We start from the raw sequence: 72,089 nt of genomic DNA, 5'->3' as shown, positions 1-72,089 counted from the left end.
CATGGCCATCCAAACCTTGGTCCAGGATCCATGTAGATTTTGCAGGTCCCTTCCTAGGCAAGATGTTTTTAGTAGTGGTGGGCACTTATTCGAAGTGGACAGAATGCATAATCATGTCATCCAGCAGGTCCACGGCAACTATAGAGAATCTCAAAGTCATGTTTGCGACACATGGTCTGCCTGATATAGTGGTGAGTGATAATGGGTCACGCTTCACCAGTCAGGAATTTCAGGAGTTTGTGAAACTCAATGGTGTAAAACATGTAAGGTCAGCACCGTTCAAGCCTGCGTCCAACAGACAAGCTGAATATGCAGTACAAATTATCAAACAAAGCATGGGGAGAGTAACCCAAGGGTCACTGCAGACCCACTCATCCTGCATACTGCTGAGTTACAGGACAAGACCCCACACACTCACAGGGGTCTTGCCTGCTGAACTCATGATGAAAAGAGATCTTAAGACCAAGCTATCTCAGGTACACCCGGATTTAAATAATCATGTTGAATACAGAAGACAAAGTCAACAAGGGTACCATGATCGCGCAACTGTGTCACGCAAGATTTCTGTTAATGTTCCTGTATATGTGTTGAACTATGGTCAAGGTCCCAAATGGATCGCTAGTACAGTCAAGGCCAAGGAGGGCAACAGAGTATTCGTTATTAAGCTCAAGAATGGGCAAACTTGCAGGAAACACATGGATCAGATAAAGCTGAGGCACACAGATGAGCAAGAACAAACGGGTGAAGAAACCATTGATGACCAACCAACCTACCAGCAATCTTCAGAGGACTCAAAGGTCATCAGTGAGCTTGGAATTTCCATCATGGACTTGTTCAATAAAAAAGGACTTGCAATTCCTGACATGGCCACTGCCACCTCCAACAAGTCAGTCATCCAGCCACCAGCTACATCAGACCCCACACACTCACCCAAGGCTGGAATCGAACTGAGACGGTAAACCTGGGAGCACAAAGCACCGGACAGTCTCAACCTGTGAAAGATTGTAAGGTATTGTTATGTATATACATTCTGTTTGTAGCCACCAGATGGCGTCATTGTTGGAGGCCACTGAACAGCACGCACATGGTGCTGCTCAGGTATAAAAGGCCAGCCATTTTGAGAGTCAGGCTCTTTTGGGCCTAAATTAAGCAGAGCCAAGGTTGTACCTTGCTTAGTTAAACAGTATTCAGTTTGAACCTTTATTGCATATGTAACAATCATTATTATACTTATTATAATAACAATATTATTATACTTATTATAATAACAATGTTACATTATGTTGCTACTTATGCAAAGCGTTAGGAACAGTTTAAGGAAGAGGAAAGCCAAGGTGAGAGATAAAACAAATACACACAACATCTGCAGTTATAGTACTGGGTTGTGAACTGTAAATCAAAATTTGCCAGGACAAAACATGCTCACTCAGCCCATGCCCCACTCCCGGATACAGGGTCTAGACAGAATTACAAGTTTTCTATACTTGCCCCATTATGAACTGCAGGAGTTGAGCTATTTTAGGGCAGTTGACTTGGTGCGTGCAGCATTCCTGTGCTATATCAAGCATGTTTCTACTCTAACTGCATGACGCATCATTTTCTGCCCAGGTACTGCACTTCTGCAATTCTGATGAAAAAGCACCAGACGCGGTGAAAATGTTAGGTTCTGAGTGGATCTGCATGACAACAAATCACTTGCCCCAGCTATTGCTTATTTAACTGGCTTTATCAGCACTTATTTCCCCTGCCATTTTATACAAGCGACTGGGCAAACGAACACTAATTTTCAGAACGTAATAAAACAGGTAACCAACGCATGGTTTCAGAAGTTAAACCAGAAATATTTTCATGCAAATTTACCTTTTATTTCACACAGCAGGGTGTAATTGTATGGGCAATTTTATATTATTCTTTAGCCACTGATGGGCTATTCAAGAGTTGAAAAATCCAAGGGGCTTGCTTGCCTTAGGGGGCAGGCAGCACTTGCAGAGTTGTTGGTTTTCAATCACACTTCTGTGGGTGGCATTGTAATATAGTTCCACCTAGTGGACTACTGTGGTAATGCAGCCATTGCAGTTTACAACAAGATTAAAAGCAATGGAGTCATCTTGCAAGGTCTGAATGTGTTATAGAAACATAGAAACATAGAAAATAGGTGTAGGAGTAGGCCATTCGGCCCTTCGAGCCTGCACCGCCATTCAATGAGTTCATGGCTGAACATGCAACTTCAGTACCCCATTCCTGCTTTCTCGCCATACCCCTTGATCCCCCTAGTAGTAAGGACTACATCTAACTCCTTTTTGAATATATTTAGTGAATTGGCCTCAACAACTTTCTGTGGTAGAGAATTCCGCAGGTTCACCACTCTCTGAGTGAAGAAGTTTCTCCTCATCTCGGTCCTAAATGGCTCACCCCTTATCCTTATGGCTTATCCCTATGATGTCGTATAGAATATACCACAGGCACCACCTCAGTTTTTAATATAAAACACTACAGTGGAGTACAGTTGGCAAAAGCAATCAAAAAATATGGTCAATCATGGTAGACGAATCAACTGAAGTGCTCCCTCTCACCTCAGTGTAGGTAGCAAAGCAGCAGATTACATACCATTGCTTGTCTGATTCTTCACCAGCCAATGGTACTCATACTGAATGGAACAGTGGCATGCACATGCACAGTTGCAAGGTTATATGGCTGTTGTAGAAAGCTCCCTGTAATATAAATTAGGTCATGTCAACAGCAGAAGCCAGGAGCTGGCATTGAAGAATGGCTTTCACAATGAGTCAGTACCCTCTGTATATTTTTAACTTTTTAATTTCTAGCAGTGTTACATGCCTATCATTATCCATATTCTGTTCTTTTATTTTAAAAATAAGATTGACCAGCTTCTTCGGTGAGAACTTTCTTTCAGTGCCATAGTTCTGAGCCATGGGAAGAGCTCAGGTTTATAATGGGCTAGAATTTCCAAAAAATCCACCATCGCCGGATTGCCGCCCAGAACACCGCTAAGATTCTCAAATTATCACTGCCGAAATATTCCATTAAAAAAAAAGAAAAAAAATCTGCCCAGCGAAAAAAAAATGGACCTTACACCCCGATTCTCGGCGGAAAATGGAATCTTGGGCCGACTGGGCGGTTCTTTAAAAAAAGGGAGATAATTACTAAAATTGACACCGAGTCTGCGGGTTGGGCCTAGGAGGAGAAAAAAACACAAACATTTTTTTCAAAAAACGTCAAATAAAAAAATCAGAAAACCATTCTCAGGATCCTTTTCACTTAAATCGCTGCAAGAGAATTTTAAAATAATTAGTAAAAACCCATTTACTTACCTTTTTTTTGCAGGGCTACTTACCTACTGCCCAGCAACGCCCAGCTCTGTTGCTTCTTGTGGCCGTTGTTTTTATACTAACCTACGGGTCACCGCTGAGCCAAAATTCGGGCGATGGTGGTCTATGGATCGTGCATGCGGGCGGTCCGCTCCCCAGCGATACTTCGCAACCGCCGGCGAAACACAGCTGTGGAAATTTTTGCCGACCCAGTTCTCGCCCAAAACGACCAATACCGCTGAGAAACCGGGCGGCAATGCAATGGACATTCTAGCCTAATAGTTTCTTTTAAATTAATTGTCAGGATATGGGCATCGCTAGCAAGGCCGACATTTATTGCCCATCACTAGTTGCCCTTGAGAAGGCGGTGATGGGCATTCTTCTTGAACTGCTTCAGTCCATGTGTTGAAGGTACTCCCACAATGCTGTTAGGTAGGGATGGTGTGTGGCATGAACGTGAACTTACAGGTGATTACGTTCCTCTGCACCTGCTGCCTATGAGCGGACTACAGTCCAGTGAGTTCACAGTGGGGAAATATAAATGGCTCAGTGTCCTTGAGCAGGGGGCGGCGATTTGGGAAGAGAATATAGAAGAAAAATGTGTTAAAAAAATTCTTGCGCTTACCTGTAAAAATGTTTCCTTCCTTCTATTAGGGAGTCACATTAGATCCGTTGGTAGCCCTTCATACCCCAGGTCAAAGTATTGCGTGGGAATTAGCAGAGGCACAAATCCAGTAGCGCTGTGCCTCCACTGGTAGCGCCCTGGGCCGCCACACCACCAGCGATTACGTCATCGCCGTGCGCGGTTACCCACTTTTCACCCCGCGGCAGCCCGTTTACGCCCTGCGGTGGAAGTTGATCAGCAGTCTGTAAGGCTGCCGCAGGCAAAGTCAGCGCCGACCTCAGGGGTCGCGAGCCGGGTCGCACCCCGTTCGTGGGGTGAAACCCAAAGGGGAGGTGTGCTGCGCCACGTGCCGCCATTTATTTTATCCGACTCGCTGGTCAGCCTTTGTCCACTGATTTTGCGGGGTCCGCGATCATGCAGCCTGGCACTCCGTTTCGGTGCCAGGCTGTGGCCGCCGGCACCCGCACCCCTGGTGGCCGAGTGGAGGCCCATCAACATGCCTGCAGAGCTCACAGCATCCCTCCCCTTTAACGGAAGGGGAGGGTTCATGGAACACGTCAGTGCTCCACGGAGAGGTCGCGTTCCGCTTTGCTGTTCGCCCAGGTAGTGCCCCCGATCCCGCCCCGAGAGGAATTGGAGCGTGCGACATTGTGCTCCACTTCCCGTGAGGGGCGGTAACTCTAATTTCACTTCCAGGGCGGGACTTCTGCGCCAGGTGCAGAATGTCCAGCCTCGGAAAGGTTACCGCCTCCAGCTGGGATGATAGCGAATTTCGGCCCCACTTCTTTCCAATTGTTATCAAGAGGCTGGGAATTTTCCTCCGATGTCTGCTCTTAATTTTGAAGGGCACTTCTGAGAACAATGTAGCATCAGTTAAAGGCATTCTCTTTCTTCCCTGTCTGTGTACCCTTGTTTTGTTCCAAGATCTTAAGAAAAATCTTCACTTTCTTTTTTTACAGCAGAAGTAGTGGTGTTGTTCACACGTCTAGGTTTCAGGCTTTTTATAAATCAGTGCCAACACACCTCCAGATTTATTTTGTGAATGCAACTGTTATTTTCTATATATGTGTGTAAGAGAGAGAAAAACTGTAACAGTGAGAGGCGCTTGTGAAACTGGAAAAGAAAAACATCTTACTCTAGAAAATGACTTGTGTGTTAAACAAGCCTCCTTTCCTTCTGATCCTGTATTTCCTCAGTGGCATTTATTTTACTACTGATTGCCACTGAGGAAATTTATTCGAGTTCTCCCTTTGCCTCTTAAAAAAAACGTCACGATGAAGTGTACTGAATAAATGCTAAAGCCAAAACCAATGCAAATCGGTAGTACAATAAAAGTTATGCAATGAGGTCAAAGGTTACAGGGGAAAGTTGAAGATTACACTGCCAGAAGAGGAATGCGTACACCTCCCTAACAAATATTGTTTTAACCGTTGCTTTATTTCAGAGAATCTATCACTGTGCCACTTCTCCGCAGCAACTGAAAATCTGACAGCTATTACCTGTCATTGTTCCACTCACCAATGACTTGATGTCTATTGACTGCAGCCGTGTAAGTGCTGAGAAAATACATGTCTGCATTATCAGGAAAGGGTTCCAATCCTGATTGACACACACCATCTCAGTGTTGCGCAATCATCATAATTTATCCTGGTTAGTTCAGCACTTGACAGCAGGTTTGTGCAAGAAGAATTTACGAACGGATGGGTGCTAATTAACATATTAACCTGCAGTCATCAGCAGCTTTCACTCATGAATACTGATCGAAAACTATAAAGCACTTTTGCTGTAGACAGCTTTGCTCAGGCAGCACAATGATTGACAACTTCAAACTGAACATCCGCGATGGAAGAAACAAGCCAATGGCCAGCAGCTAACTTTGTTATCTTGCTGCCCTCAAACTCTCATGGATTGAAGCATGAATTTCTTAGATAAGAGGAATTTTTTCTAAATTTGTATGAGAAATCTGCGGCTGGGAGACATTGGATGTAGTGCTTTTCTAAGGTTGTGATGAAAACACTTTGTTGGGAGGGGGGGATTCATGTGAACATCACTCTGCATCTGATCTTATTTACGTGTCCTGGGAGGGCTCGATATTCACTCTGGGGCCACAGTCGAAAAGTGTCCCATTCCTCACCACCAAGGTCCCTCACCCCGAGGAGCACAAAAATCTACCCCTTCACCCAAAAAGAAGTTAAATAATAATCACTCTCTTCCTCCCTGCCCATCGGTCTCCCCAAATGGTCCATGATGGCCCCAAGGCCAATGGTCAAAGCATCCACTTTGGATTCCCTGACTGGTATGGAGGCCTCTCTGTCAGGGGTGTGGGTGGGGTGACAGATGTAACTATTCATGGTGCCCCTACCCTGCTGCCATGCATCAATTCTTTCTTGGATATTGGCATTGAAGATGGAATTAGACTCTGATGTGACACCTGCCATCTGACTCAGGTCCTCCAAGATGGTCCTCAACGCCTCCAAGTGAGTGGGGTGCTCATCCAGTGTCCTTTTCAAAGCAGAGCCCCAGAGATCTGAGTCACAGAATCATAGAAATTTACAACATGGAAGGAGACCATTTTTGCCCATCGTGTCCATGCCAGATGATCAAGAGCTATCTAGCCTAATCCCACTTTCCAGTTCTTGATCCATAGCCCTGCAGGTTATGGCAGTTTAAGTGCACATCCAAGTATTTTTAAATATGGTGAGGCTTTCTGCCTCTACCATCCTTTCAGGCAGTGATTCCCACACCCCCAACACCCTCTGGGTAAAGACATTCCCCTTCATATCTCTTCTAAACCTCCCCGCAATTACTTTAAATCTATGCCACCTGGTTGTTGACCCCTCTGCCGAGGGAAACAGGTCCTTCCTATCCACTCTATCCAGGACCCTCATAATTTTATACACCTTAATCAGATCCCCCATCAGCCTCCTCTGTTCTAAAGAAAACAGACCCATCATCTCCAATCTTTCCTCATAGCCAAAATTCTCCAGTCCAGGCAACATTCTTGTAAATCTCCTTTGCACGCTTTCCAATGCAATCACATCTTTCCTGTAATGTAATGATCAGAACTGCACACAGTACTCCAGCTGCGGCCTAACCAGTATTTTATACAATTGAAGCATCACCTCCTTGCCTTGTATTCCATATGCCTTCTTAACCACCTTATCTGCTACCTTCAGGGATCTGTGGGCCTGCGCCCCAAGGTTCCTTTGTTCCTCAACACTTTTTAGTGTCATACCATTTAATGTGTATTCACTTGCTTTGTTAGACCTCCCCAAATGCATTACCTCACATGATCCGGATTGAATTCCATTTGCCATTGCTCTGCCCACCTGACCAGTACATTGATATCTTCCTGCAGTCCGCAGCTTTCTTCTTCATTATCAACCACACAGCCTATTTTAGTGTCATCTGCAAACTTCTTAATCATAACCCAACATTCAAGTACAAGTTATTGATATATACCTCAAAAAGCAGCACTGAGCCCTGTGGAACCCCACTGGATGCAGCCTTCCAATCACAAAAACACCCATCAACCATTACCCTTTGCTTCCTGCCTCCAACTTGCCACTTTGCCCTGGATCACATGGGCTTTTACTTTTGTGACCAGTCTGCCATGTGTAACCTTTTCAAAAGCTTTGCTAAAATCCATATACACTACATCATACACACTGCCCTCATCGACCCTCCTGGTTACCTCCTCGAAAAATGCAATCAAGTCCTCAGGATCAGGAACCAGAGCCTGACTTCCACTGAGGCCCTGCTCCCCAATATCAGACTCCACTTTCATCTTTCACTCCTAATTAGTAATATGCTATTGCAAGCCCATGACAAATACCGGGATAATACTTATTCATACCCTGCTACCTGTAAAGACTCCTTTCCTTTCTACCGGTTTCTCCACCTCTGTCGCATCTCCTCTGATGGTGCCACCTTCCACACCAGAACTTCTATATGTCCTCCTTTTTCCTCAGTAAAGAATTTCTCACTATCGTAGTAGAAGTTCAGCACATAATCCAGGCCAATACTTCAATACAGTACATTGGGAGTGCTGCATTGTTGGAAATGCTGCTTGTTAGGTGAGATGTTAATCCAGGTCCTAGCTGCTTATTCAGGTGGACACAAAAGATCTCATTGCACTATTTGAAGATGAACAGAGGTTTCTCATGTCTTAACAAACATTCATCCCTCAGCCTAAACAAATTAACTGGTCATTTATCTCCTTTGGTATTTGTGGGACCTTGCTGTGCACAAAGTGACTGCTGTGTTTGTCTACATAACAACAGGGACTATGCTTCAAAAGTACTTAATTGGCTCTGAAGGACTTTGGGACATACTGAGAAGATAAAAGCCACTATAAAACTGCTTATACAAGTTCTTTCTTTCATTTCCCTACATAAGTTGTGATATATCAACTGCTAATATACAAATATAATACAGTGAGTAACACAGGAAGTGCACAAAAAGCAGACCACTTTAACTTATTTCCCCACTTTCAGAGGTATAAGTCTTCTGCTGATGTTCCCGTGGGCTCCAGGAGCCGGCAGCAGTTGGGTTCATGCTGCAGAGAAGTGCCTGTCGCTGTGCTGCCATCTGGTGGCAACATTCTCAGTTGGAATCCTTCAGGCGTTCGAACAAAATCCCGAGGTTTGAATCACAATATTACAATTCACTGTGCTGTATAATATTTCCGAGCCTTCAAGAATATTGTTGTATTCAGTTCGAAAACATTACACTGCATATAAGATTTTTCTATCATATATATTCCATTTATTTTTAACTGGAAGGTAGTGAAAGATTTTATCACAGAGTACACGATGGGGCAATTTTCATCTGCTTAATGTCCTCTTCACGCTGCAAAACAGGGCAGTAAAGAGAGATTTGAACTTATATAGCATCTTTCACGACCACCGGACGTCTCAAAGTGCTTTACAGCCAATGAAGTACTTTTTGGAGTGTAGTCACTCTTGTAATGTGGGAAACGCGGTAGCCAATTTGCACACAAACAAGCTCTCACAAACAGTAATGTGATAATGACCAGATAATCTGTTTTTTTGTTATGTTGATTGAGGGATAAATATTGGCCAGGACACCAGGGTAACTCCGCTGCTCTTCTTTGAAATAATGGCATGGGATCTTTTACGTCCACCTGAGAGGGCAGACGGGGCCTCGGTTTAACGTCTCATATGAAAGACAGCACCTCCAACAGTGCAGCACTCGCTCAGTACTGCACTGGAGTGTCAGCCTAGATTTATGTGCTCAAGTTCCTGGATGGGACATGAACCCACAATCTTCTGACTCAGAGATGAATGTGCTGCCCACTTTAAAAAATATATATTTATTGAACATTAAAAACACTTACAACATTGTGATCATTCCATTGTATCATACAAATCCATTCCACCTCTCTGCACAGCTATTTCTCCAACACTTATTAACATTATAACCTGAAATGTAATTTGTCTCCTGTAACATATATTAATCTATTGTAATTTACAAATTGATCATAATATACTTTAAATTATTTTCAGAATAAAACATCCACAGAGCTTTATAATGATCTTTCAGAGAAGGTTCACGAGGTTGATTACTGAGATGAAGGGGTTGTCTTATGAAGAAAGGTTGAGCAGGTTGGGCTTATACTCATTGAAGTTTAGAAGAATGAGAGATGATCTTATTGAAACATATTAGATTCTGAGGGGACTTGACCAAGTAGATGCAGAAAGGGTGTTTCCTCTCGTTGGGGAATCTGGAACAAGGGGGCATAGTTTCAGAATAAGGGGTTGCCCATTTAAAACAGAAATGAGGGGGAATTTATTCTCTCAGAGGGTCGTGAATCTTTAGAATGCTCTATCCCAGAGAGTGGTGGAGGCTGGATCATTGAATATATTAAAGGTAGAGATAGACACATTTTTGATTCATAAGGGAGTCAAGGGTTATGGGGAACGGGCAGGGAAGTGGAGTTGAGGCTAAGATCAGATCAGCCATGATCTTATTGAATGGCGGAGCAGGCTCGAGGGGCCAAATGGCCCACTCCTGCTCCTATTTCTTATGTTCTTATGTTCAGCTTATTCTCCTCCCCTTAAAAAACAGAGCATTCCTTCTTTGCACAATCACAAATCTAGCCAAACTGAACATTAAGGGGCCGAAATTGCCCCATCTGTTCAGGCCTCTGGCCAACCTGAAAGTGGCAGCAACGGGGCGGTGTGGATTGGCTGCCGGCTCTCCGCAGCGGGGGCGCCATTTTGGAAATTGCCCTCCTTTACATTTTGGAGCAGTGTCCGGGACCGCTCCACCCATTTTCCCACCATGGCATACATGTTCCCACTCTTGGGATCCAGGCTGCTGGCCCGGCCAAAACCCTCCCTTAGTGGCCCAATGTTTGCCACTAAAATGGCTGCAGAGTTTGCAGCGGCCCTCCACTTTAACTGACGGGGAGAGACATTGTGATGCGCCTGCGCGATGACGTCATCAACGCGACACTGATGACTGACAGCCTCGGATACTTCGCCCCGCCCCCCCCACTTCTGCCCCTATGATGAGATCACTTCCGCCCTGCTCGAAAAAAAACACCGAACTGCTGAATTTCGACGTTTAGGCCGCCCCAATTCATGGGCCGGACAGAACACATCGAAACCGGTAGGTGCGCCTCATTTTGTTCAGTGGGCAATTTCGACCCTAAAGTAATTGCCGCTCCATTAGTCTCAGGCAGACTCTCCTGTAATCCATCTCAAAATTGAGCCCCATGGGATTTCCATTCTTGCTCTTCGGTTCTCACCCAGCAAGAAAATCTCACACAATTGTCGAACATAGTACTTAAAATCCTTTAACTGTGGACATAACACTAGTAAGTGGGACAGAGACTCATCCCGCTTCCCACATATTTGGCAAGTTGCCACCTCGAGTTGCCCAATCTCACATAAGACTATCATGGTAAAAGTGCAGTTATGAGCCAATTTGAAATCCAGTTCAATCCACTCTGGACATTTAAAATTTGCCCACACTCCCTTCCAAATCCTGTTGAAGTCCAGTTGTGAGTATATACTCTGCCAAAACTCCCGCCCAGCCGGTGTCTTAAATCTCCATTCTCTAAATACCCCATAGATATCTCGAATATTACAATTGTCAAATTGAACCAACTCCTCCCCTATCTCCAGCAGAAAGCTTGGAAAAGCGGGACGCATTTTACCTCCTTGGGCGGTTTACACATTTATTTCTTCCATCCAATCCTGTGGCATTGCCCCCATAAACTTCTCATACATGATCTTAATTGCTTTTTCCTGTACCTCCTGATCCTCCTCCTAAATCACATCTCTCACTACCGTTTCTGGCAAGCAACCTGGAATTACCTCATAAAATACATCTTTCACATATATATGGCCCAAGTTTCGAGCCGCGCCTAGAACGGCGCAGTCCCGACCTGGATGCCCGTTTTTCGTGCCACAAAGTGCGCCTAAAAAAACCCTCCGTATTCTCCACCTCCCTGCAGGTCCTCTGGCCCTCGGCGCAGCGCAGCAGGAGCTGTAGGGGGCGGAGCCAGGTCCCTGCGCCGAAAACAGGACCTCTAAACTTACGCGCTACAATGGGCACACAAGTGCAGTAGCTCCAGGCGCCCAAAACTGTGTTGGAAGGGCCCGAAGCACGCAGCCCCTAGCCCTGGCCGAATGGCCTCACTGGGGCTGCGTGAATAAGGCTCCTCCCACGGCCAGCTCCTGCTTCCACGCGACCCGACTCGACTCCTGCTTCCCACCTCCGGACCCGACCCGACACCCGCTCCCCCCCCCCACCCGTCTCAGGACTGGACCCGACACCCGCTCACTCCCCCCCCCCGCCCCCGGACTGGACCCGACACCCGCTCCCCCTCCCCCACCGCCCCCGGACCGGGCCCGACACCCGCTCCCCACCCCCCCCCCCCCCGCCCCCGGACTGGATCCGACCTGACCTCCCTCTCCCTCCCTCCCTCCCGACCCCCGACCCGAACCGAACTGACCTCCCTCCCACCACCCCCCCGACCCGACCCAACGCCACCTACCTGTAAATCTGGTGCTGGGGATGGGCCCTGCCCGAAGTCTCGGGCCCAGCCCGTTCAGCCTCCCTCCCCCTTCTCCTTCCCCCCCCCTCCCAATCTCCTTCCCCCCCCATCCAATTTCCTTCCCCCCCTCCCAATCTCCTTCCCCCCCAATCTCCTCCCCCCCACAATCTCCTTCCCCCCCACAATCTCCTTCCCCCCCAATTTCCTTTCCCCCCCAATTTCCTTCCCCCCCTCCCAATCTCCTACCCCCCCAATCTCCTCCCCCCCCACAATCTCCTTCCCCCCCCACAATCTCCTTCCCCCCCCAATCTCCTTTCCCCCAATCTCCTTCCCCCTCCAATCTCCTTGTCCCCCCATCTCCTTTCCCCCCATCTCCTTTCTCCCCCTTATCCCCTTTCTCCCCCTTATCCCCTTTATCCCCTTCTCCCCCTGCCCCCTTCTCCCCCCCTTCTCCCCCCCTTCTCCCCATCCCTCCCCCTTCTCCCCCATCCCTCCCCCTTCTCCCCCATCCCTCCCCCTTCTCCCCATCCCTCCCCCTTCTCCCCATCCCTCCCCCTTCACCCCCTTCCCTCCCCCTTCCCTCCCTCTGCTCCCCCCCTCTCTCCCTCTACCCCCCTCCTCCCCCTCCCCTCGCTGTCAGAAACACAGACACTGACAGACAGAGAATGAGAGACACACAGACAGACAGAGAGAGATAGAGACACTGACAGAGACACACTGAGGGGGGCATCCCAGCACACTGTTGGAGGGCTCCCGGTGCTGCAGTCGGTAAGTAGAAAATGTTTTGTTTAATGATTTTTTTTGATTGATTTATTGGTTGATTTATTAATGTATTTATCATTTATTATTGATGATGGCTCTTTATTTGTAAAACTGAAGTGTTTAATGTTTGTAAGCTTCCCTTTAAACCCCCCCCCCCACCATTCCCTACGCCTGATTTTCTAAAGTGTAGACAAGGTTTTTTCGAGCGTACAAAAATCTTCACTTACTCCATTCTAAGTTAGTTTGGAGTAAGTTTTCACTCACGAAACTTTGAAATCAGGCGTAAGTGGCCGGACACGCCCCCTTTTGAAAAAAAAATTCTGTTCCAAAGTGAAACTGTTCTAACTGACTAGAACTGGAGCAAACTAAATGACGAGAATTCCGATTTCTAAGATACTCCGTTCTACACCAGTTGCTCCTAAAAATCAGGAGCAAATCATGTGGAAACTTGGGGCCATAATATCAGCTTTTATAAAAGCTTGATTAAATAATACATCTGCTTCAATGTTGACCCACCTGTTGAAAAATAAGGCCTGCTCTAAAAATGCCTCAGCACCTTTGGGCATAAACTGCACACTTAAAAAAAAATTGGGCCCAAGTCTCTACAACCTCCTTATAAAACCTAGGAAGAGGTTTAATCGATTTCAAAACATATTGTTGTGCCAGTATTCTACATAAAATATCCCCTGGCCTCCGATCCCATTTAATTTAAAAAAAATGCTGGAAACAGCTCTTCCAAAAACTTGTATTTGTCTTCTGAAGAAATCTCTTCACCCATTTAATTCTAAAGGCTGTTTTCTTCAAATCAGTATCTGGGAAATTGAGTCCTCCCTGATTTTGCCGTCCAATGATTACCTCATTGGTAAGCAACCAAGGCTGGTTTCCCTTCCCATTAAAAAAACCTCACCCAAGCCTCTCGGATAGACTTTTCCGCCCCCTCAGGAATATCCTCCACCATCAATAAGTTCCATAGTTTAGATAGCAGGAGACCTGACACCAGTGTCGCTCTTCCTTGCACTTTCAACCACCTTCTTTCTTCCCCATCTTCCCAAAATCTTTTTAATTTTCATAACCTTCAGTTCCCAATTTAATCAATCCACTTCATCTCTATCCTTCTTGCACCCCATATGCACCCCAAGAACTTCTAAAACCTCCACCACTTTAAAAGGGCTTTCCACCAACCACTCCCTCTTACGCCTTCCTGCAACCAGGTATTGGGACCAGGTATTCACTCTGGCTCCTGAAGCTCTACAATACGCCTCCACAACTCCCATAGCTTTCCTCACTGACTCGCCATCTCTCAATGTTCAGGTTGTGTCATCTGCATATTGGTGTATCACCGACATCTGCCCAGAATTGGGAAACATAACCCCGACTACGCTTTGTTCCTTTCGCATTATCTAACCTAATAGTTCTGCTACCAATGTGTACAACAATGGTGGCAGGGGTCAACTCTGACTCAGTGACCTCTGTATTGGAAATTACTTGGATAAAAAAAAATTACATTTAACACAGCTAAATATGTTTGAATAAAAAATCCTTATCCACTCAATGAAATTTTTCCTGAAACCAAATGCTTCTAAAACCATCAATGAAAACTTTTGAGTGTGATACGACATCGCTAACACAGCACACAGATGGTTCTTAACCAGAAACTGTCATCATTTGACCTTGCCACGTGACCCTTTTATTACTTACATCAGTAGTTGCATTACCACAGTAGTCGATAGGAGCAGTCTAATATACTTCTCCCTCCTTAATGAAGAAGTGATCATTATAAAATAATCATTATACATAACTTGCACGGTTATACACAACAAAATATATAGACGCATGTTTCCACATTTACAAATCAAACTTAACCGCTGGTTTTCTGTTACGAAGAGGATACCTTCACTCTCGAACAGAACTTCCCAAACTTGTTGTAGAACGTAGACTTATTCTACGCTGAGCCTGAGAGTCGTTCTCCAAGGACAACCCTTGATCTACATTTGAACTCTCTACAACTTCAGTTTGTTTGTCTGCCTGACCTGGACTCAGATTTAAATTCTGACATTCTCATGGACTCGTTTCTAGTACATCTGATGTAGAAATTGCTACTGGTACTCTCCTTGTAACAAGACTATCTGACTCAGCAGAAATAATTGAATCATTCTAACTCCTTCCACATCTGTAGGTAAAATATGATCAATGTGAACAAACCTAACCTTTCCATGATCAAACATATTGACCAAATATGAGCGAGGGCCACATATCTTCACTACTCTTCCTGGTAAGCACTTTAACCACTTATGTTGATGGTTCTTCACTCTAACCTTCTGATTTAATTTCACACTTCTCTCTCTTACTCTACCTCTATCATGATTCTCTTTCTGTCTTCATTGTTTTTCTTCTACTGACTGTGCCAAGTTTGGCTTTAAAAACGAGAACCTGGTTTGTGGCTGTCGTTTGAGAAACAACTCTGCTGATGTTCTACCAGTAGTTGTATGAGGAGTATTATGATAAGTAATTCAAAAATTTGTGGTCCAACGACAACTGCCATTTCTTTGGATTTGCTTGATGAGGGCATGTTTTACAATTTGTACTGTGTGCTCTGCTGCATGATTTGAAGCAGGGTGGTGTGGTGGAACTTTGGTATGTTTCACACAATTTCTGCTCATGAACTGTGCAAATTCTTCTGAACAAAATTGCGGCCCATTATCAGACACAATTTACTTTAGGAGGTCATATGAAGAAAAGAATCTTCGCAAATTGTCTAGTGTTTTACTTGTTGTAATTTTCTGCATCATAAACACATCTACCCACTTCGAATGACTATCAATCACTATGAACAATCCCTTCTAGCTCAGCAAAATGTCACACCCTGGGAGACCATTTCCATGGCTGTAATGGTACTGATGGTTTCTTGCATACTGATTGACATGTTGTACACTGACGAATGATGTACTCTATATCTTTATCTAAACCTGCCTACCATAAGTAACTGCATGCAAAACTCTTGGTCAATCACATTCCCAGGTGCTGGTCATGAAGATCTCCTAACAAATTGGACCTGAACTTATTTGGGATAACTGCTGTTGCACCCCACATGATACAATCTTTATCCACTGATAATTCATTCCTATGAACGAAGTATGGATGAATATCTTTCTCTGATACCTGGTTTGGCCAGCCGTTTGCAATGTAATCATACACCTTTGATATAACTGGATCACGGTTAGCTGCTCTACCAATCTCTTCAGCTGCGACTGGTAGTTCATTAATGTATGAAAAATAGAACACTTCTTCTCTATTGGGTGTAACTTGTGATGGGCTGGCAACCTGGACATAGCATCAGCATCACAATCTAATTTAGGTACAACAACAATGAGTGTAGCCCAATTTTTAGATCTATCTTAGAGTTAATGTTCTCAGTTTCTCGTCTTTTGAGTTCTTGCTCAACTTTCTCCTTGAGTGCGTATAGTACGGGACGTGGGTTGCAGTAAACTGGTCTTGCTTTCTTCTGCACTCTGACTTTCGCCTTGAAGTATTGGATCGGACTGCCTGTTTTGTGGAAAACTTTCGGATATAGCTTGATGACATTATCTTTCGATGCAAATTTCATTTCAGCATGAAAAATCTCATTTCCATCAAACTTCAGTGATCCAAACCAATTTCTACCCATCAAGGCAGGCTTGTCTCCTGAAACTACTATGAGAGGCAAGCTCTGAAACTGATCCTTGTATTTCACCTCTATGGTGATACATACTACCACAAGAACTTGCTCTCCTGAGTAGCCTCACAGTTCTATCTTCGATTTCTCCAGTCGAAAATCACTCAACTTGTTGAGATATAGTAATTCCGATACTACGCTCGCGGATGCACCAGTGTTGATTTCCATGGATATCCTGGTCCCTGCAATGTCTACTTGGATGACGATACTTCACGATCCGCTGTTAAGTACCTTTGTGTGCCTGATGATGTGTATCTCCAGAACATCCTCATCCTGTTGCTTCTTTTCAATGCTATGTATTGTCTGGTGGTTTCTCCTTATAGCATTGAAAGTTGGTTTACTCTTTAGTCGGTATGCCTTTGCAAGATGCCCAGTTTTCTTGCAAAAATGTACTCACTGATACCCACGGCAATGAATTGATCTCATGTTCCAAAACGATAACTTCCAGCAATTTCCAGGGATTCAGGTTTGTATTGCTGTTCTAACTTGGTTAGAATCTCCATCAGTGGCGTATCCTTTGGCTTGATGGGAACAAGCACATTTTTCAGGGTTTCATACACGTTGGGGCCTGCTTCAATCAAGAAAATAGCCCATTTTCTTTCTAAAACCACCCGGTTATGGTTTTCATCATCGGGGACTCTGCCTTCACATATGGAAAGCTTTGAGCAATGTGTTGTCCCAGGCACCGATAGCTTGATGTCAATGCACTGTTACCTTGGCCAATTGCTGAGGCCTTGGGGCTCAACTGCCTTTTACTTTTAACCTGCAGACAATTCACCTCAGTTCGGGAGTATTGGTCGGCCATATCCATCGACATAGCTGTCTGACGAGCTAAATCAAAAGTCAAGTTAGGGATTGTCAACAACTTTCTTCTGATTGCTTCATTTTTCATCCCACAAACAAAGCAGTCACGCAATGCTTGGTATTATTCCCATAGGCATGGGCATCTGGACTCTGACAGTTCAGCCAAGTGTGCTTGTAATTTACCTTGCAAAACAAAGAACGTCTCAAAATCTGTCGGTTGGCTGGTTTATCCACCAACAAAAATTTCAGCTAGGGAATCCAATTATTCTTATCATCAATCTGATATCTTCTTATGACATCACTAACACAGCACACACACATGATGGCTCTGAACCAGAAACTCTCATCATGTGACCTTTGCTCATGACCCTTTTATTATTTACATCAGTAGTTGCATTACCACAGTAATCCACTAGGTGGAGCAGTCTATTACAATGAGAGACTCTACCAAAGGCTTTCTCTTGATCTAACTTTAGCACATAAGCTTCCTCCCACTCTCTTCCAAGAGCTCTATCGCATCTCGGATTGAGACCACAGAGTCTGCGATGTCCCGGCCAATGACTCCATAAAATTGAGAGGGCAAAACTATCTGCGTCATCACCTCCTTCATACAATTTGCCATAACCCTCTCCAAGATCTTGTAATCAACAGTTAATAATGTGATGAGTCTCCAATTCTTCAAATCCCTTCTATCCACTTTATTTTTAGAAGCTCAGCTTATGATACTTCTCCTCACAGATGGGGCCAGGCTTCCCTCTGTTTTAATCTCCTTAAAAACCTCTAAGACCAATGGACTTAAAGTCACACCTCCTGCTCCTTCTCCCATCTCCTTATCACTCAAGGGGCTTTCTTCTGCCCCACACTCACAGCAGGTGGGGCCTTTGTGACAAACCACACAGCCCTCTGCTTTGCAGTTCCAAGCGATGTGTCCAGACTCGCCGCAGTTATAACAGTACAGGTCTGGACAGCTTCTTACTAGATGGTCGTATCCAAGACAGTAATAGCAAACCTTCACCTGGTTAACATTCAATACCCGGAAGTACTGCAATCCTTCCATTGTCTTGAATCTCATGCTGTAGGGTAATGACTTCACCTCCTCTGGGAACTGCACCTTTACATAATGGGTTCCATCAGCTACCCGCGTCCCTGCACAGTATTTCCTCTTTATTACTGAGCAAAGTTTAATGTCCCATGACACCAACTTTTTTATCAGCACATCGCCCTCAACATAAACTGGCAGGTTTAAGAATAAGACCACCACCTCTTCAGAATACAGCAAAGATATATCCAAGTACTTCTCACCAACCTTCAGGCTCAGTAAGTCTTTTCACCTCCTCTCAGCCACTGACCATCACTTCAAATCCACCATTCGACATTGGTCAGCAAGCAAAGCAACTTCCCTCACTGCATTCCTCATGTACTGCCTGGATGACATCCCAAGCTCATATCTCCTTATCCTGGCAATGAACCACCAATGTGTTTTCTTTTCCAAACCTCCTGGGGTCCCGGCCCAAATCTTTGGGTCTTTTATTCTCCCTTCTCAAAACATTTTCTCCCCTGATTAAATTCCTCCTGAGAGCATTGTTCTCTGAGGGGCCTGGCCCTCCAGACCCCTCAGCAGTCATCTGGTTGATGTTTATGGACTAAAAAGGTCCTAAAATTTGAAAAAAACTCAACCCAAAAACCCACCACCGACTGTTTACAAACTCACTCCAACTCCTGCAATAATCAGCAGCATCTACTCACGTCTAGCCCCGCCCACCTAGAGAGTGCTACCCACTGAGCCACTGCTGACAGTAATAGTGAGTAGTGAGTGGAAAATAGTGTCTGTTCCTCCGGCCCAGTTACCAACACTTGTACGTTGCTTTTACGTTATCAAGCACACCTGCTTTTCCAGGGGATATCATTCCTGACAACTAGGCCTCCCGTCTGAAACAGGGGATGGAAGGGAGCCTCATGAATATATTTAAATGGGCAGCAATAATTTTGTTACCACACCATTTTCTGGCCTTGCAGCCTGACTGACCGGGTCCTGCTCCTGCACATCAACCACGGGCGATAGAAATCCTGCGGCCATCTACTTCAGCTGATCCTCAAAATAGTTTTTTGGCGGAGCTCCTAGATTTGAAATGCACTGCCTAATAGGGTGGTGGGCACAGATTCAATTGTAACCTTCAAAAGGGAATTGGATAAATACTTGAAGGAGAAAAAATTGCAGGGATATGGGGAAGGATCTGGGGAGTGGGTCTAACTGGATTTATCTTCAAAAGAGCAGACTCATTGGTCCGAATCACCTCCTTCTGTGCTGCATTACTCTATGATTCTATCCAGCATCTGAAAGTATCATAGTTGCTGTTCATGACATCTCACATGTCAAGTTCAACAGCCACTACAGGAACACTGTGGACCACATTGCACACATTTTCTGAATGGAAATCGGGGACACAGAGATCCAATTTAAGGGGCCAAACCCCTGCGCCCATACAGCGTCAGATTGGTTTAGTCGTTGCAGAGGCATCCCTGGTGGCTCTTATCTTACTAAAGGGCCTTATTACTCTTTCAGGACCAATCCCAGAAATTAATTTGTTTGCCCTGAGCAGCGCAGATGTCCGGCCTACTGTTTTCAGGATTAGGCCTGCTAATGCCTGTCTTCTCACTCCCATTCTTATCCTCCTCCCCGCACTCCGCCACCCCCCCCCCCCCCCCCCCCCCCCGCCAATGACCCCAACGACTGTCCCAGGATTTGCGACGAGACAGGTTGCCTGAAATTGGAGGTGATCAGAGCAGCGACCTGTCTCTGGAGTTGCAACAGGCAACTTGCTCAAAATATTAAGATGAGGTCCAAGGAGCATTTTCAGGTGGTACTCAGGATGGCCTCTTATGGCATGAACCAATTTATCCTCCTTTAATGCACACAAAGATATCAAACAGCATTGTGGTTTTACTGGATTACAGAAAGACCCGTAAAACAATTTTTCATACTGGTGTTGAGCTGTTAATGCCTGAGTTAAGTGCTCTTTTACTCCCTCCACAGCCCCACCCTGCCCCCCGCCACCCCCCCCCCCCCGCCACCACCCCTCACAGCATGCCCCCCGCTGGCCCTGCCCACCCAAACCACACCTCCCCCAGTGGCTGCAACATGGGAGGAGGGAGGCTGCTGTGGCTCATTCAAGTGCTCTTGAGCTGTTTGTGGTCAGCGACCTCAAGGAGCTTGGGCCTGAGAGGATCCAGCTGTAGACTGCAGCAACTCAGCATCGGCTAGGGCTGTCTGACCCAGCTCATTTTCTGGCATCATGACAGGCATTGGTTCAGGGATTACAAGGAGTGCTGGCATCACGTTGCTTTCCCATTGCACAGCTGCCCTGGCTCCTGGGTTGCAGATCAGCATTGCTATTGATTTTTGGGAAAGCAGATTCTAGAGGATCAGTGATGCGAGTTGTTGTGTATGCAGAAAGAGTCAGACTGAACACTGTGAGCTCAAAGTAAAGTGTGACCTTAGTCTTTTATTGCAGGTCTCCAGAGTGTCTCTCCAACCTGTGAAGCATCCTTAAATGCCTGTGCTCCCAAGGGATTATGGGATCCCTTATGTCATGAGCCCTCTGATGGCTGTACAGAGTAAATACAAGCATACATATCTAACAACACTCCCCCAAAAGTCAATAGTATAACTATTTACAATGTAAGTTGATCTGGGGCCCTTCTTGCCCTGGTTGATCGTCTCGTTGTGAAAGCTGGTGTTGTTGAATCATTTGTTGGGCCCTCGCTGGGCTGCTGTGCAGCTGGCCTTGCTGGGCTGTCTGGTGTGTTGGGCCCTGCTGGGCTGCTTTGGATGATGGGTTCTGCTTTGTGGTCAACTGTGTTGCCAGTTGCCAGTGGTGTGTGTGTTGGGGGATCAAAAAAGGTAGGTTCCAAGGTGAGTTGCTCAGGATAGTCCGTGAGTCTGAGTTTGATTTGGTCCAAGTTTTTCCGGTGAATGAGTCCATTTGAAAGTTTGACCTGAAACACCTTGCTCCCCTCTTTGGCCACGACAGTGCCAGGAAGCTACTTGGGACCTTGTCCATAATTTAATACAAATACAGGATCATTGATTTCAATCTCGCGTGACACATTTGCGCTATAGAAACATAGAAACATAGAAAATAGGTGCAGGAGCAGGCCATTCAGCCCTTCTAGCCTGCACCGCCATTTAATGAGTTCATGGCTGAACATGAAACTTCAGTACCCCCTTCCTGCTTTCTCGCCATACCCCTTGATCCCCCGAGTAGTAAGGACTTCATCTAACTCCCTTTTGAATATATTTAGTGAATTGGCCTCAACTACTCTCTGTGGTAGAGAATTCCACAGGTTCACCACTCTCTGGGTGAAGAAGTCTCTCCTCATCTCGGTCCTAAATGGCTTATCCTTAGACTGTGACCCCTGGTTCTGGACTTCCCCAATATCGGGATCATTCTTCCTGCATCTAACCTGTCTAAACCCGTCAGAATTTTAAACGTTTCTATGAGGTCCCCTCTCATTCTTCTGAACTCCAGTGAATATAAGCCCAGTTGATCCAGTCTTTCTTGATAGGTCAGTCCCACCATCCCGGGAATCAGTCTGGTGAATCTTCGCTGCACTTCCTCAATAGCAAGAATGTCCTTCCTCAAGTTAGGAGACCAAAACTGTACACAATACTCCAGGTGTGGCCTCACCAAGGCCCTGTACAACTGCAGCAACACCTCCCTGCCCCTGTACTCAAATTCCCTCGCTATGAAGGCCAACATGCCATTTGCTTTCTTAACCGCCTGCTGTACCTGCATGCCAACCTTCAATGACTGATGTACCATGACACCCAGGTCTCGTTGCATCTTCCCTTTTCCTAATCTGTCACCATTCAGATAATAGTCTGTCTCTCTGTTTTTACCACCAAAGTGGATAACCTCACATTTATCCACATTATACTTCATCTGCCATGCATTTGCCCACTCACCTAACCTATCCAAGTCACTCTGCAGCCTCATAGCATCCTTCTCGCAGCTCACACTGCCACCCAACTTAGTGTCATCCGCAAATTTGGAGATACTACATTTAATCCCCTCATCTAAATCATTAATGTACAATGTAAACAGCTGGGGCCCCAGCACAGAACCTTGCGGTACCCCACTAGTCACTGCCTGCCATTCTGAAAAGTACCCATTTACTCCTACTCTTTGCTTCCTGTCTGACAACCAGTTCTCAATCCACATCAGCACACTACCCCCAATCCCATGTGCTTTAACTTTGCACATTAATCTCTTGTGTGGGACCTTGTCGAAAGCTTTCTGAAAGTCCAAATATACCACATCAACTGGTTCTCCTTTGTCCACTTTACTGGAAACATCCTCAAAAAATTCCAGAAGATTTGTCAAGCATGATTTCCCTTTCACAAATCCATGCTGACTTGGACCTATCATGTCACCATTTTCCAAATGCGCTGCTATGACATCCTTAATAATTGATTCCATCATTTTACCCACTACTGAGGTCAGGCTGACCGGTCTATAATTCCCTGTTTTCTCTCTCCCTCCTTTTTTAAAAAGTGGGGTTACATTGGCTACCCTCCACTCGATAGGAACTGATCCAGAGTCAATGGAATGTTGAAAAATGACTGTCAATGCATCCGCTATTTCCAAGGCCACCTCCTTAAGTACTCTGGGATGCAGTCCATCAGGCCCTGGGGATTTATCGGCCTTCAATCCCATCAATTTCCCCAACACAATTTCCCGACTAATAAAGATTTCCCTCAGTTCCTCCTCCTTACTAGACCCTCTGACCCCTTTTATATCCGGAAGGTTGTTTGTGTCCTCCTTAGTGAATACTGAACCAAAGTACTTGTTCAATTGGTCTGCCATTTCTTTGTTCCCCGTTATGACTTCCCCTGATTCTGACTGTAGGGGACCCACGTTTGTCTTTACTAACCTTTTTCTCTTTACATACCTATAGAAACTTTTGCAATCCGCCTTAATGTTCCCTGCAAGCTTCTTCTCGTACTCCATTTTCCCTGCCCTAATCAAACCCTTTGTCCTCCTCTGCTGAGTTCTAAATTTCTCCCAGTCCCCAGGATCGCTGCTATTTCTGGCCAATTTGTATGCCACTTCCTTGGCTTTAATACTATCCCTGATTTCCCGAGATAGCCACGGTTGAGCCACCTTCCCTTTTTTATTTTTACGCCAGACAGGAATGTACAATTGTTGTAATTCATCCATGCGGTCTCTAAATGTCTGCCATTGCCCATCCACAGTCAACCCCTTAAGTATCATTCGCCAATCTATCCTAGCCAATTCACGCCTCATACCTTCAAAGTTACCCTTCTTTAAGTTCTGGACCATGGTCTCTGAATTAACTGTATCATTCTCCATCCTAATGCAGAATTCCACCATATTATGGTCACTCTTCCCCAAGGGGCCTCGCACAATGAGATTGCTAATTAGTCCTCTCTCATTACACAACACCCAGTCTAAGATGGCCTCCCCCCTAGTTGGTTCCTCGACATACTGGTCTAGAAAACCATCCCTTATGCACTCCAGGAAATCCTCCTCCACCATATTGCTTCCAGTTTGGCTAGCCCAATCTATGTGCATATTAAAGTCACCCATTATAACTGCTGCACCTTTATTGCATGCACCCCTAATTTCCTGTTTGATGTCCTCCCCAACATCACTACTACTGTTTGGTATGCACTTTGTTGAAGCCGCCTGTCTCTACCTGTTCATATCAATCAGGGTGAACTAACGAGAGCCTTGTCTTAAGTGCTCTTTTCATGAGCCGTTCAGCAGGTGGGATCCCGGTGAGTGAGTGGGGTCTCGTGTAGTAGCTAAGCAGGACTCGGGATAGGCGAGTCTGCAGTGAGCCTTCAGATACCCTCTTCAAGCCTTGCTGGATGGTTTGCACTGCTCTCTCTGCCTGACCATTGGATGCTGATTTAAACGGGGCAGATGTGACATGTTTGATCCCATTACGGGTCATGAATTCTTTGAACTCAGCACTGGTAAAACATGGCCCGTTGTCACTCACCAGGACATCGGTTAAGCCGTGTGTGGCAAACATGGCCCGCAGGCTTTCAGTAGTGGCAGCGGATGTGCTAGCCGACATTATCTCACATTCAATTCACTTGGAGTACGCGTCTACAACCGCAAGGAACATTTTACCCAAGAATGAGCCTGCATAGTCAACGTGTACCCTAGACCACGGTTTGGAGGGCCAAGACCATAAACTTAGCAGCGCCTCCCTGGGTATATTGCTTAACTGCGAGCATGTATTACATCTGTGAACGCAGGACTCTAAGTCCGCATCGATACCGGGCCACCACACGTGGGATCTGGCTATCGCTTTCATCATTACGATGCCTGGGTGGGTACTGTGGAGGTCATTGATGAAGGTGACTCTGCCCTTCTTGGGGACCACTATTCGATTGCCCTACAGAAGGCAGTCTGCCTGTATAGACATTTCATCTGTGCGCCGCTGGAATGGCTTTATCTCTTCCTGCATTTCCACTGGGACACTGGACCAGCTCCCGTGAAGCACACAGCCTTTCACTAGAGATAATAAGGGGTTGTGTCTTCTCCAGGTTTTGATCTGCCGGGCAGTGACGGGTGATTGCTCACTCTCAAATGCTTCCATAACCATGGCTAGATCTGCGACCTGCGCCATTTCCACCCCTATGGTGGGCAATGGCAGCCTACTGAGAGCATCAGTGCAGTTTTCTGTGCCATGGCCTGTGGCAGATGGCGTAGTTGTATGTGGACAACATGAATGCCCATCTGTGGATGCGGGCCGATGCGTTGGTATTTATCCCTTTACTCTCGGAGAACAAGGATATAAGTGGCTTATGGTCAGTTTCTAATTCAAATTTTAGCCCAAACAGGTAGTTGATGCATTTTCTTTACCCTATAAACACACGCTAACGCTTTTTTCTCAATCATGCTGTAGGCTCTCTCAGCCTTAGACAGAGTCCTGGATGCATATGCAACCGGTTGCAGTTTCCCGAAATCATTAGCTTGTTGCAACACACACCCGACGCCATATGACGACGCATCACATGCTAATACCAAACGCTTACATGGATCATACAACACAAGCAATTTGTTTGAGCATAACAATTTTCTCGCTTTTACAAAGGCATTTTCTTGGCTTTTGCCCCAAACACATTTGTCCCCTTTTCGTAGTAAGACATGCAGTGGTTCTAACAGTGTGCTGAGACCTGGTAAGAAGTTACCAAAGTAGTTCAGGAGTCCCAGAAACTACCGCAGCTCCGTCACGTTCTGTGGCCTCGGTGCGTTCTCGATTGCCTCCGTCTTTGCGTTGATGGGTCTGATGCCGTCCGCCGCAATCCTCCTTTCCAGGAACTCCACTTCAGGCGCCAGAAAAATGCATTTTGTGCATTTTAATCTGAGCCCTACACGATTGAATCGACTAAGAACCTCCTCTAGGTTCTGCAGATGCTCGACTGTGTTCCGAACTGTGACCAAGATGTTGTCCTGGAAGACCACGGTGTGTGAGACCAACTTCAGTAAGCTTTCCATGTTTCTCTGGAATATCGCCTCCGCCGATCGGATTCCAAGCGGGCATCTGTTATAAACACAAAGACCTTTATGCATGTTGATGCAGGTGAGGGCCTTCGATGATTCCTCCTGTTCCTGTGTCATGTAGGCTGAAGTCAGATCCAGCTTCGTGAACGTCTTTCCTCCCACCAGCGTTGCAAAGAGGTCGTCGGCCTTTGATAGTGGGTATTGGTCCTGCAGGGAGAAACGATTGATAGTTACTTTCTAATTGCCACAGATTCTGACGGTGCCATCTCCTTTGAGGACTGGGACGATAGGACTGGCCCACTTGTTAAACTCGATTGGGGAAATGATGCCCTCTCTTTGCAGCCGGTCTAGTTCGATCTCTACCCTTTCTCTCATCATGTACGGTACTGCTCTTGCCTTGTGATGGATGGGCTGCGCCCCCGGAATTAGATGGACCTGCACTTTTGCTCCTTGGAATTTCCCAATGCCTGGTTTGAACAGCGAAGGAAATTTGTTTAAGACCTGGGCACATGAAGTGTCGTCAGCAGGCGATAGTGTTCGGACGTCGTCCCAGTTCCAGCGTATCTTTCCCAGCCAGCTCCTGCCGAGCAACGTGGGACCATCGCCCGGTACCAGCCAGAGTGATAGCTTGTGCACCGCTCGATCGTAGGAAACCTTTATGGTAGCACTGCTGATTCGAGGAATCAGTTCTTTCGCGTAAGTTCTTAGTTTCGTGCGAGCTGGAGTTAAAACTGGCCTTGAGGCCTTGTTGCACCACAACCTTTCAAAAGTCTTTTTGCCCATGAAGGACTGGCTCGCGCCCATGTTCAGCTCCATTGACACCGGGAGTCCATTTAGTTCAACATTTAGCGTTATTGGGGGACAATTCGTGGTGAATGTGTGCACCCCATGTACCTCTGCCTCCTTGGTCTGAGGCTCTGGTTAGTCGTGATCCTCTGTGGATCTTTCCTCCTCTGCAACATGGTAGTTTGCAGGTTTAACAGGATTTGTAGCTCTCCTGCACACTCATTGGAGGTGTCCCATTGTTCCACAGCCCTTGCAAGCGTACTCTTTGAATCGGCATGAATGGAAATGATGGTCACCCCCGCATCGCCAACAAGGTGTTAATGGCCTTGCATTCATCACCCTTGATGGTGGACTGTGAGACATCTGCGGATGTGTAGCTGCAGGTATGTGTGACCTGCCCTGTACTTTCCGATTCAAAAACAACATCACTTTGTTCACAATACTTGTAGCAGCATTTGTGTGCTGAGAGATTTGCTTCGTATTGTCACTGGTGGCAATGAACGCCTGGGCTATCGCTATGGCCTTACTCAAGGTTGGGATCGCTATAACTAAAAGTTTGCGAAGTATGGTTTCGTGGCCAATGCCAAGTACGAAAAAGTCTCTGAGCATGTGCTCCAAATGTCCTTCAAATTCGCAATGTCCTGCAAGGCGCCTTAGCTCGGCAACATAACTCGCCTCTTCCTGGTCTTCAGACCTTTTGTAGGTATAGAACCGGTACCTCGCCATCAGAACGCTTTCCTTCGGGTGCAAATGCTCTTGGACCAGTGTGTACAAATCGTCATATGATTTTGCCGTGGGTTTCGCTGGAGTGAGCAGATTCTTCATGAGGCCATACGTTGGTGCCCCACAGACGGTGAGGAGGATCGCCCTTCGTTTGGCAGCGCTCTCTTCCCCATCTAGCTCATTGGCCACGAAGTATTGGTCGAGTCGCTCCACAAAAATTTCCTAATCATCTCCGAGAATTTCTCCAGGATGCCCACTGTTCTCTGCATCTTTGGGTTCGCTATATCTATCTCGTCACCAGTTGTTGTCTATGGAGAAAGAGTCAGACTGAATACTGTGAGCTCAAAGTAAAGTGTGACTTTAGTCTTTTATTGCAGGTCTCCAGAGTGCCTCTCCAACCTGTGAAGCCTCCTTAAATATCTGTGCTCCCAAGGAATTATGGGATCCCTTTGGACTCCATGGGATGAGCCCTCTGGTGGCTGTACAGAGTAAATACAAGTATACATATAAAACACGAGTGTATTTCCATTGTAGTCACTCTAGTACATAAGAAATAGGAGCAACAGTAGGCCATATGGCTCCTCGAGCCTGCTCCGCCATTTAATAAGATCATGGCTGATCCGATCATGGATTCAGGTCCACTTCCCTGCCCGCTCCCCATAACCCCTTAATCCCTTATTGGTTAGGAAGCTGTCTAACGCTGTCTTAAATTTATTCAATGTCCCGGCTTCCACAGCTCTCTGAGGCAGCGAATTCCACAGATTTACAACCCTCTGAGAGAAGAAATTTCTCCTCATCTGTTTTAAATGGGCGGCCCCTTATTCTAAGATTATGCCCCCTAGTTCTAGTCTCCCCCATCAGTGGAAACATCCTCTCTGCATCCACCCTGTCAAGCCCCCTTATAATCTTATACATTTTGATAAGATTACCTCTCATTCTTCTGAATTCCAATGAGTAGAGGCCCAACCTCCTCAACCTTTCCTCATAAGTCAACCCCCTCAACTCTGGAATCAACCTAGTGGCATTTTCCACAACCATGAGAGTTTGCAGTCTGGGAAGGACCCAATCATGTGCTGGTTATCTCCCTCCTGTTGCGTGCCAGCTTCTACTGTAAGAGCAAAAATGAATGAATATGTGCCATGGGCAAGGGCATTCACATACGAGACATGACATACTGTGCAGGAAGACATGAAGAACAACAAATGTGGCCAAGATGGAGAAGTAGATGTGAGGGAAATAGCAGGTATTGAGTGCAAGCAGAAAGGAGCCAGCAGCAGTGCACATTCTTTTAAAGGAGAACTCCTGCACATAAGAACATAAGAAATAGGAGCAGGAGTAGGCCACCTAGCCCCTCGAGCCTGCTCCGCCATTCAATAAGATCATGGCGGATCTGATCCTGGTCTCAGCTCTACTTCCCTGCCCGCTCCCCATAATCCTTCACTCTCTTATCGCTCAAAAATCTGTCTATCCCCATCTTAAATATATTCAATGACCCAGCCTCCACAGCTCTCTGGGGCAGAGAATTTCATAGATTTACAACCCTCTAAGAGAAGAAATTCCTCCTCATCTCAGTTCTAAATGGGTGACCCCTTATTCTGAAACTATGCCCTCTAGTTCTAGATTATCCCACGAGTGGAAACATCCTCTCTGCATCCACCTTGTCAAGCCCCCTCAGCATCTTATATGCTTCAATAAGATCACCTCTCATTCTTCTATACTCCAATGAATAAAGGCCCAACCTACTCAAGCTTTCTTCATAAGTCAACCCCTTCATCTCAGGAATCAACCTAGTGAACCTTCTCTGAACTGCCTCCAATGCAAGTATATCCCTCCTTAAATAATGTGACTAAAACTGTACGCAGTACTCCAGGTGTGGCCTCAACAATACCCTGTACAGTTGTGCACTTCCCGGTTCCACATTCAGGTAGTAGTGGGATCTTCCTGCTGGTTAGCACCACGCTGTGCTGTGCGAGTGCAGCATGTGGCGAATGAAGCTCTAGGGCATTCGAAAATTGGAAGACACACAGGTTCCTAATTTTAAAAAATTACTCTGTACTTAAAATATTCCGGACATGCACTTCTGCCACCAGCGCATCGTCCTTATCCAATATGGTGCGCAGCATACATCTGATTGGGAACGTGCGTGCTTTTCCTGCCCACCATATTGAGGGCTTGGGAAGCTGTTTAGTTCCCAAAAAACAGGTGCTGCAGGGCTGAATTTCTCGGCCATTAACTTTAACTTCCTTTTATTTCTTCTTTTTTTTAATATATTTTAATTTAAATCTGAGATATCCGTAAACAAATCAGTCCTGACCCTGAACATTGCCAGAATACTCAGGTTCAGTGCCAATCTTCATCATCAAATATAGAGGTTTATTGAGATGGGTCACATGTATACCAATCCCCACATCCAATACCTGCTGAAATCCTTTTACACATTTTCACTGGATGATGTTGGTCACTCTGTTTTATTCCAATTGATCTAAACAGGCCACTATGGCACGAGAAAATACGTGTACAAAAGGACCGCGTTGCTTATAAACCGGGCAAATGTAAGGATGTTATGGCAGGAACAGTACACAAGCAGGAGGTTACCACTTTAGCAAGGACGAGTGGCATTGCAATGTTGGATCTATGCCCTATTTGGTGCAGCCTTAAAAAAGATGTTGACAGATTAGCAGCATAAAAAGTAATGGGGTTTCTCCTATTGTTTGATCTGCTCCCTCACATTGGCTAAGTTGTTCCCAAGTGTATCACAACAGAGATTTGTTTTTATATGAATTGGATTGTTCCACCGACCTTTCACCATGTTCTAATCTGTTATGTCTGTAATGTACTTATGAATGACTCCATGAGGCAATGTGTTGTACTCAAGCTGCAGTGTCCTTGGTCCTTTATTTGTAACTCCAGAGTGAGGCAGCCTCATGGTGGTTCCCCTATTATACAGCCCCTGCCACCAGGGCAGGAAATCCCGGTCTCCACCAGTTGTACCCTCTAGTGGTGCCAGCATAGTATATACACAGTGTAAACCTTATTGATAGTACATCAGGGAAACAAGTCTCCAGCTTATGCAACTATACAGTGACTACACAGGGAGTATATCTATAGTCTGCATATATAACATCGCTCTCCCTCAAGTCCTTTGTGCCAATTACCTTTGAACTATGTGCTCTGGCTTAGCTCTCTCCAGACTTAATAGCCCTTGCACCTTGGCTGTGCTTTAGCTTGGCTCTCTCCCTATTAACCCCCAATTCCTTTTGCCACAACGTTGGGTAGTGGTTACCAGTTTGGATGGTTCGATGATGCAGTGCAGGCTCCAGTGGGTTCTGGGTGTGATCCATGTGTGTGTCCATGGCTGCATACATCCATTCCCCCCCCCCCTACCCACAGCGAGATCATGCAGCTGGTCCGTTACATTAACATACAGGATCAGACACAGTGCAAGTACAAAGAAAGGAAGCAAAAAAAAAGTTTGCGTTGTGACAACTTGGTTCAGTGACTTACATTTGTTACGTTTTATGGTCATGCGCCAGGATTGAATAGATTGCATTCATGGTTCAGTCATGGTCAGTACTGAGGTAGCAGTACAGGTATGCGAGGACGCTGGTTGCAGAGCAACCGGACGGGGTTCTAATCGTCTGATGGCGGCACTGCGCCCCCTGCTCGCGGGGTGGGCTTGGTTCACTCACCTTGCCAGGACTCAGGGCCTTTGCCGTTGCCTAGTGGTGGGCAGAGCCACAGATGTGTGTGGCCTCCCTGTCCTCCTTTGAGGGCTGCAGAATCTTCTGCCTGCTCTCTAATGGTATTGGGAACTTGGCTGTTCCAGGTCCCGTTTGGGGAACCCGTTAGTTTTGACCTTTCGCTCCTGGACATGGCTGAGGTAGCAACTGGGTCTGGGGGCTGCGCCATCTCCACCCGGGTGGTGGACAATGGCGGCTGACTGTGTGTATTGGCGCCATTTTCATTTCCAGATCACTGGCGAATAGTGCCATCGGGTGCCTGCAGCGTGGGATAGACCTGGGGCAGTGTATCAGGATCAGTGTCTTCACCCTCCTGAGGTCATTGGCCTATAACTTGTGGGGACACCTGGGGCAGGGCATCAGGATCACGAATTGGCTCGCTTGCTACTTTTGGGGACACTCTATTCCCGACAGCTCGCAACAACATTTTGTTCTTTACATTAGGAATAGCACTGACATCTCACAACAACATTTTGTTCACAATCTAAATCGGTTCGTTACATTGATTGCCATGCATACACTGTCTCTTTATGTTCAGTTGGTTGCAGGTCTCCTTTAAGAGAACCCTGCTCGCCTTACCCCAATCAAATCCTTTGTTTGACACCAGCGTTGCACCTCGTGGTATTGCCGCGGCCATTTTTTTTCAGCCACACTGCACCTCGCTGCAGCAGGGACGCCATCTTACCTCTGTCCTCGAGGTTGACTGCCTTGATCCTTCTCTCCCGCGATTCTGCCACAAAAGCTGGAAGAGTGCCTGTGAATTCGATCTTCCTCCCCAGGAGTCCTGCCACTGGAGCCGGGAAGGTACTTTTAGGTCATTCCGATCGGATCATTGCCACGCAGTCATGATGGATGGTGTGTGCCTCAGGTGCTGCGCTGGTCTGTTCTCTGGTGCCTGGCCCAAACGAAGGTAAGGTTTTGCTCTGCCTCTGAGCACAGGGGACATCGATTGTTGGAGTGAAAAGGTCTTCCCATTTCCACTGGATCTTCCCCATCCACCTTCTTCTGAGTAGCGTTGGACCATCACCTGCAACAATCCACAGAGGTAACTTGTGCATCACGCCATTATGGATTACACTTACATCCACACTACCAAAGACTGGGATCAGCTCCTTGGTGTAGGTGTGCAACTTTTCCTGTACTGGAATCAGCTCGGTTCGTTTTTCGTTCCATAGCCTCTCAAAGGCATCCTGGCTCATCATTGACTGACTCGCTCCCGTGTCCACTTCCATGAAGACTGGAACAACGTTTATCTCGACTTCCATCTTCACTGGAGGACAATCGGTGATGCAGGTATACACTCCATACACTTCTTCTTGGGGCTGAGCTGCCTCTCTGGCCAAATCATCATACTCCCCGCTGGATTCAAAGTCATCTACCGGCTTCTCTGCTAGACAGTGAGTCGTATTTCTTTTACACATGTGCTGGAGGTGGCCCTTCATGTTACAGGCTTTGCATACATACTCAGCAAACCGACACTGGTGAGCCCTATGGTTTCCTCCGCAATGCTAGCATGGTGCTACACGATTAGCACCCCTCGGCGGACTCTGAGTTCTGGAACCCTGAGGTCTGTGCTCTCTGCCCTGGGCAGAGCCACGTTCTACAGTCTTGACTGTGAAAGGCACCATTCTGTGTACAGTACTTGCCGGGTTTGAGTCCATAGGATGAATAATTTGCTTGGTGCTGCAGGGCGAGGTTATGAATGACTGACTGATGCTGATGGCCTTCTGCAGGTTGACTGTGGTGTCGGTAGATAATAGCTTGTGAAGGAGGCCCTCGTGGCCAATTCCTATAACGAAGATGTCTCGCAATGCTTAGTTGAGGTACGTGCCAAAATCACACAGTGCCGCAAGTCTCCTGAGGTCAGCAGCATATTTTGCAATCTCCTGGCGGTGAGTGTAGAATCTGTGCCTGGCCATGAGGATGCTCTTTTAGTTTTAGTTGGTTGCGAATTAGTTCAGTCAGCTCATCGTATGTCTTATCCTTGGCCTTTGTGGGAGCCAGCAAGTCCCCGACGAGGCGGTAGACCTCGGGCCCACAACTGGTCAGCAGCATAGCCTTGCGCTTCTCTGCCGATGCATCTGTCTCCCCTGCCAGGTCATTTGCCACGAAATATAGCTCGAGCCTTTCTGTGAAGGCATCCCAATCATCACCCTCTGCAAAGTCTTTTAGCATGCCAAAGGTAGCCATAATCGTGTGAAAGTCCATATAATCATCGCCAGTTGTTATGTTTGTAATGTACCGATGAATGACTCCATGAGGCAATGTGTTGTACTCAAGCTGTAGTGACCTTGGTTCTTTATTTGTAACTCTAGAGTGAGGCAGCCGCATGGTGGCTCCCCTTTTATACAGCCCCAGCCACCAGGGCAGGAAACCCTGGTCTCCACCAGTTGCACCCTCTAGTGGTGCCAGCATAGTATATACACAGTGTAAATCTTATTGATAGTACATCAGGTAAAAAAGTCTCCATCTTATGCAACTGTACACTGACTACACAGGGAGTACATCTATAGTCTGCATGTATAACATAATCCAACTCAGAGTCATGGTGCAAACATTTTATCTTGTTGCAGGCATTTATGCCTCATGCAAAATGGTGAATTTCAATCCAGTTCCTGGTGGGCATAAAACCACAGCACAAAACCCAACCATCATTCAACACTAAATTAGCAGTGTCACTCAAAAAGATATAGGGCTAGATTTTCCACTTTTGGCCAAAAATGGGCATTATTTCCCATGTGGGCGGTAAAAATGTTTTTTCAGATCACTGGCTTCTCGCCCATTCTCAAAGCACCTCGCCTTCGGTTTTTAAAATGGGCGTTACAGCGAGCAATATGAAATGGGCATTAGCGTTAAATCTTGCTGACCTTCTGCTGTAAAGTGTCACCATCCTTAGCAACGGCATGGCAACACTCGATTCCCATGATTCAGGAGGTCGAGGGTCATCATGATATGCGCAGAAGAGGAGACAGAGAGACAGGGAGCTCAGAGGGACTGAAGGCGTGTCTGGATGTGTTGTGGCTGCTTTGGGAGGAAGGAGGGAGACTTTAGAGCTTCACTGTAACTAGGGAAACAAAAATTAGCTGTTACCAGCCACCTATTCGCCCAAATTTGGCCTATAATGGAGGGAGAGGAGGAGGTATCACAGCACGCTGTGGAGACTGAGGTGGGAGAGGAGCACATTGGAGGGCGCAAAAGAGCCAGGAGGTTCTTGGACGAGGCAAATGCCTCCCTCCTGCAGGAGGTCGAGTTACGCTGGGGTGACACAGGGAGGGTGTGGGAAGCCCAACCTAAAGGCCTATCAGAGGATATGGACCGAGATAGCAGAGGTGGTCTCATCGGTGACCAACAAGGAGCGTGAGGGCAACCAATGCCGCAAACGATGGAACGACCTTGTGGGATCCACAAGAGTAAGTGTTACAATGATTTACATGTACTTATGTATTTATATAATTTGATTTATAACAGTCATGAGTGACTATCAGCAGATGTGAGATCTTCCACTTTTACCAGGAATGTTTTACTCAAAGCCTGCAGTCAGGGTGTACGGCTTTAGGTAAAGAATGATAATTTTCGTAATAATCATGATTACATCTGTCAGCTATGTGTTGTATCAGTCTCTGTGACAGTACCTAGCAACGATATCATGCAATGATCTCATGCCATGTTGTCCTGGAATCTTTTACAGAAGAAGCTATCGACGATGAGGTCCATGCAGAGGCGAACGGGTGGGGGGCCACCAGTCCCCAGCGACATCACTGACATGGAGGAGTGGGTGCTCGCACTCGTGGAGAAGCACCCCCGGACAGCCACGGACGCATCTGCAGACCCTGAAGTGATACCACGTGAGAAAAACTTACACTATTGCATGATTTTAAGTCAATAGATGCCACTCCCACTCATATCTGAACAATCATATATGATAGATGAGTTCTAAAAGTGTCCTCGAAATAATGCTGGCCTAATGAAAATCATCGCAATGCAAATGTGTTTACAATCATGAAATGTGAAGTCTGTGATGATTTTGAGAACGTTGGTGCTTTTGTCGTGCATATGCTGTGTGTTGCGCTGGACTGATCTTGTGACCCTAGCACCCACTTCTTCTCTAATAACCTCATTTGTGTTTTGCAGCTCAGCCAGCAGCACGGCCCAAGCAAGACCACAGAGGCCAGACTCTCCGGACGATCCTACATCTGCTGCTGAGGAGCTCCGATTCTCGCCCGTCAATCCGCTGGGTCTGTTCTCCACGGATGAGAGCGCGGACTTCGAGGAACCTGCATCGCCACGCTCCAGAAGCCATTCCACCCCAAGGCCATTTAGTGGTCCTCCGGTCATTCCCGCCTCCACTCTGGAGATACCGGCCACAAGCACCTCGCCACAGGGCACCCCATTTGTCCCCAGGACGGCGCCGACCCCGTGGAGGCCTCGTGTATGCTGCAGGTCTGTTCCACAAGAGAGCGGAGAGATGGTGCAGTTGTCCAGGAGGACTGTAGACATTGTTGACCAGCTCATCGATGCATTGGGGGGCATATTCCGACAGTTGGCCACCATGACTGGTACATTCCAAGGATGGCGGAGGCCCTGGATGCGATAGCCAGGAACACTGCTGGCACAGGCCTCCCAGTGGTCCCAGAGCGCGGCACTCCACCCCTAGGTTCTGCACCACCACTGCGAATGACAGATGAGAGCAAGGACCAAGATCCTGCTTCTGCATCAGAGAATGTTCCCCCCTCGGCACCTCCCTGCTCCTGTACCTGTGCAACCACCGGCTTTGCCTTCATCCCCCGCAATGAGGCACCAACTGAGGAGCTCCTCGGCCAGGCATCATGGAACGAGGAGGGGAAGAGATAGAGGTGGGGAGAAGAAGGGGAGGGGGAAGGAAAGTGAGGTGCATGTCCGCAGGTAATGGTTGTGTTATATCTCTATCTGGATGTATGCAATTTCTCCTGCTTTGCCTTTGTATTCTGTGTTGCTGGACATGTTGAACATTTGATTGATGTCAATAATGGAAAAAATGGGATGTGGGTGGTGGTTGGGTGTTATTGCCTGTGATAATTATGATTTCAGACCAATGTTGGTATACAATTTTTTTTATTGAACATAACCTTGTTGTGCATTGTCTCAGATAGCTGGACTGTTATGCACTGGTGATTCCTTAACATGAAAGGGTTAAATACAACTTAACTTCAATCAACGTAAACTTTAACTGGCGCCAAGGTGATGGGCACCATTGATGTCTGAGCTTCACACACACAGCAGTGTGTCACCGTTGTCACTCACATCAACGTTCTTTCAGGAAAATCGTTCAGATATCAGCTCCTCACGTAAGAGTCTTGCAGCTATGTAGCCGCCACGGGCCCTTTCCTGCAGTCTGGAGGGGTTTGTGGGCATGGTTGCATAGCCAGCCTGATTGTCTGGTCCTAGATCAGCATCCAGCCCCTCGTTGTCCTCTTCCTCTCTCTCCTGAGGTGGAGCATCAGTCCCTTCTGGCAATTCTTGGCCCCTCCTGATAGCCAGATTGTGCAGCATGGAGCACACGACCACAAATTTACCTACTTGCTCAGGGTTGTATTGTAGCTCCCCTCCTGAGTGGTCAAGACATCTGAAGCACTGCTTAAGCACTGTTATTGTTTTGTCGACCACATTGCGTGTATCTCTATGGCTCTGGTTATATCACTTCTCGACCTCGGTGTGGGTATCACGCAGGAGGGTCATCAGCCAGGTGGCTAGACCATATCGGTTATCACCAATCATCCAGCATTGTCCTTGTGGCTGACTCTTAAACATGTCAGAGACAGCACTCTCACGCAGGATGTGAGCCTCATCGAAGGTGCCTGGACATTTGGCATTCACTGCCACGATGATCTGGTTGTGGTTGACAACTAGTTGGACCTTCAGGGAGCGAAATCCTTTTCTGTTACAAAAATGCTCCGGCTCCTGAGAAGGTGGTCGCATGGCGATGTGAGTGCACTGTATTGCTCCCTGCACCTTGGGGAACTTAGCAATGCGGTAGAGTGCTTGAGCCCTGTCAGTCTGAGCCTCCGTGGTCATGGGGAAGCTGATAAACTCCATTCTTCAGTGACCTGTCTAATGCAGCGATGGGTTGCATGGCGAGACAGAGGGCAAATCTCGACCGCGGAGGCCCGAAAGGAACCGGACGCGTAGAAAGACAGTGCCTCGACCGACACTGGTGTCTTGATGGCAGGCTGCATATGTGGCCTGATGAGCTCACATATTTCATTGGAAGCTCAGTCTCCGAAGGCAGGTGTGGTTGGAGACGTCGAGGTAAGACCTCTTTTCCCTGTACGTGTAGGGTGTGTATGGTCTGGCCCTCCTCCTCATTCTTGCATGTCTTAAATTGGGGACATAATGATGTGCAGCACACATTGAGCCATCTGCACTGTGCAGCATCTGTGTATTTAATTAATGCAGGCTGAGAAATGGCTGGACCCATTGCAATGAAAGTATAATAGCGATTGATCAGAAGCAATTATTTCCTCACTAAAATACACCTAGAGTAAACTCCCAATAGTCCACAGTCTGAAAGAATGTCTGTTGAGATGGTCACTTCGCCTGAGAAGAACTCCAGAGTCAATGCAAACTCCCCCGAAGTTGAAGCAGCCTTTTGAATGAAGCAACCTTTGATTTTAAAAATGGCAGCCACAATGCTGGCTTTAGTTCAGAACAGTTCCACTTTTTCTGGGCCATTTTTTTGGCGAGCGATATTGTGAGCGAGATGTGTGCGAGGTTGTGAAAGTGACAGTGGGCAATCTCCTGGGTGTTAGTTTCGCCAAATGTGCTCTTTAAGACAAAAAAAATGGGCGGGCGATATTATTGAATCTTGGCGTTAATTCTGTGTGGAAAGTAACACTGGGTGATATTATGGGTGTTGATTTCGCCCATTCTGATGATTCCGCCCAAAAAAAGTGGGCTGGCAGTAATATTTTTTCCCAGCGTTAAGCACATGGCGATAAGTTTCCTAAAAATGCCCGTCAGTTTCCATTTTGTGCCAAAATGGGCAATATATGGGTGTTATACATCATTTCAGCGGTAAAATGGGAGTTATGTGGCCATTAAGCATGCAACAAAAAAGGAAATTCTTGCCCATACCGAGTTAATTATGTTAAGACTACATTTTAGAAAGGCTACTCTTCTGAGTTGGGATTGTCAGAGCAGAGTGAAGAGAGCTTTGCCTTAAATTGTGGCCTGCATTGTATCCAACATGTGAAAGTTTGATCCTGTGGAAAATAGGAAAGGAAAACTTGCTGTTTCACAGGAGTAACTTGCCTACCTCAGCTGGTAAGTAAATTATTTCTGTCGCTCCTCAAAAATGTATTTCATTGCATTTTGGAAAAGACAATTTTTGCAGTATGCACAGTAATTGATTTATTCTGCCCTATTCACACTAGATGTCTCTTTTACTTAAGAGCTACCATAATATTCAACAACTTGTACAAGAGTACAAATATACAAATCACAAAAATTTGTGATGCAGGTCAACAAGACCATAACAAAAGCAAACCAAGCACTCGGCTTTATTGCGAGAGGGATAGAATTGAAAAATAGAGAAGTTATTGGAATTCTTTGAGGCTGTAATGAACAGAGTAGATAAAAGGGAATCAGTGGATGTGTTTTATTTGGGCTTCCAGAAGGTGTTTGACAAGGTGCCACATAAAAGGTTATTGCACAAGATAAAAGTTCACGGGGTTGGGAGTAATATATTAGCATGGATAGAGGATTGGCTAACGAACAGAGAACAGAGAGTCAGGATAAATGGTTCATTCTCTGGTTGGCACCCAGTAACTAGTGGGGTGCCGCAGGGATCAGTGCTGGGACCCCATCTATTTACAATCTATATTAACGACTTGGAAGAAGGGACTGAGTATAACGTAGCCAAGTTTGCTGACGATACAAAGATGGGAGGATAAGCAATGTGTGAGGAGAACACAAAAAATCTGCAAAAGGACATAGATACGCTAAGTGAGTGGGCAAAAATTTGGCAGATGAAGTGTGAGGTCATGCACTTTGGCTGAAAACAAATCAAAGAGCAAGTTATTATTTAAATGGAGAAAGATTGCAAAGTGCCGCAGTACAGCGGGACCTGGGGGTACTTGTGCATGAAACACAAAAGGATAGTATGCAGGTACAGCAAGTGATCAGGAAGGCCAATGGTATTGTGGTCTTTAATGCAAAGGGGATGGAAAATAAAAGCAGGGAAGTCTTGCTACAGCTATATAAGGTATTGGTGAGGCCACACCTGGAATACTGCGTGCAGCTTTGGTTTCCATATTTACGAAAGGATATACTTCTGCTTTGGAGGCAGTTCGGAGAAGGTTCACTAGGTTGATTCCGGTGATGAGGGTGTTGACTTATGAGGAAAGGTTGAGTAGTTTGGGCCTCTACTCAGTGGAATTCAGAAGAATGAGAGGTGATCTTATCGAAACATATAAGATTATGAGGGGGCTTGACAAGGTGGATGCAGAGAGGATGTTTCCACTGATGGGGGAGACTAGAACTAGAGGGCATTATCTCAGAATAAGGTGCCGCTCATTTAAAACAGAGATGAGGAGAAATTTCTTCTGTCAGAGGATTGTAAATCTGTGGAATTCTGCCCCAGAGAGCTGTGGAAGCTGGGAATAAATTTAAGACAGAAATAGACAGTTTCTTAAACAATAAAGGGGATAAGGGGTTGTGGGGAGCAGGCAGGGAGGTGGAGCTGAGTCCATGATCAGATCAGTCATGATCTTATTGAATGGTGGAGCAGGCTCGAGTGGCCGTATGGCCTACTCCTGCTCCTATTTCTTATATTCTTATGTTCTTACGCTAAACTTGTATCGGACCTGGTTAAACCACACTTGGAGTACTGTGTACAGTTTTGGTTGCCATATTATAAAAGGGATATGAGAGGGTACAAAAAAATTTTACAAGGTTGATACAGAAATGCGAGTGTATACCTATCAGGAAAAGATGAACAGGCTGCATTTCTTTTCTCTTGAAACGAGAAGGCTGAGGAGACCTAATAGAGGTCTTTAGAATTATGAAAGATTTTGATAGCGTAGACAGCGAGAGAGTGTTTCCACTTGTAGGGAAGAGTAAAACTAGAGGCCATCAATATAAAATATTCACCAAGAAATCAAATAGGGAATTTAGAAGAAACTTCTTTACTCAGTGGTGAGAATCTGAGACTTACTACCATAAGGAATGGTTGAAGCGAATAGTGTAGATGCATTTAAGGGAAAGCTAGATAAGCATTTGAGGGAGAAGGGAATAGAAGGTTATGCTGATTGAATTAGATGAGGAAAGATGGGAGGAGGCTTGAGTGGTCCATAAATGCAGGTATGGACTGCTTGGCCTGTTTCTGTGCTATATAGTCTATATAATTCTATGTAATACATAGAACACTTTTAATGTCAGAAACTTTTCTAATGCGCTACTGTCATGTATGTATGATGGGTTTACTAGCCACCAGGTGGCACCACTGCCAGAGGTCATTGGGCTGTGTGCACGTGTGTGCGGCCCAGATATAAAAGGCCAGCCATCTTGTAATGTAATCACTTTGGGTCCTAATAAAGTACAGCCAGGTTTGTAACTAATCCAAGTTTACAGTTTTCAGTCTATTTAGTTATTGCATACACAACATTTGGCGACGAGGTAACAAGAACCTTCGCATGCAAAAATGAGCGCAATTGGAATTCAGGAGCGATTCGTGGAGGGAGAAGATTGGACAGACTTTGTAGTGCGCTTGAACCAGTACTTCGTGGCCAACAAAATGGAGAAAGAGGCAGACGCAGTTCGGCGCCAGGCGGTCCTCCTCACAGTTTGCGGTCCGAAAATCTATGGACTCATAAAGAATCTCCTCTCGCCCTTAAGTCCAACGGACAAAGAGTATGAAAGATTGTGTGCTCTGGTACGTGACCATTTCAAACCAGATGAAGGCATCATCATCTCAAGATATCGATTCTATACGCACATTCGTTCTGAGGGCCAGGATGTATCGGAATTCGTTGCTGACCTAATATGTCTAGCTGGACCATGTAAGTTCGAAACTGCATTGGCAGACAAGCTGCGGGACTTCTTTGTAATCAGCATCAACCACGAGGCAATCCTGCGTAAGCTACTGGCAGCGAAGACGCTGGATTTGAGCAAGGCCATCACGATTGCCCAATCATGCATGACGATGGACAAAAGCTTAAAGCAGATATCATTAAAAAATGGGAACTCGGCAAGTACTGTAAAAACAAGATATTATTGTCGTTTGGCAGAGCTCCATATGGCAGAGCCTACCCGACTGATTACGCGAAACTTGTGGCTGCTCAAAGTCCGCCAACGGGAATGAATCCGATATCACCGTGTTGGCATTGTGGGGGAAATCATCAGCATCAAAAGGCTGTTCGAGAGCGGGGCATCTCCAGCACATGTATCCGCAACTTAGCAAGCGTACTGCGACACACCACGTGGAGGATGATGACCAGTCTAGCACGGATCCGGATATGCAATCTGAGATATCAAAGGAGGAACTGTATGGATTGTATTCATTCCTAACAAAGAGCCAACTAATAATGATTAATGTAAAACTTAATGGTGTGCCGGTATCGATGGAATTGGACACGGGTGCGAGTCAATCAATAATGAGCCAGAGGACATTCGACAGGCTGTAGGATACTAAGGCTGTGAGGTCTAAGCTGAGTCCAGTCAATGCCAAGTTGCGTACATACACTAAAGAACTCATAACGGTGATTGGCAGTGCAGTAATCAAGGTGTCGTATAACGGTGCAGTTCACGATTTACGGTTATGATTGTTCCAGGCAATGGTCTAACGCTGTTCGGCAAGAACTGGTTAGAAAAAAATTAAATGGAACTGGAACGAGATCAAAGCATTGTCATCGGATGAGGATACTCCATGTGCTCAAGCGCTGAGCAAGTTCCCCTCACTATTTGAACCAGGCATCAGCAATTTCACGGGAGCCAAGGTGCAGATCCACGTGAACTCGGATGCAAGACCCGTCCATCATAAAGCTCGGGCAGTTCCGTACATGATGAGGGAGAAGGTCGAAATCGAACTGGACAGACTCCAGTGTGAAGGGTCATATCACTGGTCGAATTTAGCAAATGGGCCAGCCCCATTGTTCCCGTGTTGAAAAATGATGGCACTGTCAGGATTTATGGAGACTACAAGGTTACGATCAACTGAGTTTCGAAACAGAATCAATACCCGTTACCGAAAGCTGATAACCCGTTTGCAACGCTAGCCAGGGGGAAGTCATTCACAAAAAACTGGATCTGACATCGACCCACATAACACTGGAGTTGGTCGACACGTCGAAGAAATTTAAGTGCATCAACACTCATAAAGGACTGTTTATCTACAACAGGTGCCTTTTTGGAATTCACTCAGCTGCAGCCATATTTCAGAGGAACATGGAGAGTCTACTGAAGTTTGTCCACAGAACCGTCGTGTTCCAAGATGACATACTGGTCACAGGTCGTGATGTCGCCGAACATCTGAACAACCTGGAAGAGGCTCTACATCGTCTGACAAAGTGGTACTCAGACTGAAACGCTCGACGTGCATCTTCATGGCACCGGAAGTCGAATTCCTGGGGAGGAAAATTGCTGCTGACAGTATCAGGCCTACGGACTCGAAAACCTAGGCCATCAAAAATGCACCCAAGCCTCAGAATGTGACGAGCTTGTTTGTTCCTTGGTCTACTCAAGTACTTCGGTAATTTCTTACCTAGATTGAGCACCTTATTAGAGCCACTGCACATGCTGCTAAGAAAAGGCGACAACTGGGTTTGGGGTGCGTCTCAAGATAGAGCTTTTGAGTAAGCTACTAATCTGCTTTGCTTAAACAAGCTGCTGGTACATTATGATCCGTGTAAGTGTCTAGTATTGGCCTGTGATGCTTCGTCATATGGAGTTGGTTGCGTGCTCCAACAAGCTAATGAGTCGGGCAAATTACAACCTGTTGCATATGCTTCAAAAAGTTTGTCAAAGGCGGAAAGAGCCTATAGCATGGTAGAAAAAGAAGCATTAGCCTGTATGTATGGGGTTTTAAAAAGATGCATCAATACCTGTTTGGCCTTCGGTTTGAACTGGAAACAGATCACAAGCCACTCATTTAATTGTTTTCGGAAAACAAAGATATCAATACCAATGCATCGTCCCACATCCAGAGGTGGGCGCTGACATTATCTGCCTGTGATTATGTCATTCACTATAGACCTGGCACTGAGAATTGTGCCGTTGCCCACACCAGAAGTGGAAATGCCACAACCGCCAGACCTACTGTTAGTCATGGATGCTTTTGAAAGTGAAGGAATTTCTGTCACGGCCCAACAAGTTAAGACCTGGATCAGCCAGGACCTAATATTATCGGTTGTGAAACGTTGTGTGATTGGTCTGCCATACCCACGGAAATGTGTGAGGAGACCAAACCTTATATCCATCGCAAAGATGAATTATCCATTCAATCAGATTGTATACTGTGGGGTAATCGTGTTGTTATGCCCAAGCAAGGCAGAGAGAAATTTGTGCATGATCTACATTGCACGCATCCCAGTATTGTCATGATAAAAGCCATTGCCAGGTCTCATGTATGGTGGCCTGGAATTGACTCTGATCTGGAATCATGTGTGCATCAGTGCAACACTTGCATTCAGCTTAGTAAAGCACCAGCGGAATCGCCGTTGAGTCTGTGGTCGTGACCATCTAAACCATGGTCCATGATCCACATCGACTTTGCAGGTCCCTTCCTGGGAAAGATGTTCTTAGTTGTGCTGGATGCTTATTCCAAGTGGATAGAGTGTGCAATCATGTCATCCAGCACATCCACAGCTACCATTCAGAGCCTTTGTGCCATGTTTGCTACGCATGGTCTGCCTGGCATTGTTGTAAGCGACAACGGATCTTGCTTCACCAGTCTGGAGTTTCAAGAGTTCATGAAACTCAATGGTATCAAACATGTGAGGTCAGTACCATTCAAACCTGCATCCAATGGACAAGCAGAGTGTGTGGTCCAAACCATCATGCAGAGTATGAAACATGTAACTCAAGGTTCACTGCAAGCTCGCTTATCACGCATATTGCTTAGTTACAGGACAAGACCCCATATGCTTATCGGGGTCTCCCCTGCTGAACTATTGATGAAGAGAGGTCTCAAGACCAGGCTTTCTCTTGTCCACCCTGACTTGAATAATCGTGTCGAATACAGACGTCAAAGTCAGCAAGGGTATCATGATCGCACTACTGTGTCATGCGACATTTCTATCAATGATCCTGTGTATGTACTGAATTATGGTCAAGGTCCCAAATGGATCGCCGGTACTGTTACGGCCAAGGAGGTTAACAATGCATTTATCGTTAAGCTCAAGAAATGGACAGACATGCAGGAAACATGTTGATCAGACAAAGCTTTGGCACACGGATGAACCGGAACAGTCTGAGGAAGATACAATCAGTGACCAACCAACCTACCCTCAGTCATCAGAGAACTCCACTGTCATCAATGAATCTAGACTTTTAATCACTGACATGGTCAATGAATCTGGACTTTTAATCTCTAATGTGGTCATTGCCATTCCCATCAGATCGGCTACCCAGCCCTCAGTCATAACAGACTCAGAATGCTCAAACAAGGCTGGAGTTGAACTGAGACGTTCAACTCGGGAGCGGAAAACCCCGGACCACCTCAATTTGTAAAAAGACCGTTACTAATATCTTAAAGGGGGATATTGTCATGTGTGTATGCTTGGGTTTACTAGCCACAGGTGGTGCCACTGTCGGAGGTCATTGGGCTATGCGCACGTGTGTGTGGCCCAGGTATAAAAGGCCAGCCATCTTGTAATGTAATCACTTTGGGCCCTAATAAAGTAGAGCCAGGTTTGCACCTGTTTGGAGTCTACAGTATTCAGTCTATTGAGTTATTGCATACACATCAACTTCATAGGAACCAAAGAAGGAAATATTAGGATGGGTGGGCCAAAAGCTTGGTTAAAGAGGTAGGTTTTAAAGAGGGAGGTATTAAAGAAGGTCTTGCAGGAGGAGAGAGGAAGAAAAATAGTGGGCCCGGAATTGGTGAAAGCTAAGTTCCACCCAAGTACCGTCCAAAGGATCGCTGAGATCCTGATGGTACTTTGGGCACAAGTTTCATGGAAAAATCTGGGAAAGACCATCCGGCGGCAAAAATGAGACTTATGCGTCGATTCTGGGTGGCAGCGGGCAGTAGCTCCCATTCTCAGCGGCAAATGCAATCCTTGGCAAAATACCACCGAGGATTGAGTTGGGCCCAAGGAGGGGGGAACTGATGAAATAAAACATTTTCATAACATTAAAAACAATCCACTAGAAATCCTTCAGGGGACCCCATCTACCTAAATCCCCACACAAAAAATAAAGAGAAGTGGCCTGTCCTTTTTTTGCAGGTTTTCATACTTACCGTTGAGGTTAGACCTGCCTCCATGCGGTGGTCTTTTCCTCTGCTGGAGCGGAGGAGCAAACTGGCAGCTCGGTGGGCGAGGACTCTTCTGGGCAGTGCATGCCAGCGGACATCACCGGCAGTACCCAGCAGTCTTCCCTCCCCACCGGCGGGAGGCCGCCACCAAACTCGCTCGGAGGGGAGACCACCAGAGACCAGGGAGATCGCCGAGAAAACTCAGTGGCAGCGGAAGGTCAGTCCACCAATTTCGGGCCCAGAGAGTTTTAGGGAGGTAATTCCAGAAGCTCGGGCCTATACAGCACCAATTGTGGGGCAAAATGAGTGGGGGATGCACAAGAGGCCTGAGTTGGAGGAGTACAGAGTTCTTGGAGGGTTGCAGAGCTTGAGGAGGTTAAAGGGATAGGAAAGGGTGAGGCCAGGGAGGGATTTGAGTATGAGGATGAGAATTTTATAGTCACTGTGTGGATTAGGATACTGGCAACAGAGCTTTCCATGTACTCAAGTTTATGGATGATATAAGATAGGAGACCGGCCAGTAGAACATTGGAATAGTTAAGACTGAGGTAAAGGCATGGGTGAGGGTTTCAGTAGCAGATGAGCCGAGGCAATGGTGGAGACGGGCGATGCGGCAGAGATGGGTGGCCTTTGGGATGGAGAGGATATGGGGTTGGAAGCTTATCTCAGAGTCAAATAGGATGCCAAGGTTGCCAACAATCTGGTTCAGATAAATTCTAGGTCGTGTGCATTTTGTGGAAGACTCCATGGAAAGTCTGAATTTTTCTTTTAAAAATAAATTCAGTAATAAAACTAGTGTGGAGCTGCCTCTTTCTCTCCCCCACCCTCACAGGTCAAATATCCAAATGGTCTTTTATTAGACTGCTCCCTTGACTTTGTTACAGGAAGATAATGATCTCAGTCTTTTCCTGTTAATTAACATCTTTCTCCAGCACAGGGAATTAAAACACACTTACAGAAGAGCCCAGCAAAACCAGTGCTAATGAGGTCATGAATTTCTGAAGAAAAACAAAATTATCATGGACATACTGTTGCAAACATGCAATCGTGTGAATATATACTAGTTTATTTCTTTACTTTTTCCACAGTGCACTCCCTTGTATACAAGAAATTTGTTTAAAATATATAGCTGAACAATCTGATTATAATGGGGCCTGAGTGTGCTTGAGGTCACCTTGCCCAAAGCAAGACTGCCAATATACAGCCAGAGCACTGATGAGATGGAACAAATGCAGGAATGGATTGTTTATTTATTATACTTTTGACTCATGCCCTAACAATCCGACTTATTATTTGATCCTCATCCAACTCACGGCTTTTACAAAAAAAACAAACACAAACGTAAGAAGTAACTGCAGGTATATAATTCAAATGAGAAAATTCATCCCTCAACAGTCATTTTCAATTAAATATCGAGGCTGAGAATTTTCAGTGTTTAGGCAACAGTATTCCTTGTCACAGCAGATGACCTTGTTTATGATAGCAAACCAGAACTAAATCATTGCGGGTGGTAAGAATTCGAGCTCCCAAATGCTGCTATAAACACAGTTAGCTTAAACTTGGCAGAATTCAGTTCAGTGTAGATGCTGGCAGACTCCACAATTAAATGTGCAACAGCAAATGACATGGCCACCACTATGTCTCCCACTGCTGGCAAACATCCCAACAAGGAATGGAAGTAAATGCGTTGTGGTATTGCACAGTGCCACGCAGCTGGGTTTCGAATGTCTGCCACAGGAGTATGAAACTGTCTGTGAAGGGGCCCAGATTCAGTTGGCATGCCAAGCTTTGTTGCTTGCAGTTATATCCAGAGTTTGTGCCAGTCTCGTGATCTCCTGCATTACAATTCAAGCAACTTAAAAGAGATGGGAGCTTTCACCAGGGACTATGATCGGGTTAAATTGATCAATACAAAATAAACACGAAATCGTTGCAAACAAGATACAAGTGTAAATTGTGGCTGCAGCTCATACCCCATTTACACTAGGACTCCAAAGCAGGTAGGATTCTGACCTGCAGCAAGAATATAAAGACGTTTGAATTTCAGAATAAGCACTCCCTACAAAAACAAGGGTGTGGAGGAAAATCCTAAATACAATTCTGTTCAAGTCACGAGGCTCCAAACATCACTTTAATGTGATTAAGAAGATTACTCTAAATATCTCTTTCCATTCTTTCACTTAGAATTTCCTTTTAACATTTACAGCACTCCCCACCCATTTCCATCTCAGTAAGAATTTTAGTTTCATAGATTCACAAAGAAATCTCCAACTGAACTTTGACACTCATTCAGTCAAACACTTTAGCTTCCACTACACTTCTAGGCCACATTTACACTTAATCCTCTTTCACACCATGTTGGCTACCCTTGGAGCAAATTAATACATTCTTTTGGGGGAAACTGCACACTGGACTCCTTGAGTATTGTGACTAAATCCCATCAAAATGTTAAACATTTCATCAAAGGACTAGCTAGTGAATAACAAGTAATAACGTTTTAATGCCATATAGGAGTAGAGAATTGATGCACTTCAAGGTAAGTTGCAGCATGTATACAAGATTTTCCACTCTCAAAGAAAAACTTAACAATGCACAATATATCACTAAGAATTTGTTCATGGCTGTTTCCTTTGCTTAAAATATTTGTAGAGAACACAAAGAAACATTCATCTTTTAAAGTGTATCAGGAACAAGGGAAGAGTTTGTTACCAGATTTGCTGTTATGCCAAAAACCTTCATTAGGAAACACTGCTTGCCAATGATCACTTCATAGAGTGCCATTTATATTCTCCGGGTAAACATACACCCATGAACAAGGGAGGCTCAGCAAACCCACACAAAGCTCTAAAGCAAATAATTCTGTCAGCTGACGTAAATCTCAGCTTTATTATTTTTAATCCAATTTAAGAGGTTACATGAAGTTAAAGCTGTAAATCAGTTCCAATGGGAAGACTGTTGTAACCAAGCAATTCTAAATCTATCCTTATTATCAAATAATATCCAAGGCTACATTGTCTTTTACTGTTGGCCAAAGGTAAGTTTTATCCTTTCTGCAAGATATCTTTTGAAACTAAGACATTCATTTGAGTAGAATATTTGTGGGAAGGCAGGCCAAATACTTTTATGTTCAGAATAAATCCACAAGACTGTATCTCAAGCTCAAATTGACCTTGATCTCTTTATTTCAGACTCTAGAGTGAGGAAGCAGCACAGTGAGTCAGCTTTTATACCTGCTTGCCCCAGAGTGCATAGGTGACCCTTAGGTCTCCCACAGGTGGCAGGTCTTACATTTAGATAAAATCTACATACATACATAACATCACTCCCCCCCACCCCCCAAAGTCTTATTGTGTAAGTTATTTGCAAGTTGAGGCAATCTGGTGCTCCGCGAGTCGATCGCCTGGGTTGAAGTCTTGACATGGTGAGTTCGTCCTTTGGTTGACGGTGAAGTTGATCATGTTGGGGGGGGTGGCTGGGGGCCAGGTCTTTACAGTGTGGTTCCTGGTTATCTGTCATTCACTGTTTGGTCTCATCCCACTGCTTTACTCGTTAGCCCGGTACATGGTTTCGCAATCAAACATTCCGTTTTCGTTCCATGGACTCCATTCCCTCCCTTTGCTAATGCGGTGCTAGTGGCCCGACTGGGACCCTGAACATGGTCTACATCACTTATTCTGATGTCGCGTGGAGGGGCCCTGCACTTATGGTGCATTCTCTTCTGATGGCATGCGGAAAGCTCGGTTCTGAGTGATTCAGTCTGGTGATTGTGTAACACCCAGGATGGCCGGGTCTGTAGGGAGTCCACCGTAACATGCGTGGTGCTAGGTTTAGTGATTTGGATGCTGACCCTGAGGTCTGGCAAGCCCAGGATGGCCGCAATGGCCTTGAGACTTTTGGTAGTGGCGGGAGGCCTAATGGTCCCCATGGACATTGGGCCGTAGTATGGGGGCCCCGGAGCACCGACTGTGTATAGCCGCCCTGCCTTGCTTTGCAACGTTGGGATGGGTCTATCATCTTTTTGGCGGATAGATTGCCACATCCCGTCTAGCAGTTCACCATTGGCAGGCGGTAACATGGGATCCTGGCTGGTCCAGGTCCTAAGCTGGGGGGCTGTTACGATTGAGGCCCTTGCTTTTCAGCACTTTCACATCCGCAAGTGGGTCTGCAGGCTGAGCCGTTTCCACCCCAGGAGTGGGCAACGGTAGCCAACTGAGGGCATTAGTGCCACTCTCAGTGCCCAGCCCGTGGCGGATCATGTTGCAGTGCACAGACAGAGTTAGACCTTCTCAAAACAACGCATTGATAATGGTGCTTCTGCTCGCCCAAACTTGTGGGATGAGCAGCTTGTCTGACTCGAGCACATATTGGGACACTCTTTGGTACATCTCTTTAGTCCCGTGAATACAGGCTGCTGCTCTGTTTAACTTATTTGATACATGTTCAATCGTTTGGGGCTCACCCGCTACTTTTGTTTGCTGCACAACACTACCGACCCCGTGCAGTAACAGCTCACTTGCTACGAATACTTTGTTAGATACATATACAACTGGTTGGGGTTTGCCTGCTACTTTGGCTTGCTGTACAACACACCCGACCCCGTGTGATAACACATCACGTGTTACAAGTACTTTGTCAGATACATATACGACCGGTTGGGTTCGCCCGCTACTTTGGCTTGTTGTAAGGTACCTCCAACCCCATACAATGGTGCATCATTGGCCGTGAAAGACCACTCGCATGGATTACAATGGTGCACACAATTTACTTGCGCGTAGTGGGTTCCTGGCCTTCACCGCGGCCGCTCTTTTACCTTTGCCCCAAACTCAGTCGTCTTCCTTGCTGGGCGACACATTCCTCCGTTCCGTTGCGGCGACCTTCCGTGGTCTGGACGCTCTCTCGTCCCGTGGTCTGGACGCCTTCTCATCCTGTGGTCTGGATGTTCTCTCATCCTGTGGTCTGGATGCCCTCTCGTCCGTGTCCGTGATGCTGACTGCCGTGATCTTCCTTTCCAAGTATTTTGCCTCTGGCGTCGGGAAGACGCATTTGGATCATTTCGGCCGGAGTCCCACTCTGCATGGTCGACCTGGAACCTCTTCCATCGTTGCGAAGGGGTCGTCAGCTTCGGGTGGTGGGTACCGTGCCTGTACCGCTGCTCGGTTCAACTTTACCTCCTCGTGGTTGTGATGAGCGGCCTGTGCCTCGGGGATCTGTGCTTCAATGCCTGGTTCAGCTGGAAGAGGGGGTTTGCTCGGCCTTTGGGAAAGGGAAGCCTCGTTCGCCGAAGAGGGTATGCAGAGGTCTTTCCAGTTCCATCAAATCTTCCCCATCCACCTCCTGCCAAGCCCATCACCTGAAACAACCCACAGTGGTAATTTGTGCACTGCTCCCTCGTGGAATACTCTTATGTCCGCAGTACGAATAACTGGTATCAGTTCCTTGGTGTAGGTGCGTAGCTTTGCCTGAATCGGGATCAGCTCGGGTTGCTTGGCTTCGTCGCTCCACAGCCTCCAGAAAGTCTTCTGGCTCATGACTGATTGACTCGTCCCTGTGTCCAGTTCCATCGAGACTGGAGTGCCGTTAAGTTCAACTTTTAAATTATCGGAGGGCTTTTGGTGGTGAAGGTGTGTATCCCATATACTTCCTCATCATCCTCAGGTTCAGTTACCTCTCCTGTTCGTTCATTGTGATCCTCGCTGGATCGGTCGTCCTCTCCTGACTCTGTCACGTGGTGACTCAGAGATCATTTGCACATTCGCTAGAGGTGCCCCATTGTTCCACAGCCCTTGCACACATAGGGCTTGAATCGACATTGATGAGCTGTATGTCTGCCCCCACAGCGCCAACATGGTGCTAATTGATAAGCATTCACATCCCACGGCGGACTCTGAGTCACTCTAGGCCTAGGTCTGGCCTCTGCTCTGTGCCGTTCTGCCTGCTGCAAACATTATTTTGTGCACGGTGCTCGCCGGTGAGCTTCGTTTCTGTGAAGATATCTGTTTCGTGTTATCGCTCGTGGATATGAAGACTTGGGCTATAGTGATGGCCTTGCTCAGATCTAGGGATTCAGCAGACAGCAGTTTGCGAAGGATGACCTCGTGGCCAATTCCAAGCATGAAACAGTCCCGCAACATTTCCCCCAAGGATCCTGCAAAGTCACACTGCTCCGCAAGGCGTCTTAGGTCAGCGACAAAACTCACCAGATTCTGGTCCTCAGAGCGACGGTGCTTGTAAAAGTAGTACCTGGCCATCAGGATGCTCTCCTTTGGCTTGAGATGTTCCTTAGCCAGCGTACACAGCTCTGTGTAAGATTTGTCCGTTATTTTGACCGGTGCCAGCAAGTTTTTTTAGGGGGCCATATACCGATGACCCACATACGGTGAGGAGAATCGCCCTGCGTTTGGCCTCTGTCTCAGCCTTGTCCAATTCGTTGGCCACAAAGTACTGGTCGAGGTGCTCAACGATGGCTTCCCAATCATCACCCTCAACAAATCTCTTAAGAATAGCAATGGCAGCCATTACCATGTGAAAGTTCGTGATCCGTTACTCGTCGCCAATTTGTTATGTTCAGAACAGATCCACAGGACTATATCGCAAGCTCAAACTGTTGTGACCTTGGTCTCTTTATTTCAGACTTTAGAGTGAGGAAGCAACATGGTGAGTCACCTTTTATACCTGCTTGCCCCAGGGTGCACAGGTGACCCTTAGGTCTCCCACAGGTGTGCCCCCTCGTGACAAGTCTTACATTTGGGTAAGGTCTACATACATACATAACATATACATAGTGCAATGCACCTTGGGTTAGAACCACAAGGCAGTAATGCAGGCCATATCCAAGGTCGTCCCACCCTCTGTCATTGAATTACAGTACGCAGATGATGCCTGCATCTGCGCACACTTGGAGGCCGAACTCCAAGCCATCGTCAACCCCTTCATCAAAGCGTATGAGAGCATGGGCCTCACTCTAAACATCCGTAAGACAAAGGTGCTCTACCAACCTGCCCCCGCCAAGCAACACTGCTCCCAATTATCAAAATCCACAACAAGGTCTTGGATAACATGGCTCATTTTCCATACCTTGGGAGCCTACTGTCAACAAGTCCGATGACGAAGTCCAACACCGCCTTCAGTGTGCCAGTGCAGTCTTCAGTTGCCGAAGAAAGAGAGTGTTTGAAGATCAGGTCCTCAAACCTGGCACCAAGCAGTCTACAGAGTAATAGTGATTCCCACCCTCCTTATGCCTCAGAGACATGGACTATGTACAGCAGGCACCTCAAAGCAATGGAGAAGTACTACCAACGCTTCCTCCGCAAGATCCTGCAAATCCATTGGCAGGATAGGTGCACCAACGTCAGCATTCCCGCTCAGGCCAAAATCCCCAGCATTGAAGCACTGACCACGCTCGATCAGTTCCATTGGGCGGGCCACAATGTCCGCATGCCCGATACAAGACTCCCAAAACAAGCTCTCTAATCGGAGCTCTGACATGGCAAGTGAGCCCCAAGTGGGCAGAGGAAATGCTTCAAGGACACCCTCAAACCCTCCTTGAAAAAGTGCAACATCCCCACTGACACCTGGGAATCCTTGGCCCAAGACCGCACAAAGTGGAGAAAAAACATCCGGGAAGGCGTTGAACACCTCGAGTCTCTACGCCAAGAGCAAGTTGAAACCAAATGTAAACAGCAGAAGGAGCGCACAGGATCCCAAGCACCACCCCCACTCCCCCCACCTTTCCTTCTACCACTGTCTGCCCCACCTGTGACAGAGACTGTAGGTCCCGCATAGGACTCATTAGTCACATGACAACTCATTTTTAGCGTGAAAGCAAGTCATCCTCGACTCCAAGGGACAGCCTAAGAAGAGTAATACAAAGCAACCATTTGGATGGGATCATAAACAAATGAGACACAAGCATTTGCCACATAGTTAGTCTTAACTATGCTAGATTCTTTTTTTCCTGATCTCGCTCCGAGTCAAATACACATTGGGGCGGAAATTCTGGGACCAGGGAGGGCACACATTGCAGGCAGATAAGCTGCTGAAGGTGGGCCAGAATTTGGGGTGGAACCAAGATCTGCAATAGTTCCACTTCATGGAATCTCGAGCCCAAATTCCAGTCCAAGGCAAGTCTCCTCCCCCACCCCTCCACAGTGTGTCCACAGTCTACTACTCTGTAGACTGTTCAGTGTAGAGCTCAGCAGTAGTTTTAACTGCATTAGCTATGGGAATCTGACTGCCAACTTTTCCAGGTTATACCTTACATTCCGTGCTTCTTCTGCACACACGGGACCCAAAATTCAGCACCACTGGAAAGCTGGTGCTCCCCGCCCACCTTTTTGTGGCCATTAGCGCTAAAATATTTTCGTGGCTGGGCCACCCCATATTCAGCTCCCAAAGTGAACAAATGGGTTCCAGCGCTGATGAACCCTTCCAAAGTGGATTTTTCAGCGGTGTGACTGTCTTAATTTGAGCATTATCACCACTGTGAATTCAATATGCAGGTAAGGGTTTCTAATGAGCCAGCTGCTCCCAGGCCTTTTTAAAGGCCAGTGTTTGCAGCAAGGCCCTGAGGGGAGAAGGAGGTTGGAAGGATGGCTGGTGTAAGAGGTGCAAAGAGAACCAACAGGTTCACTGATATGGAGCTGGAGACACTGATGGACGGTGTGGAGGACAGAAGTAGAATACTGTTTCCTGACGTGGGGGGACCTGGCAGACCGCCAGTACATAATGCTTAGAGGGAGATTGCAGGGTAGGTGACAGGCACCTGCATATATGTGAGGACGCACCCTCCCAGGAGGGTGCTGGCCAGTTTGCGCCTGGCTCTTCCAGGATGGCGATGGGTTGACGCCTCCTACTCTTGGGCGACGGGGATCCTCCTCCTCCTCCTCCTCCTGTGCCTCCTCCTCAGGTGGTACTGCTGGTTCGACCTCCAACGGCTGTCCCTTCATGATGGCCAGGTTGTGCAACAGGCAGCAGACCACGACGATTATGGAGACTCGTTGAGGAGAATATTGCAAGGTGCAGGTCCAGGCACCGGAGCCTCTGTTCAAGGATGCCTATGTCTATCCTCGATAATGTACCTGGTGGCACAATGAGCGTCATTGTACGCATGCACTGGTGCTGTCCTGGTGTTCCGCGGTGGAGTGGGCAGCCAAGTGGACAGGGGTAGATATCCCTTGTCCCCAAGCAGCCAACTGCAATCCTGATTCGGGCCAGTGAAGACGGCGGGCACACTGGTCTGGGGCAGAATGAACGAATCATGGCTGCTGCCTCCTTTGCCCACTGCCTCTCTGCATGGTGCTGTCGGTGACGCCTTTTCCTGCGTGTCGCCCTGATTCTGACCTGGTGTCGCCCTCCCAACACTCCTCCTGATAAGTCGGTACTATACAGTATAAATGCACATGAGGCCCATACATGAGAGAAGGTCACTCTGTGACCAGTTATCTTTATTACCAAGACCTCAAGTGATGAAGGTGGGTGGAGCTTCCCCCTTTATACCTGAAATCCAGGTTAGGTGTGTCTCCCACATATTCACCACCTTGTGTTTAATGTTCTCAAGGTGTACAACTTAGGTCAGCTTATACAAGGGTTACAATGACAGTTGAACACATGACATCCCCTCACCCCCAAAGTCTTATTGGGATCACAGATTAAGTCTCTCTGGTGGTTTACGCACCCTTGTAGAGCACCTGAGTTGGGGCTCTGGTTGTTGGGCGCTGGCCTGAGTGTCTGCTGTTTGCGGTGCCTCAGGCCTGTCCGGACTGCCCACAGTGACTGGGCTCTCCTCCACTTGGTTCTGGTGTTCGGTCACCTGTGGTGGAGTAAACTCTACTTCGTGTTCTTCCTCTGCTTCTTCTATGGGGTTGCTGAACCTCCTTTTAGTTTGATCCACGTGTTTGCGGAAGATTTGTCCATTGGTAAGTTTAACTACAAAAACCTATTCCCCTCTTTGACAATCACAGTGCCTGCAAGCCATTTGGGCCCTGCAGCGTAATTAAGGACAAAAACAGGGTCATTGACAATAATGCATCATGCCCTCGCATTCTTGTCATGGTAGTCACATTGTGACTGACGCCTGCTCTCAACAATTTCTTTCATAGTGGGGTGTATAAGGCATAACCTGGTTTTGAGCATCCTTTTCATTAGCAGCTCTGCGGGTGGAACCCCTGTGAGCGAGTGTGGTCGGGATCTATTGGCCAACAGGAGGCATGGTAAGCGGCTTTGTAGAAAACCCCCTTGGATTCTGAGCATCCCCTGTTTGATTATCTGCACTGCTCTTTCTGCATGGCCGTTTGAGGCCGGCTTGAACGGTGCGGTTCTGACATGGTTGATTCCATTGCCTGCCATGAAGTCCTGGAATTCAGTGCTTGTGAAGCATGGGCCATTGTCGCTGACCAAGACATCTGGTAGACCATGGGCAGCGAACGTTGCCCGTAGACTTTCTACCGTGGCAGAGGATGTGCTTGAATTTAAAATGGCACATTCAATGCATTTGCAGTAGGCGTCTTCTACAACCAAAAACATTTTACCCATGAAAGGATCTGTGTAGTCCACATGGATCCGTGACCATGGCTTGGCAGGCCAGGGGCTAAGGAGGGCTTCCCTGGGTGCGTTGCTGAGCTGAGCACACATGTTGCACCTGCGAACACAAAGTTCCAGGTCTGCATCTATCCCTGGCCACCAAACGTGTGACCTGGCAATTGCCTTCATCATGACAATGCCCGGGTGCTCATTGTGAAGTTCTCTGATAAACACCTCTCTACCCATCTGGGGCATGACTACTCGGTTTCCCCACAGTAAGCAATTGGCCTGAATTGAGAGTTCATCCTTGCGCCTATGAAACGGTTTAAATTCCTCAGGGCATGCCCAGTCCCCATTCAGGACACATTTCTTAACTAAAGATGGTAGCGGATCTTTATTTGTCCAGACTTTAATCTGACGGGCTGTCACAGGTGAGCCTTCGCTTTCAAAAGCTTCAACAGCCATGACCATCTCAACATCATGCTCAGTTGCCCCCTCAGTGCTGGCTAATGGGAGCCTGCTGAGTGCATCGGCGCAGTTTTCAGTTCCCAGTCCGTGCCGAATTGTGCAGTCATAGGTGGCTAACGTAAGTGCCCACCTCTGTATGTGGGCCGATGCAGTCGCATTCATGGCCTCGTTTAGGCCAAAAGGGACATTAGAGGTTTGTGATCTGTCTCCAGCTCAAATTTCCTGCCAAACAGGTACTTGTGCATTTTTTTTACTGCATATACACATGCTAGCGCTTCCTTTTCTACCATCCCATAGCCCCTTTCTGCCTGGGACAGACTTCTGGAGGCATAAGCTACCGGCTGTAACTGACCATTGGCATTCACATGCTGCAACACACACCCGACCCCATAGGACGACGCAAGTTTCTTACATGGGTCATATAGCGTTAACAGTTTGTTGGAGCATAACAAATTGCATGCTCTATCAAAAGCCCTTTCCTGGTTGTCCCCCCAGCCCCAAACGTGACCTTTGCGTAGGAGCACATGTAGTGGCTCTAACAGCGTGTTCATTTTGGGAAGAAAGTTACCAAAATAGTTCAGGAGCCCCAGGAACGAACACAGCTCTGTTGTGTTGCAGGGTCTGGGTGCTCTCTGGATCACTTCCGTTTTAGACGCAGTAGGTCTGATCCCGTATGCTGCTACCCTCCTCCCCAGGAATTCTACCTCTGGAGCTAAGAAGATGCACTTCGCCTTTTTCAGTCGCAGTCCTACCGGGTCCAGTCTGCGTAGCACCTCCTCCAGGTTGTGGAGGTGCTCTTCAGTATCGCGACCCGTGATGAGGATGCCGTCTTGAAAAACCACCGTCCTTGGAATCGACTTGAGGAGGATTTCCATCTTTCGCTGAAAGATCGCGGCGGCCGAAAGAATCCCGAACGGACATTTGTTATACTCAAACAAACCCTGTGTGTCGTGATGGTGGTCAGCTTCTTCGGCTCACTCGCCAGCTCCTGGGTCATGTAAGCTGAGGTCAGGTCCAATTTTGAAAAAAGTTTGCCACCGGATAGCGTCGCAAAGAGGTCCTCCACTCTCGGTAGTGGGTACTGGTCTTGGAGTGACACCGATTGATGGTGGCCTTGTAATCGCCACATATCCTGACCGACCCATCCGCCTTGAGCACCGGCACGATCGGGCTTGCCCAGTCACTGAATTCGACTGGCGAGACGATGCCTTCCCTCAGCAGGTGATCCAATTCGCATTCTATCTTTTCCCGTATCACGTATGGCACCGCTCTGGCCTTGTGGTGTACTGGTCTGGCGTCCAGGTTTATGTGAATCACTATCTTGGCCCTCATGTAAGTGCCGATGCCAGGTTGAAATAATGAGTCAAATTTGTCCAGGACCTGTGAGCATGATACTCACTCCACAGAGAAAATTGCATTGACATCACTCCATTTCCAGTTCATAACAACAAGTCAACTCCTCCCCAGTAGTGCGGGACCGCCCCCCGGGACAATCCAGAGTGGCAACCTGTTCTCCGAATCGTTGTGGTTCACGACTACCGTGGCGCTGCCTAGCAACCGGAATGATCTCCTTTGTATATGTCCGTAGCTGTGCGTCAATCGGCAATAATTTTGGCCTCGGACACCCACAACCTTTCGAACTGTTTGATACTCATCAGGGACTGGCTGACCCCCGTGTCTAGCTCCATTAATAGTGGGATGCCATTGAGGAGCACTTTCATCATCAGTGGTGTCCTGGTATATGAATAGTATATGAGCTCCACATGAACTCGCTGAACTTCAGCTTCCAGCGATTTCCCCCAGTATTCATTTGGCCTTGTAGGGCTTACATTGGGCCCGTCCTCCTCGTACATCAACCTGGCTGCAGGCTTCCTGCACATACATGCCAAGTGACCGCTGACGTTGCAGTTTCTGCAGGTATATTGCTGATACCTGCAATCTCTGGTTGGGTGTTTGCCTCCACACCTCCAGCATGAGCTGGAGGCCCCGTTGTTGGAAACAAAAGGTCCATTACCAGTCGATCGTCTCTGACTGTCTCTGTAACTGTCCTTAAGCGCACCATTAACAGGTGTTGATGGCCCCATTACCTGCCGCATTGTCCATTGCGATGGCATGAATCGCCGTTCAGCTAGCCATTATCTCTGTTGAATTCCCACTTTGGGTTCGACTACATGCTGGGGCATGTCCAATTGCCCTTGTCTGCCTAGAGAACTGTGTGCTACGTTAACAATGTTGACTCCATGGTCGTTTGCCGCATTTGAGCCGAGACTTTTGTCATACATCATTCTGGTCTATTCCTCCCCTGAGATAAATGTCTGGGCTATCAGAGCCGCCGCTTCCAAGGTCAAGTCTTTGGTCTCAATCAGTTTCCTGAAAATCCCCGCGCGTCCGATGCCCTCAATAAAAAAGTCTTGCAGCATCTCCGCTCTGCATGCATCTGTGAACTTACATAGGCTCGCCAGTCGCCGGAGATCTGCCACGAAGTCTGGAACGCTTTGCCCTTCTCACTGCCGGTGCATGTAAAACCGGTGTCTCGCCATGTGCATGCTGCTCGCCAGTTTAAGGTGTTCCCCGATCAACTTACTGAGCTCTTCGAATGTCTTGTCCGCCGGCTTCTCTGGCGCTAGAAGGTCCTTCATCAGGGAGTACGTTCTGGATCCACAAACCGTCAGGAGATGAGCCCTGAGTTTGTCGGCCGAATCCTGTCACAACCATTCCTTGGTGACAAAACTTTGCTGTAGTCTCTCAATAAAGTCGTCCACACAGTACCTCTCTTCTGTGCTGCTAGTGGCCATGCTCGCGTGGTTTAAATCCCAGTTTCTCGTCGCCAATAATAAGTCCTTACTATACAGCATAAATGCACATATGGCCCATACTTCAGAGAAGGTCACTCTGTGACCAGTTACCTTTATTACCAAGACCCTAAGTGATAAAGGTGGGTGGAGCTTCCCCTTTTATACCTGAAAGTCCACATTAGGAGTGTCTCCCACAAGTTCACCCCCTTGTGGTCAATGTTCTCAAGGTGTACAACTTAAGTCAGCTTATACATGGGTTACAATGATAGTTGAATACATGACACCTCCCATGCTCAGGATGAACCCTGCCAAACAGGTCTTGCAGCCTGCAGGCCTCCACTAAAGAGTCAGACCTGAAAGTTGTACAAAAGTATGTGAAAACCTCTGAGCAGCATTCAGCATGTTTAATTGAGCCAAAACAATTATTAAAACTATATAAAAAGCAAAATACTGCAGATGATGGAATATGACATATAAACACTAAAATTAATGAAACTATTTTCGTACCAAAAGGCCCGGATCATGGCAAAACCCCAGCGGTGTCGCGTTCGAGCACAAACTAGAATACCTCGCGGGTGCACTGCCTGAAGAAGTCCTACCTCTTTGTCGGTGAAAATCGCTGTGGTGGCCATTTTCCAGTGGCCCACCCGCTGATTACCTCACCGCGGGAAACCCTCCTTTACTACAGCTTCACCCCGCCATTTCCGGTGGAAGTGCGCACTGCTCAAATCCCCCCAAGCTGAATATGGCTCAGGGAAGGAAAAGTACACGACTGTGGTAGTCGTCCCTTCGGGAACAGTGAATTTCGGCCCCACAGTTTCTGATCTTGAAGGCTACATTATAATAGGACTGCAACCTAGCCCATCATGAAAGGAAGTACAAGGTACACTTTTTTTTAGAAAAGTTGTGTGGAGAACAGAATACATTTGTTCATATCAAATGGGAATACCAAGCCCTTCTAGTTCAGATGGAATAAGAGACAATAATGTCTTAACCCACATCAGGATAGTAAACTGGGAACCCCACCCCAGGTATAACCAGTGTAATATTATTATCCACTATCATAAATCTCCCTCAGTGGAAGCTGCTGAACCTAGTGCCAATTATTGTGTTTTTTTGTGCTATGGGTACATGCCAATTTCAGAACCAGCAGCAGATGCCAGCATTCAGTTCATTTGTAACTTAATACCAGCTCCCACTCAAAAGGAGATTAGTTATTTCTTTTGCCTGCATTCGATTTGAAATTAGGTCTCTCGAGGTAAAGGCTAGTTTCAGAGGCTAATTTCTGAGCTTGTTGTATTGCCCAACTCACAAAGAGCCAGAAGTTTGTAAATCATTATATGTGTGAGTGAGAGCTTTGCTTCAACCAGTTCTGAGAGCCCCTCTAAGGTCCTGCACAGTTTGCTGTTAGTCCCAAGGAGTAAAATAGCTCAGACTGAAGGAATATACATTAATGAAATTATATAGATAACACCTCAGAATAATACAGCAATCAATTTCTGTTATTAGAGCATTGTTGCATCGATTACTAGCTACATCTAGTAACAGAAATATTAAAATGGAGCGCTGCTGGTGTCAAAGGGGCTGATGTTCACTTGTGAAAAATCGGCATGAATGGGGCAATAGGGACCCAAAAACAAGGTTGGTTGCCTTAAATGTTATGTATGCAACCCTCGGCAACCTGTATCATACCGCCACAAGAGGGCATACCTGTTAGAGTCCCAAGGGATCCCAGCATCCCTTGGGAGCACTGTATATAAGCAGCCTCCCATGCTGTACCAATACTCTGGAGTTTAATTAAAGGAGCTAAGGTCACACTTACTCACTGTCTACAGTACTCAGTTGCATTACTTTATTATGAGCTTAATATTACTGATGATTAGCCTACTGCAACTTTCACAGGGCCCTACCACCAGGTGGCCAAAGCATCTGCCTGAAACATATGAAACCCTTGCATATGACACAGTTTGCAATTTGATTGAAATTTTATGGGATTCATGGGAGGAAAGTGCAAAGCCCATATGTACTGGTATTCCGATCAGGAAATGGAGCGCTTCCCGTCGCTCCACAGAAATATTGCAGGCGGCTGCCAGCCTGTCTCACACTGTCTTCATACCCTACCCCCTTTAGAAGAGCAAGCTGTGGGCCTCTGCCAGCTTGCCGATTAACCAACATTCCTGAGGCTGAGGACAGGCAAGCTGAAAAGAGATCCCTGTTTGGCATCCGCAGCTTGCTTGTAAAATTCAAATGAGGCCGCGCCCTCAAATAACACGGCCGACCCCAATATCGGCAGATTCTGAATCAATAGTTCCATGAGGCAATGGTTCACTTCTATTTTCTGTCAATATTAAATGCTTTAGAGAACTGTACAAGATTTCTATGATAAAGATTCAGTGTTGCCTCCCCCCCGTCCCTCCCCCCAATCATCCTGGTTTGAAATAGCAGTCGTGGAGCATCCTCCAGGAAATAGGCTGGAGCAGCTCTAGAACTGACAACTGGCTAAAAAGAATGATTTTATTGGGAGTTGAAAGGTGTGGACAGACAACTAACTAACTGCTCCAAGCTGTTTCATAAATGTTTTTTTGATGGAAATGTACACTCACTCATTCAACACACCTACATCCATCATGTTGTATAAACATACAGAATGAAATGGAGCTGAAGGGAACATTTTGCCATTTGATAAATTTGTTTGGCAGGATTTCTGAAGTACATTAAGGCAAATCAGCGCCATCTCTTTCAAGCTGTGCCAGCCTCCACAACAGTTCCATGAGTGCATCTGTGAAAATGCAGTGCAAATGCTACTGTGGTCAACGATGAGACTTGCAATAAAACAGTCAAAGTAAACCACCAATTTATTTAAAGTAACTCATGAACATGTATCATCTGGGAGGGTCGGACTATGGTAAAGAGGATTTAAAAAACATACATGGGGGTAGAAACCGAATCTCATTGCACCTATTTTACAAGTGTACAACGGGCACAGCGGGGGGCCAATTTTGGGGACTAATGTTCCACGCCCACAGGATGCTTGAAAAACATTTGACCTGAAGTTGGGGAGGCCCATTTTTCATACGTCTCTGGCAGCCATCTAAACTGGGAATAAGGGCCCTTAGATACGTGAATGAAGGACCTAATGCCAATTTTAGGACAACTGGCAGAAATTGCTTTGGGTGAGCGGGCCTGGATTCTTCAGCAGCCATTGTGGTCACCAACAATAGGTGTTAGTTTTTAAAACTGTCAAAATGTTAAAAATTGTTCCTGTAATGGCAAGAAGAGGAGATGTGTTCCTCAGCTGTCGATTGTATGGCGATCGGATTGGAATGGATGCTGGAGGAGAAACTGGCACAGGGAATTCCTACGCCTGACTGCCAGGTGCCAGCAGCCCATGCCCAGTGCCCCACCCCTCAAATCAGGCAATTGTCATGACACAAGCAGACAGCGAGCTCCTCACTGCCTGCTGGTGCTGGATAGGACAGCCCTGACGCTGACGGCGCTAATATAACTGACACACCAGGAGCCACCACAAAATTACGACGGCAGTTCATCCGCCAAGGTCAGCTCACTTGTGCGCAGGCACACTCAGTACCAGGGCCAGTGACTGGCATGTAGGGCACATTAAATCAGCCCCACAGTCTGCTTCCAATTTTTAGTTTGCAAAAGACACGAATTTGAAGAGCAAGTTTCAATATAAAAAAGGCAGAATTTAAAAATGTATTAAATTCCGGATGAAAAAATTGTGTTGGGGCCCACTGACCTCTTGTGCCCAAATCCCCATTGTAGACTCCTAGGGCACAATGCTGTGCTCCAGGAGTGTTAAATTCATGGGGTGGAAATTCGTTCCTGTCCATTTTGAGGCACTAATGGCGATGAGGCGATAAGTTTTGGGCCGGGAAATGGTTTGTGTCTGCAGCCGCAAACTTCATCAGTTGGGCCCTGAGTGTGGAGTGGAGCATTCCACACCTCTTTTAGGGCGCTAGGCCAGCTGAGCAACAGAAAATCCCGAGTTAAAGAGCTGTAATTGCTTGGAAAAAAAGCAATCAATTAAGCGAAAACCACTGGCTTCAAAAAAACAAAAAACCATAGACTCCAGCCTATAATGTTAAGGCTAATCTAATAGCCTGTGCCTAAACACTGTTCTCTAGCTTGACCTATAAATTACGCTGTGGGAATGTTAGCATACCAACAGTTATTCATGTTAAATTCTTTATTCTTCGATTTGAATGAGGGATTATTCCATTTACTTTAATTGGGATGTCACCTCTGATAAAATAGCCAATGAAGAAATTTTAAAAAAACAACAGCAACAGTCGGCACAATGGAATTTCAGGGCCTTATTGTTCTAAACTCTTGGAAAAAATCCAAATATAAAAATCATACCTAGGAATCACGCCATCCCATCCCTTGCTGCTACAGTTCCAGCTGGGCACCGTGACCTTACATTATACCAACTGATTGTAGATTATAGCTTGAACACCAATGGAAACATTCCAGGTGAGAAATATTAGCCAAATACAAATTGCTGCTTCTGTTATCGGACAATGGGGCAGATTAAGTATGTAGTTAAGCAGTTACCTCCCGCCTAGTGACAATAACAATTGAAGCCTTAATATTTGTGCTAAAGTACAACCTTCGTCAATATTATGATACAGTCAGAGAAAGAGTCTGAATTAAAAATTATATAACAGGGAGAATGCCAAGAGATCTGGCATTAGATGAAAAGGAAAGATGTAAAAAAGGATTGGAACATGTGTGGAGTTCTCAAAAAGGAGACAGACTTGTGGCAAACAAAGCTGGAGATTAATAATAGAATTCAGTATTTTCAGCTATGATGAAAATTACACAGTAATTACACAGTATGAAGATAAATACATGAGGGAGAAAAGAATCGAAGGATATGCAGATCGGGTTAGATGAAGTAGGGTGGGAGGAGGCTTGTATGGAGCATGGATCGGTTGGGCCGAATAGCGTGTTTCTCTGCTGTAAATTCTATGTAATAGAATAATTATTGTACCTTATGTCCAAAGCCATCACGTGCCTCGCATTTGATGTGTCATTTTGTGCATTTTCATTGACTATCTGATTTCACAAAACCAAAATAAATGTAATTACTTGGAAAAAAAGCAATCAATTAAGCGAAAACCACTGGCTTCAAAAAACCAACAAATCTCAAATATTTAATTTTCCTCTTAAAATCAATGCTATTAGAAACCTGCCGATCAAACCCTTGGGAAAAAAATAAACTCTTTTAGAAAGGAGGAAATTGGGAAAAATAAATCATATACAGACAGGGATACAGAGACAATGAGAGAACATTTATGCGAGGTAGACAGAGATAGAGAGAGGGAAAAAAATTTAAGACAAGACAATGAGGTAAAAGAAAGAATCAGAAAGTGGGTGACAAGCAGAGACGGTTACAAGTCACAGTTTTATTTCATTTTATCTGAACAATTCCATGGGAGATCAACTAGTAAATTATTATAATACCTTGCTTTATCTTAAAAGGAGTGCAGAAGGTTAGGGCAATGTCCTTTCGCCGCTAGCATGAAAGCTTTTCAACATCTGTAAGATCTTTGTGTGAAATTAATTTGATGAGTTCCTATCCAGTTCAGAGATGGTGTGAGCCCGCTGCTCAAAACCGCCAATAATTTAACAGCAAGATAAATTGGCAATCTCACTCAGAAGCCCACAAGGATGCTAGAAGCCAGGAAATTCATATCAGTACTATGGAGAATGGTATTTGAGGTTGGAATTGAGGGTGAGGGAAAAGTCAGGGGAAACACTTTGTACAAAATGTTGCTGCCATCTTTCTCTCTGGGTCCATAATATCTCTGGTGAACATCTACAAACGGGCAATTAAAAATGTCCTATTTTTGACTCTATTTCCATTCATCTCTCGAGCCATTGCAAGGACATAAGGCTCAAAATACGGTACCGCCATTTTTGAGGCGGTGTCACCGGCCGAGAGAAATTTTTAATGCCAGGCGTCAGGTGCAGACCCCAAATGCAAAATTAAGTTTTGCTGCCTCAAGAATGGATAGCAGCATTAAATCATGGTGTTGCACACTTACCTGGAGGCGCAACGCAGTGCTAGTTGGGCTGTTAAGCGTGGGCTCAATATCCGGGAGTTGGGCAGCATTTGGAGCTGCGTCACAGACAAAGTGGCGCCACCTGGATTCCTTTGAGGCGTTGGTTGGGTGCCTCAATTCCTCATGGGTATATTCGCTTCCTACGCATTCACTCAGATGATGAGCTTGGCAGACCTTGCAGCAGCAGCTTGTCAGCATGCCCATCGGTTCTCGGACGCTGCCGTGGATGCACTCCTTGATGCCCTGGAGAGGCGTCGGTAGGTGCTGAGGACAGAGGCTGGGAGGAGACCACAACCCCAAACTTACCGAATGCTATGGAGGGAAATAGCAGAACAAGTGTCTGCGAGTGACACGGTCCCAAGGACAGCAATGCAATGCAGAAAAAAGTGGAATGACCTGACGTGGCTAGTGAAGGTGAGTATCTTTAATTCCAAACTTCAACATGCTATGCTCTGACCTCAATGTGCACTCTCTGCTCAATGTAGTGCCTCGGAATCCATGCTCTAAGTGGGTGAGGCCACAGTCAATGTTCCCATTTGCAGCCTCACCCACTGCAAGGGCCTGCATGCGCTGGTAACCTTGCTACTCGGTACGACAGACCCACCCCTCATGTTATTGACTCCTCAGTCTTCAGGTGCGTGTTGAAGACAGTAGCCTCCATGTTGCTGTTAGGTCCTGGACCCCTAATCCCACCATTGCCACAGCAAGTCCACGCCGTGAATGGTAGTTACAATGAGCTGTGAAGACTGTCATAGAGTAAAATCTACTAAACATCGAGCTGTGAAGACTCTCAAAGAGTAGCATGCATTAAAGTATAGAAGGCACTTGGGACACTGATAGAAAGCCTCTAACTCTGACTTTCTCTTTAATGTTACAGTCGAAGCTCGCACACAACCGGCGGGAGCAAATGCGGACTGGTAGAAGGGAGCCAGACCTCCAAGTGCTCACTCTGTTGGAAGAAGGAATAGCTGCTCTGATGGACGTCCAAGTTGGTGCGATGGCGATGGGTGCGGCTGACCCCCTCGGGACAGTGACGGTATGTTGAGTTCCTTTGCAGTGACCTGCAGGACACTTGGTCCTTACACCATCATCATGCAGCTCTTTCCATGAGAATGCCATTCATGAATGCCTTTCCCGCTCCTGGCCCCTTCCCCTGCAGGTAACCGCTGTTCTGTGTTTGTACTTTCAGATGATCCACCGGGGCCTTCGCGGGCACCTTCCACGGGTGTGAGGATGAAGAGGAGGAGGAGGAGCGGGAGGATGATACCTTGTTCGACCTCACGCAGGAGGTCTTAAATCGGGGCCAGCAGCGCTGCTGATGAAGCAGTGGTTGGGGAAGTGGAGGCAGTGGTGGGTGATGCTCCGGGACTCAGTGGTCTCCAGCAATGCCACAGGAGAGGGAAAGCCTGGGGCCTAACTCCCTGGAGGGTGATGCGCACCTGAGTGATGCTCAGTAGCACTCTTGACGATGAGCTCACCTAGAGGTTGTCGCAAGACAATCCCTGCAGTTGCACAGCGATCTGCTGGGTGCACTAGCAAGGTTGCCTCAGAGTTTTGATGCACTAGCTGTGAGGATGGAGGAGTCCACCTCAACTTTTGTTCATGGCTTTCAGCAGCCCATCGAGCCCATCTTTGGTAGATACCAACCGATGCTGGATGCAAACAGTGAGCATGGTGTCCCAGACATGGTGGCACAGGCTATGGTTGAAATTGCAGTGGCCATTGAACACCAGACCGATGCTATTGTAGGCATGCATAATCAAATGTCATCAGTGCATGGTGTTCTGAGTCAGCTCTCTGGTGCACCACAGTCACAGTCACTCTTGATGCAGAGGCAAATAGATTCACTTCTTCTTATGCGGTCCCTCGTATCGAGGATGACTTGCTTCCACATCAAAAAAGGATGAGTTCACAGGTGTTTCAATGAAGGACCTGACATTCCAATTCCTGAACTACATAGTTAAGGGTTGAAGATGCCTGTGCATGGATTTTTTTAATGTGTAGTGATCGTTGCACACCAGCCACCACCCGGGCTTGACAGATGCACTGACTGCTGCCATCCTGACTGGGGCCTCATCAATTCAATGGGGGCCTAACCTTGCCGAACCAAGGCTGCAATCTGAACTCACGCAGATTGCTTCAGATGATGATGCTCTGCCCCGGAGGAGTAGTAGCCTGGTGGGCCAATTGGAACGTGATGTCGTTTCTCAGCACGACATAATTCCGCTGTCGGAGCTGCTGCTCTCAGTAGCCCATCCACAACTGAGTTCTGCTGCCCATGCTGAGGTTATGCAGTCCACAGCCAGGCCTTCCAGGCCCGAGCTGGTCAGGGACATCCTGCTGGGCCATCATGTGTGGCTGCGGCTCCAAGTCAGCAACCGACTACCAGCAGGCCCTGAGACCTCATTGAGGAAGAGCAGTTGGCTTGGGAGGGAGGAAAAGGGAAGGGGTAGTAAAGTCCTCTTTAAGACAAAGTAAAGACCTGTGGTAAGGTGACCACATATGTTGACCTTATTAGGATATGAGCTTTTATAACTAGTTGCACTTGTATGACCCATCAAACACTTGCTTAATAGTCAACAGAGATGAGTAGCTTGTTGCAATGTGAGCTCATGTAAATTGTTGCACTTGGATGAATGATGAAACAATTGTTTGGTAGTCGCCAGAGATGGCTACCTTGTTAGAAAATGAACTGATGTCAATAGTTGCACTTGGATGTCTCTGGGAATGTGTGAAGGGGTTTTGTGGGTATGTTGATGTGTGGGGGATGAAGTTATTGTCTTGTGCTTGATCTCAGCACACATGATTTATGTTTGCAATAAACCAAGTTTTGATTGTTCACATGATTATGCAGTGATTACTAAAGACAGAGGGTGGCAGCGAGTGTAGTGATGTGTTCGTTGATGCCCAGGTGTTTGGGCTGGCTATTTGGCACATCAAGATTCATTCATTGGAATTGATGAGCGATGAGTCTCTGATGAGCAGCCCTTCCAGCCGCAGCAGTGTCATGCTGCCGCCTCCTTGGCCATCTTCTACCTCATCATCGTCGTCCTCCTGAGGTGGATCATCCATCCCTGGTGGTAATGGCTGGCCCCTCATAATGGTTAGGTTGTGCAACATGCAGCAGACAATGGTGAACATGGAGGCGCTATCAGGTGAGTACTGGAATGCCCCTCCAAAGCGGTCAAGGCAGTGGAAACGTTGCTTCAGAACCCCGATCGTTTACTCTATAATGGCCCAGGTTGTGGTATGGCTTCTGTTATAGCGCTGCTGAGCAGGGGTGGTGGGATTGTGGAGGGGTGTCATCAGCCAGGTTGCCGCACCATATCCTTTGTCGCCCAGGAGCCAGCCACGGCCTTTATGTGGTGGCTGGAAGAGTTGTGGCACAGTGCTCTCCCGCAGGATGAAGGCATCGTGGTTGCTGCCAGGATAGCGGGCATTGACAGCGGGGGTCATCTGCCTGTGATCACAGACCAGCTGTACGTTGAGGGAGTGGAATCCCTTGTGATTCCGAAACACCTCTCCATTGTGTGGCGGGGCCCTCAATGCCACATGCGTACAATCAATGGCTTCCTGAACCCTAGGGAAGCCCGCTATCCTGGAAAAGCCAGGGATGCGCTCATCCTGATCTTCCCTGGACGTGCTGAACTTGATGTAATCCATTCATTTGCTGTTGAGGGGGTCTGTCACCTGGCGAATGCAGCAATGTACTGAAACTGCGAGAAACTGCGAGACGCCTACAGGAGACTGGAAGGAGTCGGTAGCATAGAAGTTCAGTGCTACAGTCACTTTCACTGCCACTGACAACGAGGTCCTGGTGCTGATGTCAGCTGCCAGGTATATCTGCAGAAGGTTGCAAAGCTCCATGACCACCTCCTTGGAGAACCTCGGCCTTCTTACGCAGTGCTCCTCGGACATCTCAAGATAAGAGTAATGCGCGCGGTAAATCCTGCATGTGTAGGCCTCCTGCCCCGCTGTCTGGGGTATCTCCTCTGGAGAGGATCCACATTTTCCCTAAGCTGTCTCTGCAGCTGGTACCTTTCAAGTCAGCACTGCAGGATGACGTGGTGTGCAATCACTGCCCCCATCACTTTGCAGAGGTCACAGTGAAATGCAACTTTCAAATTTTTCTCATATGGAACCTAACAATGTGTCCGAGATACTCATACTCAATCTGACAAGTCAACAGCAGTACAACGCCAACACCCTACTCTCTGTGTGAGCATTAAACACAGCACTGACCAAGGCCTCTGAGCCCTGGCTGCAACTCCCTTTAAATAACACCCCGGATTAGTTTCTCCGCCTTGTGCAGTCCAATTTTTTCAGGTGTCAACGACACCAGCCATTAAGTGAGGCGGCAAAAGTGAATGTGGCGAGAAGGGCACCAAGGAGCATTGTATGCCTGCTGACATCATGATTTCCATGGCGTTCGCCAGCCGTATGTTACGTTTAAACGCCCTTAAAAAATTACCACCGAATTTCGCGGCAGGCGTTAACAGCACCCAGCGCCAGTCCGAACCGCCTTATGCCCACTTAACACCTAACACCGGCGTTACCAGCAGGCATTAGCAATCGAATTTCAACCCCATAGAGTTTCCGTTTTGGCTGCAATCTGGGCACAAATTGCGATCAACATTACGCTAATCTTCTGAAATGAATTTTTTGCTCAAGTTTCTGCTCAAATTAATTTACATATCGCCAAACGTAAAATCTTCCATGAACCAACACACTCGGGCAGCGTCTTAGAATGTAATTTACAAAAAAAATGCTGGCATTAAAAAAAAAAATTCCTTGATATATTTAAGAGTGGTAACCTGGTGCGATTTTATTAATACAAGTGAAAAAGGGTTTATCACAAAAAAAAAGCATTTTTAATCAGTGCCTAATCTGTGAGTAACCTGATTTTAAATAACCGAAAATGACTTTCAAGAGTTATACCGAACCATTTATTCATTTCATTGGTGTACAGAAGTCAGTTTCTTACTAAATTAATATAAATATATATTTAAAACCTTTTAAAAGGTGCCTATTAGTGCCCTTGTGCCGAACTAAAGCTTACTTTTAAGAGCTTCCTCAAAGGCCCGCAAACGAGCGCAATTAGTGGAAACACACCTTGGTGATTAATTTGAACGAGGGGCGTGGTCAGTTTTGTGGGCAGTGCCAGCTTCTAGAGTGAAGTTTTAAAACTAGCGCAAAAGATCACGGGAAATCGATTTGCGCTGGATGCAATTTACGCTTGAAATATTTCGATCTTTTGCGGTGTTTGGTCGTTTTGGGCAAATTGCACTGGAAAAACCACGTAACCAAGTGGAAACTCTACCCCTGGGTAAATAAGTGAGCTGTGTGTCTCCCAGAGACACTGTATTCATTTCCATACTTTGGACTGGCATGCCAAAAGCCACCCTACCCTGTTTTTTCAAAAAGAAATACTGAATTCACCCGACGTCAGCGCTGATGCCACCACAGTTATTAAAAGAACATCTGATTCCAAAACATTTCTGATGTGCATCAAAAAACAGGATCGGCAAGTACTTTCACAACACTGTGTCTTAGATCAAATGTCAGATTTTATTGAGGCTTCACTGCTAAGCCCAGTTAGCAAGATTTCTAGCATTACTGTGCTAGAAAAATATTTTGTATAGTGGAGCACTGTGGAATTATGCACCTCCAGCTGAATATTTAGCTATCTAGCAGATTGCACCTTGCCATTAAATGTTGTAACACTGAAGGACTTGACGGCATGGTGCCCTGAAGATTAAAGGCCCCAGTACCTCCAATTAACCCACCCTTCACTGTCACAACTTTAAAATGGTTCAGTCGTGGCCTTTAGCAAGACTGAAATGCAGAGCTTAGATTGTCTCTGTTAATATCCAAGCTCTGCTCATTTTAAATCATTTCATTTCAAGTTGTTTTATCCTTTTTTTAAAAATGCCATTGTATCCACAGTGCCGTAAAATGATGGCATTCTGCAAAAGTGCATCACTACCGACATTTCCCCAGTGTTCAGCTGGGCTCACATCAGGAAAGATACGTGCTTTGTTTAAAAAAAAATGTTGATTTGTCAGAATTATTCTGATATCCTCTCTCCCCAGTTTATAATTATTTTTTGTAAATCTATAACTGCCCCTTTCAAGAGCTTGATAACAGGTTGTTTCCCCACCCATGTGGTTGGCCAGGAAATGGTGCACTTTGGAAGAAGATCTAAGGCCTACAGTTTTAAAACTTTAAAAATGGAGAGAAAAATAACACTCAAATATTATGATAACCCCTGCGATTAATGCAGAATTAAAATACATGGCTCTATGAACCATTAATAAATTTTGCACTACACACTTGGATGTTGATGGTATAGAAAAGCAGGCAATGAGGAAAGATCCTTGCCTTCCACGGACCATGCAAAAATCCACTGTATAAATGTTGCTACATTATATGTTACGTTTAAGGTAATGCAAATTAAATCTAGCCAAAAGTTTAAAGACGAATACTTTTTATAATGTTTGTCTTTCTATTTGTTTCCTTTAAAACATACTTGATTGGATTTTACAAGATACGTACGTATATTATATTAATGTACTGCTTTGTTCCAAAAGTACTTTGCAAAGACATACAATGCATTCTTGGAAAAAAGTTACACTTGTGCATAGAGGTAGCAGAACAGGAATGCATGTAGGAGAAGAGAAAGGGGGGCAGTATGTGGAATGTTCCCCTAGTTGGACT

Source organism: Pristiophorus japonicus, chromosome 3 (assembly GCF_044704955.1).
Source record: "Pristiophorus japonicus isolate sPriJap1 chromosome 3, sPriJap1.hap1, whole genome shotgun sequence".
Taxonomy (NCBI): Eukaryota; Metazoa; Chordata; class Chondrichthyes; family Pristiophoridae; genus Pristiophorus; species Pristiophorus japonicus.
This window is presented reverse-complemented; position numbering follows the sequence as displayed.